At 34.7% G+C, this 60,925-nt stretch overlaps 3 protein-coding genes across 3 annotated transcripts; all 3 read left to right on the top strand.

Moving 5' to 3' along the window:
• Window positions 1-18,379: 18,379 nt before the first annotated feature.
• Window positions 18,380-19,834, top strand: LOC21411888 (MLP-like protein 43). The gene is made up of 2 exons (XM_024174941.1): window positions 18,380-18,644; window positions 19,235-19,834. The coding sequence occupies exons 1-2, from the start codon at window positions 18,452-18,454 to the stop codon at window positions 19,537-19,539; spliced, it is 498 nt and encodes a 165-aa protein (XP_024030709.1). The 5' UTR covers window positions 18,380-18,451; the 3' UTR covers window positions 19,540-19,834.
• A 1,645-nt stretch (window positions 19,835-21,479) lies between these two features.
• LOC21387650 (MLP-like protein 328) lies at window positions 21,480-24,535 on the top strand. The gene is made up of 5 exons (XM_024174940.1): window positions 21,480-21,548; window positions 21,696-21,949; window positions 23,147-23,183; window positions 23,355-23,530; window positions 24,033-24,535. The coding sequence occupies exons 1-5, from the start codon at window positions 21,480-21,482 to the stop codon at window positions 24,304-24,306; spliced, it is 810 nt and encodes a 269-aa protein (XP_024030708.1). The 3' UTR covers window positions 24,307-24,535.
• Window positions 24,536-38,137: 13,602 nt separating this feature from the next.
• On the top strand, window positions 38,138-39,460 carry LOC21411887 (MLP-like protein 43). The gene is made up of 2 exons (XM_024174938.1): window positions 38,138-38,427; window positions 38,896-39,460. Exons 1-2 carry the CDS (start codon window positions 38,235-38,237, stop codon window positions 39,198-39,200), a joined length of 498 nt encoding a protein of 165 aa, XP_024030706.1. The 5' UTR covers window positions 38,138-38,234; the 3' UTR covers window positions 39,201-39,460.
• Window positions 39,461-60,925: the final 21,465 nt, after the last annotated feature.

The raw sequence follows: 60,925 nt of genomic DNA, 5'->3' as shown, positions 1-60,925 counted from the left end.
ATTTATATATTTTTAAATATATATAAAACAAATCAGTCAAAACGTCAACAAATTTTAATATATATGTATATATATATATATATATATTATAACTCTTTATAAACGTTATTATAGACTAAAACAGTAACGTTTTTTGAAAAACGCTATAGCTAACCGCTACGAAAAGCCCTTTTTCTTGTAGTGCGAGGAAAACCAACATCATCACTTCTTTATCAACGTCTACATCATAAGATTGGTCTACAACTAATTCATTCATCTTTCTCCTTCTATAAAAAGTAAAGAAAATAATAAATTTTTTCTTTTTTACAAAAAGAACTTCAATACGATTCTTCTTGGACGAAAAAGAGATCATAACCAATAGAATCACCTAAGCACTCCTCAATAGTATCTTTATTATCATCAAAAAAGAAAAAAAAATCAGCAATTATTGTTTATAACATCCTTTATTATCATCAAAAAAGGAAAAAAAAAAATCAGCAATTATTGTTTATAACATCCTTTATTATCATCAAAAAAGGAAAAAAATACGGTAATTATTGTTTATAACATCCTGATCTTCCGGCAAAGAATTATCATCAACCAATATAACATCGGAAGCAATCATTAATAATATAATTATTATCATCAACAAAATTTAGTCAGCAGTATCATTATTGTTAATAGCATTAATATTGTTATATTTTTGTTAACATGTTTATGAAAAAGTTTATTAAACGGATTACAGTGGATTAATTTTTTGTTGACTAGTTCCCCTTATCTAATCACGCATGGCACGTTGGATCTGTTTTGACCAAATTAAACCCCTTTTAAGAAAATTAAAACCCCTTAACTTCGTACGAATTTCGTGTCATGTTATCATGTCATTACTTAAATTGTCAGTCATTGTGGTGGATTAACGTTGGTTCGGCGGGCCTGTCCGAGGCCTGAATTTTTCATGCTCGACGGACAGGGACCCATGGCCGCCCGTCCACACACAAGGGCAGGCTCGGGCTCAGATTGCCTGAGAAACAACACCCCGGCGAAAGCCCACCGCCGATTTGCCCGACCCGACCGTCGACCGCCAATTTTTATTTTTTATTTTTTTTTCCCCTCCGGCCCGAATACCCGAATTGCCAGAAACCTGCCCAATGGCTAGTTCTTTCAAATTGTTTTGCCCGACCTGACCCGCCGCCCATGAGCTCGACCTCCAACGGTTTTTTTTTTTTTTTTTTTTTATCGTTGCTCGATTTTTGGCCTGAACCCACCCGAACCCGACCTGCCGAATTTGAAAGTAGCTGTTGGATCCGAATTTTGGAGAAAAATTTAATTTTTTAACCTAAAAATTTCGCTTTAAATACCCCGTATCCCCCCAAATATTTCGCTCACCCAAACTCTCTCTATCTCCCTCAATTTCTCTCAATCTCTCTTAGTCTTTCAAACCTCTCTCACAATTTTTCCAAAAACTTACACAATATCCTAAAGCTCTCTCTCTCAAATCTCTCTCACAATTTTTATATAATTGGATTCTTTTAGTTATGGTGATATTCTTGTTGATGCCCAAGTCCAACAGAATGTGGAAGGGCAATTTGCTACTAACGAATTTATTACGCAGGAATGACAAACACAACCAACTGAGGAACCTAGAAATCCGTGCCGTGGTGGACGTAGTGGAGGTCGTGGTCGCAATGGTGGTGGACATGGAGAAGAGGCAAGTGCAAGTGCTACTGCACGTGTTGCAAGCTCCAAGAGGAAATCCAAGCGCACCTCGACAGTTTGGGAGTACTTCGACACAATTGAGGAGGTCGACAATGATGGTAACACTAAACACATAGCTCAATGTAAATATTACTTTTCTAAATTACAAGGTGACACTATTCACAGCACAATACAATTGAGATGACACTCCGAAAAGTGTCTTCAAAAACATGGCCAAACCGGTAGTGCCAAACTCTACCAAACACAATTATCTTTTGATCGCAAACCGGTGGTCTAACCACTTGGAAATACCATCCGCAAGTAGATCGTATGGAAGTTGTGTGAATGATAGTAGCATTAGATCAACTACTTAGTTTTGTAGAGCATCCTAATTTGCAGTAATATATTAAAGTTGTACATAATCCTAATGTACAGTTTACTTCAAAAACTACTCTTATGACAGATTTGTTAAAAGTATTTAAACAAGAAAAAGAAGCATTAATAAACCTTTTACACTCTACTAGCGGATGCGTTGCGTTAACGACATACATTTGGTCTGTCGTTGCCAACAAAGATTATTTATCTATAACCGGACATTACTTTAAAGGCTTCGAGTTAGATAAGAGAATTTTAGGTTTCAAATGTATTCTAGGATCACATAGCGCCGATTTTATTTATAATACAATTTTAAATGTAATTGATGAATGTAGATTAAGAGATAAAGTGATGGCTATAACATTAGATAATGCTAGTGCAAATACTAATGCAATTGAATGTTTCAAAAATTATTTAAGTTATTTAGTGATGGTGATATTTTTCACCAACATTGTGCATGTCATGTAATTAATTTAATAGTTAGATCTTGTTTAAAATCAATGGCTATTCATATAAAAGCAATTAGAGATAGTATTGCATGGATTTAGGGTAGTAACTCAAGACAACAAGATTGGTTTAGGTTCTTACAAGCACTAAATCTAACTCCTAGAGCATTAGCCCTAGATATGCCTGTAAGATAGAACTCAACTTATATAATGCTTCAACAATGCATCCCCTATAAGGATGCTATAACAAACTATATTAGTGCAAAATTAGGAGGAGGACACATACACGCATATGATTGGTAAATTGCCGAAAATTTGTATCAATTTTTAGGTAGGTTTCATGAAGTTACTTTAAAACTTAGTGGAACATATTACCCAACATCACGTTTAGCTTTAGGTGAACCTTTAAGAATGAGTTTTCTATTTAGTCAATTTCGGAAGGAATTACTTTTAGCAGTTCCTATAGCTTTTATGGAAAATAAATTTAAAAAATATTGGTCTAAATTACCAATGTTGTATGGTTTCGGTACTATTTTTGATCCTAGATTAAAATTAGAAGGTTTAGAAAGTGGTTTAAAAAACTTAGGTGAATTTTTAAGCATCGATTGTTCAGACGAATTTCTGAAAATAAAGGAAACTATATTTTCTCTCTATAGCAAATATGAGAATAGGTTTAGAAACACAAATTCTAGAGTACAGGAACCGCAACAAAGAGATGAAAATGCGCATTCATTTATGAATGTTTTCGGGTTGAAGAAGAAGAAGAAGATGACTCAAATAGAAGCTGGGAGTGGATCTTCATCAAGAGGCGACGGCCACGGCAGCGGCTTCAATGAACTTATGGCGTACCTCAGTGAGAGCTTAGTAGTCGACAGTAGTGGAGAATTGTTTGATTTAGTTCAATGGTGGAAGACACGAGCATTAACTTGGCTAGTCCTAACTCAAATGGCAATAGATATTTTTTCGATCCCAGTCTCCACTATTTCATCCGAATAAGCCTTCAGTACAACCAGACGAATACTTAAGGAACGTCAAAACGCATTACAAAGGGACATTGTTGAAGCTTTGGTGTACATTAAAGATTGGGATTGTGCCGGTCAACTTTTACAAGACACAATTTCACCGGCAAGCCAGGAATGGATAGATGAATTTAATAGATTAACATTTCACTTTGAAGATGATCCTTCAGCTTCAAATTAATTTGTAATTTGTAAATATTTATTTTCTTTGGACATTGTAATTGTAATATTTAGACTTTATAAGTTTGTAAAATTTGTAATTCATCACAAAGTAATTGCACTCTTTTTTCCTTATCAAGTTTTTATCCGAATTGGATTTTTCTTAGTAAGGTTTTTAATGAGGCAATCATAAATTACAAATTGAAAAATTAAAATACAAAATTAATTTTTTAAATTTTGTTAATAGTGTGTGTTGATTTTAATTTTTATATAATTTTAACACAAAATAACTTAATAATTATTTATATACAAATACAATTAATAAAAAATAGTATATTATATGTAATATATATATACAATATTAAAAAAATTTAAAAATATAATAAAAAATATTTTTTTCAGGCGATTCAGGCGGGCTCAGGCTGCCCGACTGGGCTCAGGCAGCGAAAACCAAGCAAGCGGCCCGTCCAAGGGTATTTTCGGGCTCAGGCGGGCGGCCCGAATTCTTCAAGCAGACGGGTTCAAGTGTCGGGCTCAAATTTGATTTTTTCAGACGGTTGCGGACGACCCGTTCAAAATTTCAGTACTAGTGAGTCCTACTCTCGATCTTTATAATCGTTAAGAGCTCCCTCCGTTTAGTAGAAAAGTTGCAGAAAAGAAAAGTAGTGTAATTACATTATAACATCTTATATGTATACAACTTTTTATCCGTTAGAAATTAGATCTGCGGGAGCGGTTTTTTCCTACGGTTATTATTCCTCCATATTCCTTGTATTGATAAGCTATTACCGTCATATCAGATTATAGCATTTTCTTAACACTTTGAATTAACTTTTGATTGCTAATTATAACATGTAACTAGTGGAGGACTAGTAGAGGGTGATAAGATGTAAACCTAGTCAGGGATGTTTATTTATTTATTTAGTTTTAGAGTTAGTTAAGGATTTTAAGGTTACCTTGACAGTTATTTTCTCTCTAATTTCCAAAAAAATATATATATATATATATTTATTGTACTTGTATCAACATTTTTTCTTTTGTTTAGCCAGCAACAAGTATAAGATCTCCTAAAACGTCTTAATTAAGTTGATACCCACAAAAAGAGACGTTCATAACAAGCCCCTAACCCATCTTCTTTTGTTTTTATTTTATTTTATTTTTATCTTTATTTTTTTTTAAAGATTGGTTATCAATCCAAAATCGTTACTCTGTTGAGTTGTCAACTGATGAATAGTGTTGTTTGTGAAACTAATTACGCCTCATTCATTTTGTAAATTTGAGTTTTTAATTTGAGCTTATACGTGATATTTTTTGACAACTTTTGACTGTAGCAAGTTTGATGTGACATTTTTTAAAAACTTTTAATTGTAAAAACTTAAAATTAAAAACTCAAATCGGTAAAATAAACGAGACTTTAATATTTTTTTATTTGGGAAAGGTATCTGACTCGTAATTTTTATAGTACTGAATTATCGAGTCATGCTTCTAATATCTCATCAAACAATTAATCGATGACAGGCGATTACGTTCAAACGTCTTTTTCTCCTTAGATGTACGGTTCATTCAATAAGTAAGAACTCATTAATTGCTTGTAACAGAGTAAAACATTCGACACAAATAGTGTTGACGGTCAAATTTCCCCAACAAAAACCGGGCGGGTTACCTCTTGGTTTCCCTTTGGATTACCGGCCTATGTGTAGTAAACGTGTGGGTATTTGTAGAATAAGTGTATCGTGTGTTAACTAAGATGTGCACGAAAATGGAGAAACAAGGAATTTATAGTGGTTCACTCTGTAAAATTAGAGCTACATCCACTGTGATTTTGTATTTATTTTGGGGAGATTACAATTTACAGCAATTGCTTTCTCTTACTCTCTTTTTCTCTTCTGGAATCTGAACCCCTTCCCTACTGGGGGTCTTCTTTCTTTTATACTTGGCTTCCTTCGCTTGGTGGGTTTCCTTCGTAGGCAGAAGCACTCAAGTGCTCTCCCTTGTTAGGCCCAGACATAGCCCACTAATCAGCACTGTTCACTCAGCCAATTAGTCTTCTATTACGGCTCTGTGCTTCCCTGTAATACTCCCCTGTCCCCTGTGGGGCGGTTTGAGATCTCGCATTTAATGCCTGCAGACGTCCCCCAATTTTGCACGCAACCTGCCACGTCCTTCAAAGAACATTTCCCTCGTCGCCAGCGACGTTTAGCAAGATCGTCCTTCTTGATGGTCGATTCTGCAGTCGAGGGATCTTTGTGCCTCAAGCTCAACGGCAAGATCTGTCGACGCCAGAAGGAGTCATCGCCATAAGTTGGACTTTGGGCTCGGGCTCTTTATAGCGGAACAGGAGGGAGCTGTAGGCGTCGTGGGTTGTTGCTTGGCGGAGAGTAGTTAAGGCCACGTGTCGCATTATCGCTCGTCCATGTGTCCGTCACACTTTCCCACACAACAGGTACCCCCCAGGTCGAGGGCTCCTTTTAGGCAGCCTTGAGCTTGTGTTCGGTCGTACTTCCGTGCTTCGGGTGTGGGAACCGGTCCCGAGCCTTCATCCGCAATGATGGCCTGGACGCTTCAGATTTCCTTCGGGGGACACAACCGTCGTGTCAGTCAATTCCCCATGATGACGCAAGGCTCTATTTTGAAAGAGCGAATACGAACCCTTGGATCGCGACTCTTCCGTTTCCCGCCCTCGCTTGTCACCGTCAGATCTGGGCAGGATTCCCCTGCCGTCGAATTTCAAAATCTTCATCCAACGGCCAAGGGTTGAGGACTTTTCGTCCCTTTAAATACCTCCTTTGAACTCGAGAGCCATTTTTTTTCAAAACACAAAATACTCCTCGCACTTGTTGAACTGCTGCCTACTCCGCTAGAATCCTTCCTCTTAAAACTCCGGTTCATACCTCTTGATCTTCAAGGCGCGTCATGAAGCCACATTCAACCCCAGATTCCCTCCCCGAAATTCTTTTACACTGGTAAGCCCCACCGTCCTCTACTTGCTCTATTCTTTCTTTGTTGATTCACATATGTATGGGAATATGCAGAATGTAGAGGTTAGGGACACTTACTTTGTTTCATTTTTCCGCATAGGATAGTTCTGTTTCCGTCTTTTTGTTGTCTATGTTTTCCTGGTTTCTGGGTTCTAGGGAACCTGGAATTCTATGAGTACTCACCGTTAACATTCTCATATGAATGGTCGACGTCAAGTTGAGGCATTTGAGTAGTCGTTGCTTAGAATAGCCTTCATTTCTTCCTCTCGACGTTAGGGTTTTAACTCAGCTCCTTGTCTTCATTACCAGAATAATGGCCCAAAGTTCCCCCAGTCGAGAGAATTCTTCTGTCGTCCGTCCAGACTTCCCTTAAATGGTGGAGATCTCATGGTGTTCTTCGTCTTCCAGCGTTGGCTCCGTGCTGAGGGACATAGAAGACATCGAAGCCAGATACGAACTAGGCGACGACTTCGGGAGTGAATTTGGTAGCGTAGAGCCGATGCTGGACGAGGTGGTGGAGCTAATCCCCTTCACGGGGGGCAGTGTAGGCGGGGTGGCTGCCGCGATGGTAGATGCCCCCTGGCTGCTACGAGTGGCGATCCGGATAGGCCTTTCTTCACAGCCGACGTTGTGGCGTCGAGGGTCCGGAACAAATATATCATCCGGGCTGTGAAGGAAGGATGCATCGACGGGAGGTGGTTCGAATACCTCCTCCCAGACATGCATTTTAGGACTAGCATGCCGCCGACCGAGTACCTCCCGGGGATGACCCTCCCGGTTCATCCTTTTATAAAGGACTACTGCCATTTTTATGGCATTTCCCCCGCTCAACTGGCGCCGAACTTCTGGTACTGCTTTGCCGGTGCCTGGATTTTATGGCACCAGCAGTTTGATATGGAACTCCCTCTGGACGAGTTCAGATTTATGTACAGATTATGCCACGTCGCCAAGTGTGAGGGGTGGTACTTTTTGAGTGGTCACGGAAGGTCTCAGCCCCGATTTGGGAAGTTGATACTAAGCATTCTCTCGACGTCACATGGGTGGAAACCCATGTTCTTCATGGGAATATGGGTGAGATTTTTGGCCTTTCTTTCACCTTACTTTGCTTTTTTCTTCTTTTTCGTATGCTGACAATCTTTCATCCTTCAGTTGACCAGGAGTGGCCGCAGTTTTCTGGTAATAGCTTGGCGAGGATCGAGAAGGCCTTCTCGTTTTCATCCGAGATCCACCACATTGAAACGCTTCTAACCAAGGCCAACTTTCGTGCCACTGGGTTAATCCTTGATCTCCCTGATCCTTCGGATCTAGATGTCGTCCGCGCATACTTCCACCTAAGCGACGAAGGTAATTCCTACTCTCGACACCTTGCCTTATTACGGGTCTTGTTTTTCAAATGCTGACCACATCTTCGTCTCGTCGTTTCCGTAGAGATGGCGTCATTGAGAATCCAACTTCCTGGCAACCAGCAATCTGGGCCGAGCCAACAGCCCCTGTCGAAGGGAAAGGACAAAGCCAGCTCTTCTTCCCCTGCGCCGAGGAGTAAGAAGGTCAAAAGTCCTTCGATACCGGGGGGAAGCATGCGCAGAAGAAGAGGCGCACAGAGAAGACGCCAGTGGCTAAGGCTTGGACACCAGTGGTCCCCATTCCTGAAGTCAGTTCTCCCCCGGCGCCGAGGGAACGTGTGCTTATTCCCGGGGGAAATATCATGGACGGGAATTTCCAAGTCTCGGACATTTCTGACGCCGAGATTGGGGCGATGCTAAAACTTCCCCCTCGCTTCTCCCTCGTCTTCCAGGCTCTTTATCAGTCTTTCTTGGAGCCACACTGGATTACTGCCTCCCAGTCTTCTTTGATCGACTGTCAGCGCAAACAGATCTCCTTTCAAATCCACGTAAGATTTTGTCGAGTTTTTTTCTTTTTTTTTTGTCTTTCGACTTTTCTGACCTTCAACTTTTCAGAGTCTTGTCCTTTCCATCCTTAACCTCCTTGACCTAGTTAAGGTTGAGGAGTGTAATGAGGAGATGGACGATGTGGAAGCCAAGCTCAAATCCCTTGTCGATGACACCAAACAAAGGTTAACGGATGCCGTCGAGGAGAGAGACATGGCTGTGGCCAAGCTGTCGAGTCTGGAAGGTGAACTGGCCAAGCTGAAGGCTAAGGTTGAGGATCTAACACAGCGGGCAGATTTGTCCGATAAAAAGTTGGCCGAAGCAGCCGAGGCAGCGAAGAAGTGTTTCGCTGAGGGGAAGGCCAAAGGGAAGAAGGAAGCTGAAGCCGAGGCTGTAGCTACCTTCGATGCCAGGCATGTGGAGATTATTTAGGAGTTCAAGGCTTCTCCGGAGCTCACTGATATCCGTAACAAGGATTTCCAGTCGGCGGGTCAACAAATTATCGATTTGATCAAGAAGGAGTGTCCTGAGTGGGACTTGAGCTTTCTTTACAATTCTCCTCCTCTTGCTGGTGACGACAACCCTTCCCCTCCTGGTGACGGTGAAGAATCAGTAGACCCTTCCCCTCCTGGTGACGGTGAAGAATCGGTGGCTGGTGGCGAAGCCTACAAAAGATTTATACCTCTCTCTTTTTTATTTTGTATTTTGTAACTTAATATTTGATCTGGATAGCTATTTAGTTTATCTGCACTTATATATAAAGATAACAGATTTAATTCATACCTTGCTTTGCAATTGCTGCCTTTTAGAAAATTCCTTAGAATTTTGCTAAGTCTTTGTCTTTCCTCCTTGGAGGATCTGTCGTCGATTGTGCTCCTTGGGGTTGTCTCCATAGAAAATTCTTTAGAATTTTACTAAGTGTTTGTCTTCCCTCCTTGGAGAATCTGACGTCGATTGTACCCCTTGGGGTCGTCGCCTTAGAAAATTCCTTAGAATTTTACTAAGTGTTTGTCTTCCCTTCTTGGAGGATCTGACGTTGATTTTACCCCTTGGGGTCGTCGCCCTAGAAAATTTCTTAGATTTTTACTAAGTGTTTGTCTTCCCTCCTTGGAGGATCTGACGTCGATTGTACCCCTTGGGGTCGTCGTGTCATTTTTTAGTGATCCATGGACCTCTGTCCCCCCATGTCTGTTTATTATAACCTTGGTTTTGTTAAGCAGACACGTTATTAAGGGGTGAATTCCTTTCTTTCTGCAAACATATCAATTTATTTAATTCATAGAGAATGTACAATTGGGATGCGCAAGAATCACATACATTATTCGTAGTACAGCCTTAGTTGTTCTGCATTCCACAGGTGTTGAATTCTTTTACCGTCGAGGCTCTCAAAAATGTAGGTGCCGGGACATAGTACTTCCCTTATGCGGTAGGGCCCTTCCCATGTTGGGCCCAATGGACCAGTATTTTTGGGTTTTGTGCTCTGCATTACCCTTTTTAATACTAGGTCTCCTGGGGCGAACCTTCTTTACCGAACTCTTTTATTGTAATATCGTGCTGCTCTTTGCTGATAGGCGGCGAGGCGTAGTTGGGAGTCGAGCCTCTTTTCTTCCAGCAAGTCGAGTTCTCCGTTCATGCCTTCCGCGTTGTCGTCGTCGTTGTGGACGATGGTTCTTAGAGTTGGCGTTTTGATTTCTACGGGGAGCACTGCCTCGACGCCATACGCCATGGAGAAGCCGTAGTAGTTCGGCTCGTCGTTCTGTATGCCCATAAGACCTTGGCAAGTTCCTCGGCCCATTTCCCTTTTAGATCGTCGAGTCTCTTTTTGAGGGTGTACTTCAATATTTTATTGACCGCCTCGATTTGTCCATTAGATTGTGGATGGATCGGCGCCGAGAAGTCTTTTCGAATGCCCAAGCTGTCGCAGAATCTGCGTGTTGAGGCATTGTCGAACTACTTTCCGTTGTCGGATACTACTGAGTGGGGAACCCTGACCCTGCATACGATGTTGTCCCACATGAATTTGGTGCAGGCTGCTTCTGTGGTTGTAGTTAGAGTCTTTGCCTCTGCCCACTTTGTGTAGTAGTCTACCGTGACGATTGCAAACTTAAATCCTCCGGGTGCAAGATGTAATGGCCCGATCTGGTCAACCCCCCATTTGGCGAAGGGCCATGGACTGAGAACTGAAGTTAAATTTTCTGGGGGTGCCCTAGGAATTGTGGCATACCTTTGGCATTTATCGCAACGTCGGGCGTATTGAAATGCGTCTTTTTTTAGCATGGGCCAGTAGTATCCTTGCCTTAAAACCTTTAGAGCCAAAGACTGCCCCCAAGTGTGGTTACCACAGACTCCTTCATGGATTTCTTGGAGGACCTTCTAGGCTTCGGTATTATCTAGGCACCGCTGTAGAGGTGTTGAGTAGCCTTGTCGGTAGAGCAAGTCGTCATACAATAAGTACCTAGCAGCTCTATACCTGACCCGTCTGGCTTCGTCTTTATTGTCTGGCAGTTGTGTGTCCATTAGGTATTGGATAAGGGGCGTCATCCAATTTCTACCTGTTTGGATGATTAATGCCTTAGCTTGTTCTTCAATGGTCGGCCGCTCCAATTCTTCGATGGGAACGACCCTTAGTGTATCAGAATCTCTTGAAGATTCTAGCTTTGCCAGGGCGTCGGCGTTCGCGTTTTCTGCTTGTGGTATCTAAAGTATCTCATAGTTTTTGAACTTAACGAGTTCTTCCTTTACCTTTCTCAAGTATGCTCCCATCTTCTCACCGCACGCTTGGTATTCTTCTTTTACTTGCGTGATGACCAATTGAGAATCGCTGAAGATGCTGAGCCTTTCGACCTTCAGGTGGCTGGCTAATCGTAGTCCAGCAATTAGCACTTCGTATTCCGCCTCATTATTTGACGCCTTGAATTTAAATCGAACCGCCGAGCTAATCTTGTGGCCTTCGGGACTGATTAACAAGACGCCGGCTCCTGACCCGTTTTTGCTTGACGCTTCATCCACGTAGAGCTTCCATTCTGTAACCTCAATTTCTTTAGATGCGGCGGGAGCTGGTCTATGAGAGAACTCTGCCAGAAAATCGGTGAGTGCTTGGCCCTTGATCGCAGTTCTTGGCACATATTTTGTGAGGACCCGTATTGTCTGAGATTGGAAATAGTACCGAAGCTTCCTTGAAGCTACCATCAGGGTGAGGGCTAAGCGCTCCATTTCGCTGTATCTTGATTCGGCGTCGAGGAGCCTCTTGCTTACATAGTAGATTGGCAATTGCACCCTTTCTTCTTCTCTTATCAGTACGGAGCTTACGACGTGTTGGGACACGGAGAGGTATAGGCTAAGCTCCTTGTCGGCGTTTGGTTTCGACAAAATTGGGGCCTTGCCTAAATGCTCCTTCAGTTTCTGGAAGGCCTCTTCACATTGTGGTGTCCACTCAAAGCGCTTGCTTCCTTTCAAAGCGTCGAAGAAGAGGACGCATTTGTCAGTTGCTTTTGATATAAACCTGTTTAGGGTGGCGATACATCCAGTTAACCTTTGCACTTCCTTTTGCTTTGTTAGGGACCGCATATCCTGTAGGGCTTTATTTTCTCAGGGTTAGCTTCAATCCCACTATTGCTGACCATAAAACCGAGGAATTTCCCTGACCCAACTCCAGAGGCACATTTCTGGGGATTTAGTTTCATGTGGTATTTTCTCAATATACCAAATATTTCCCTCAGATGGTCAACGTGATGGCTGGCCCTGGAACTTTTCACAAGCATATCATCGACGTAGACCTCCATCGTTTTGCCGAGCTGTTGAGCGAACATCTTATTCACAAGCCGCTAGTAGGTAGCCCCTGCATTTTTCAGGCCGAAAGGCATCACCTTGTAGCAGTAGAGGCCCCTATCGGTTATGAAGGAGGTGTGCTCTTGGTCGGCTTGATGCATGGGGATCTGGTTGTATCCGGAGTAGGCATCCATAAAGCTCAGCATCTCATGTCCCGTCGTGACATCAACCATTTGGTCTATTCGTGGGAGTGGAAAGGCATCCTTTGGGCAGGCTTTGTTGAGATCATTGAAGTCGACACATGTTCTCTAGTTCCCGTTGGGCTTGATCACTAGAATGGGGTTTGATACCCAACGTGGGTAATGGGCCTCCCTAATGAACCCATTGTTGATCAGCTTGTCGACCTCCTCTTTCAGCGCTTTATACCTCTCAGGATTCATTGGTCGACGCTTCTGGCGCTTGGGAGGATATGAGGGGTCGACGTTTAGGGACTGACATATAATGTTGGCGTCGATCCCTTCCATGTCGGTGTGATTCCAGGCGCAGACATCTAGGTTTTTCCTGAGGAAGTTTTCGATCTCAACCTTAAGTGATGAGGCTAAGTCTAAGCCCATTTTCAGCACTTTGATGGGCTCGCCTTCATCAGCTCGGATTTCCACCAGATGTTCGATGGACTGAGACCATGTGACCTCCTCCTAAACCCTGGGGTCTATGTCCTCGACGGGGTTTTGATAAACCATCCTTGTCTCCTGTCTCCCTGGCTGGTCATATTCGCGCAGGGCATCAGAGTATGCAACCCTAGCTTTATATTGGTTGCTCTTCATTTCACCTACGCCGTTTGGGGTAGGGAACTTGACCTTCTGGTGGTAGACGGAGGTTATTGCCCTTAGTGCCTGAAGGGTTGGTCTCCCTATTACAGCGTTGTACTTGGAGCCTCCTTTTATAACCATAAAATTGGCCATTGTAGTTGCCTGTCGGGGTTTCTCTCTGGCAGTTATAGGCAACCAAATTCTCCCCTGAGGGATGATGGAGTCCCCGGTGAAACCATACAGTGGCTTGGAGGTTCTTTCCAACTGCTCATTTCGGATCCCCATTTTCTCCAAGCAGTCGGAGTATAGGAGGTCCACTGAACTCCCATTGTCTACCAGGATTCAACACACGGTGTGGTTTCCAATCATGGCTTCCACCACCAGTGCATCGTTGTGGGGGAAGTGAACTCCACTGGCATCGTCCTCATTAAAGGCCATGTCAGTGTGGCTGTACCTAGGGGTTTTTACAGCGGAGACGCTCCAGAATCGTTCCTAGTAACCCCCTAGCCTCGTGGGCGTAGTCCTTCTGCGACCTCCTCAAGTCTCCTCTTATGTAGGGGCCGCCGAGGACAGTCCGTATGACGCCGATAGGTTCCTGGTCTTCTGGGTGATGGTTCTCTTCTCGGCATCGACCGTCATTTAGTCCACCATGGCCGGCGTTGCGAGGTCTTCGCTCGGCCCTGAACTCCTGTAGCCTTCCCTCGCAGATTACTCTCTCAATTTCATCCTTAAGGTCGGCGCAATCGTTGGTGTGGTGGCCGACATCGCCGTGGAACCTACAGAATTTCTTTTGGTTCCTTCGGCTGGGATCCGACTTCATCGGTTCTGGTCGGCGCAACAGGTTTCCGCGGCCGACCTGATTGAAGACCTCCTCGACGCCTACCGTTAGCTCATGGTAGGAGTCGTATTTTTGGAATAGCCGAGGCTTAAGGGCATCCTCCTGCCTTGGCTTTTTGGCTTCTGGAGCGCTCGACGTCGCAGCTGGCTGCTTGTCTCCGTTTCCTCCACCTCAACGCTTCTTACCGTCTCGCTTTGCTGGCGTCGACCCCTGTTCGGTTCCTTTATTCTTGTTGGACCTGTTTTCGGGGTCGTTGGCGTCTGCCTCCTCAGCGTTGATGTACCCTTATGCTCGTGCAAAAAATTCCTTGTAGCTGGACGGGGGTTTTCGGTTCAGCTCTCTCTTGAAGGGGGTAATTTTCTTCATGCTAGATAACGCCCCCATCAAGGCCTCTCTGTCCGTTATGTCCATCGTGGCGGCGACAGCTTCCCTGTATCTTGCGAGCCACTCCCTTAATGACTCGTCCAGTTTCTGATATATTGCCGTCAGATTCTGCTTTAGGGGGACGTATTTTTTCACCCCTATGAATTGGAGGGAAAATGCTTCCTTTAGCTCATCCCAGCTCGAGATAGAGTTTGGCCTTAGCGTCCGGAACCATCTTCGGGCAGAATCCGTCAAATGGTTCTGAAAGACTCAGCACATGATCTCCTCAGTGTACCCGTACAAGAGCATGTGCCCCGTGTACATCTCCAAATGGTCGTCGAGGTCCCCTCGACCATCATATGGTGGGATTGACGGCGACCTGTATTTGTTGGAGAGAGAGGGGGCCATTATCTCGGCGGTAAACGGATGGTCATGTGTGCGGCTGGGCATGATGTCGACGTTTACCACCAAATCCACTCACCCTATATTCTTCTTCAGGCCTGCCACGTCTCCCATCAGCTTTTGTTCCAGGCTGGCCATGCGTTCCATGATGGCGCGTGCTTCTTCCATTGAAAAGGCCGAGCTAGCTACCCTCGATGCCTCTGCCCTCTGAGCGTTGGGTCTGCCTCTGGCCTGGCCGCCCGCTTGTATTGACCCCGAGTCTCTTGGTGGGTTTCTTCCTGGATTTTGGGGCAGTACCTCGAGAGCTCGGAGTCCGGCGGCCCTTAAACGGTTGCCGGAAGAATGGGAAGGCCGAGGCCTAGGAGGGCCCCGGTTCCTTCTTAGATATGTGGGTGGTCACCAAGGTTCAGATTTCCTGCCATGGCAGGTCCCTGCAGCCTCGGGGCGTCTTCTAATGGCGGCATGGAGTTCCTTCCATCTAAGCGCTCAACCACAATCATTAGCCCACGTACCAGCTCGGTTAGAGTGGTTAGTTGGGCCTGCATCTGCATTGGATCCGGCCGTGGTGCGTCTGGAGGTGGGACTTCCTTTCTGACCAGGCGTAGATCTTCTTCCATCCCGTTATTCCCTGGATGGATAGTGGTTTTGTCCGTCGGGCTGTCTTGGTTGATAACTAGGTTGTTAGGGGTCGAACGTTTTCGTTCCCCAGCGGAGTCGCCAATTGTTGACGGTCAAATTTCACCAACAAAAACCGGCCGGGTTACCTCTTGGTTTCCCTTTGGATTATCGACTTATGTGTAGTAAACGTGTGGGTATTTGTAGAATGAGTGTATCGTGTGTTAACTAAGATGTGCACGAAAATGGATAACACAAGGAATTTATAGTGGTTCACTCTGTAAAATTAGAGCTACATCCACTGTGATTTTGTATTTATTTTAGGGAGATTACAATTTACAGCAATCGCTTTCTCTTACTCTCTTTTTCTCTTCTGGAATCTGAACCCCTTCCCTACTGGGGGTCTTCTTTCTTTTATACTGGACTTCCTTCGCTTGGTGGGTTTCCTTCGTAGGCAGAAGCACTCAAGTGCTCTCCCTTGTTAGGCCCAGACGTAGCCCACTAATCAGCACTGTTCACTCAGCCAATTAGTCTTCTATTACGGCTCTGTGCTTCCCTGTAATACTCCCCTGTCCCCTGTGGGGCGGTTTGAGATCTCGCATTTAATCCCTGCAGATGTCCCCCACTTTTGCACGTAACCTACCACGTCCTTCAAAGAACGTTCCCCTCGTCGCCAGTGACGTTTAGCAAGATCATCCTTCTTGATGGTTGATTCTGCGGTCGAGGGATCTTTGTGCCTCAAGCTCGATGGCAAGATCTGTCGACGCCAGAAGGAGTCGTCGCCATAAGTTGGACTTTGGGCTCAGGCTCTTTATAGCGGAACAAGAGCGAGCTGTAGGCATCAAGGGTTGTTGCTTGGCGGAGAGTAGTTAAGGCCACGTGTCGCATTATCGCTCGTCCATGTGTCCGTCACACTTTCCCACACAACAAATAGTAACATATCAACATACTTTGAGATTGTCAGCATAAACAGACTCTTCTAATCATTCTAAGATCCATCGTAAAATATATGTGTATCTATAATTTATAGCTTTGAAAATCTATAGACCGAAAATGGTTTGTCAGTGGGTTTTGTACGTTCTATTTTTGTGTTTTATTTATAAAAAAAAAAAAAAAATTAGCTTATCTATCACTTCACTTCCTTGGAGAATCAAGATAGAAAAGTTTTTCTTTAGGCTCCATTTATTTCGTTGATTCGAGTTTAAAATTTGAGTTTTACTATAGTAAAAAGCTCTCACAAACAGTCGCATCTCACTTTTTTGCTACAGTAAAAAGCTCTCACATAAAGTCACATCTCAATTTGAATTAAAAACTCAAATTAACAAACTAAACGGACCCTAATATTATCTTCTCTAGACGGGGAGAGAGAAAGAAAAAGCCTAACTCTAGTCTAAAGAAAGAAAGAAAGAGTTTCTCTGACAATTTAACTAGCGATATAATGACATTTTTTAAAATTTGTGCGAAATTAATAGATTTAGGTTTATTATAAATAGGTTTAAATTATAATTGAATTGATAATATAAATGTGATTAATAAATGAATTGTGTTAGGATAACTTCTTAATATAAAGTGATATGAATTGACACGATTGACTATATATGTCATCTATAATATAATGATATGTGATATTAAATAAAAATTTATATGACATATTAAATACAAATAATGTGAATTTTAATATTTATAGGTAAAATCCATTTATTTTTCTTAAAAAAATGATCTGTTGACCAATATACATGTTAAACATGTCATGACCATGTTAAATATACCATTATTATATTAGTTATTTATTCAAATATTAATTTAAACGGGTTTATGTGAGAGTTTTTTTACTGTGGTAAAAAAAATTAAATATGACTGTTTTTTAGAGCTTTTTCTGTAGTAAAACTCGAATTCTAAACTTGAATCGGTGAAATGAACGAGATCTAAGTACTTAATCAGTAATTAACCACTAAGTTGATAATAAAAAGAAAACCGACTACTTTGTTCATTTTACACAATTTCGACCATTTATTTAAAAAAACAAAAAAAACCTAAAAATGGCCAAACAAAACCAATTTTGATCAAACTAGCTAGCAGTGCGGAAACAATTCTAACCTTTGTCTTGAACACTGACACTGTTGAAAATTATTTTCTCCCATGACCAAACACTGCACATCATCCAAATATTCTAAATTTAAATGAAAATTTCAAAATTGCTAAAAAAAGAAATCATAAAAAATAAAAGAAAGAAATTAATTGTCACCATCCATAACCGCACTCAATGGTAAATTTATTAAGACCCCGTTCATTTCACCGATTCGAGTTTAGAATTTGAGTTTTATTACAGTAAAAAGCTCTCATAAATAGTCACATTTAACTTTTTTGTTACAGTAAAAAATTCTCACATAAAGTCACATCTGAACTTAAATTAAAAACTCGAATCAACGAACTAAACAGGCCCTAAATCTTTCTAATATGTAGATTCCTGCACAAATATGAAACTTTTGAAGGAATCCCCTAATTTCAATTCTATCAATAACACCCACAATAATGTGTCGAACTGTCCAACATAGAGATAAGACAAAATATCATAAAGGAGCGTTCATTATGCATCACTCATTTACATCCAACAATATTTAGTATCCATCAATACAGATTCATTTACGAATTTAATCCTAATACAAGTCCAAAAAACTATTACACGTAAAAGGAAATCCATAGTCTCGCTGGAGGGCATTACCAAGAGACAACTGAAAACATATTTGTAATCTAGCTATTATGACAATCTATACACCAATAGAAATACCGACTACTCGTATTTAGTATCCCTCAATACGGATTCATTTATGAGATTAGATGTTCACCGACTACAATAATACTAATCTTATATTTTATTTCTAAAATGTTGTTTTATAGTATGTTAAAGGAATTCACGTCATCACGTAGGACTTTAAAATAATCCCGTTAATCCAAGCAAGTAATAGTATGGCATTAATAATTAAAGCTACAGGGGATTTCTTATTGGTATGATGATCTTCTATAAAAGGGTGTTAAGTGCAAATACTTTTTCTCCCAACAAATCATCCTTCTTCTTCCCAGTCTTCTTTATTATCATATAGAAAAGGAAAAAAAAAATGTCGTCTGATCTCTATGGAAAGCTTGAGACAGATGTAGAAATCAAAGCTTCTCCCAAGAAGTTCCATGACATATTCAAGCACAGACCACACCACATATCCAATCATTCAAGCGACAAAATTCATGGTTGTGAAATACATGAAGGTGAATGGGGGACTGTGGGCTCCGTCATCTTTTGGAACTACTTCCATGGTAATTAATAATTATTAAATAAGCTCAAATCGTAATCTCCCTTTCTTCAATGGTAGAAATTTTGATATTTTCATCTCATGATGGTATAAAATGAAACAAGTTTTTATGGTAGCTAGAGAGATATGTGTGGTAGTATACTAGTGCATGTCTTTTTAGCATATAAAAGAAAATATATGAAAATCAACTCTTCCAAAATTTAACAAAAAATTTAATGGGAGTTAAGACTGTTCAAAATTATTCATGACCACTTGTATGTAATATAATTTTAGAATATTATGGATAAACCTCATGATCCATCTTTCAGGAGACGTTTGGTTCACAAGTTCAGAATCATGATTAATGATTGTGATTTTTGAAATTTAAATTTTTTATGAAAGAAAAATATTGTAGCGAATCAATAACTATTATCCAGAATCAGACCAGAACTCTAGAAACAAACGGAGCATTAGTTGTTCACTTTGAATTTCAAAATATTATTACGTATGTGAAATCTAGAACTCTTGAAACAAACGGAGCATTAGTTGTTCACTTAGAATTTCAAAATATTATTATGTGTGTGAAATCTAAACTTGATGTGTATGAAACCCTAGATGGGAAGCCGAGAGTCGCGAAGGAAATAGTTGAAGCCATAGATGACGAGAAGAATTTAATCACTTTCAGAGTGATTGAAGGAGACCTTATGGAGCACTTCAAGAGCTTGACTGCCACTATCCAAGCTAATCCCAAACCTGAGGGTGAGGGAAGCATTGTTCACTGGACTGTGGAGTATGAAAAGCATCACAGTGAAATTATAGACCCCCACACACTGCTTCAGTTTCTCTCTGATGTCTCGAAAGATCTTGAAAATCACCTTCTCGAGTATGAGGCTGAGGCTGGAACTCAAGCTGTGGTTTGAGAAGAAAACGTTATGGTGGTTTGCTTATGCTTGGTTGGAACAACTAAATCTACTGTACGTGTAAAATAAATTAGGTGGTGATCATATATGCAAGAAGTATGCATGCGTGTGTACATATTATATATATATATATATATCTATATATATATGTGTGTGTGTGTCTGTGTGTGTCTGTGTGTGCTTGTTCATCATTTTGTCACCTAAATAAGTATGTCTTGAGGAGATTGCTGTGTGTATTTCCGGTTTGGCAAATATTTCCAAGCGTTTATCAATATTTGGCATGATCTGTTTCTCTTATGGGTGTTTTGGAAATTCGTGGTCTTGGGTTTCTCTAATGTTCATATGAACAGATCTGATCCATCAATTAACCCAATTTTTTTTTTCTTGTTCTTTTTATTTTAATAAAAGTAATTAGCTGGACAACCTTACCCGTACATATCTCAAGATCTTAAGAACGTACGGCACAGCATTGATGATTCTTTGGTGTATTCATTAGTATAATCCATCCGAAGCCAAAATAATTGCACAAATGCCAGCAACGCACAATAACAAGCCGCACCGACAGCCACATATATTCATCTTATAGCTGTCACTTACAGGAAGCATCTGAATAAAAATTCAAAAATATATTATCTTGGCCCCCTCGTGGTTGATGCCGGACCAAAACTACGTATTGTAAAAATCTGAAATTTTCAGGCTTTGATCTCATTTATTTATTTATTTGTTTATTTTTGTTGAGAAGTGTTTTAGATTTTTGGTGTTTTGAGTGAATTTACATTTAAATATTTGTTGTTTTTTTTCTTTTTTTTTTTACTGTCTTAAAACAGGTTCGCAAAGGGTATTTGGCCATTTTTGAAAAGTTTTAGCTTGCGAGTTTAATATTTGGGAGTTTAGTAAGTTTTTAAGAGTACAGTGATAATCATAGCATTCACAAAAAGGGGATAGATGATGCGGTGCATAAGGATTTAGTCTTTATGGCGCGTTGGGAACATTTTAAAGTTAAATAAAATAAAATTTTTTTATTTTCATGAGTTTTAATGGCGATGTCTGATTTAGATGAACCTTTCTGAGTGGAAACGGTCCAATGGACAAAACTCGTCGCTTTGCCATGATGTGAGACGTTTTTCGGGTAAATTTTATCATTTAGGCCTCCAAAAGGACACGCGCGCACGGATGATCATAAGAATATCCTTTTTTTTTTTTTTCCTGGTCAACTGAAGAGAGAGTTTAACTAGTATCAAAGTAATCAAAATTCCAGATATTGATGCGAGCTTTTAGCACTTGAATTTTCTAAAACATCCCAAAAATATTATACGTTTTGAGCATTTTTTCTAATCATAACAAGAAGAAATCAAAAGATACGAAAAAGTTGTAAAATTTATTGATTACATTTGGAATTTCAGAATTATAAAATACTGATGAGTTTTTCTTTTTTCCTTGATGTCCTACCAATTAGACTTTCGAAATTTAAAAAAAAAATGCATATTTGACGTGATCTTTCGAAAATATAACTAGCAAGGCAAATATTCTACATAAGAATATATATCCTCTTTAATAAGTAATTGCATTGGATCGTCTGTTTCTTAATTAACAGGAAACGCGTGTTTGTAAATCCATAAATACGATCCACTTTCGTCATGCTTACGTGCAAGTTGTGATTGAAAAATAAAAGCATGGATAATATTTTAATTCCTCTCTTCAGCATGGGAAGACACAATCATAGAATTTGTCACCGGTGGCTTATATAAGGAGGGGAAATCGGGGTTAGATCCACAAGTTCCCGGTTTGGCTTATATATCTTTAGCTAAAGAGACAAAATCCTTCTAAAATTTTATATCATCACTAGAATATATACAACACAAAAATGTCGAATCTGAAGGGAAAGGTAGAGTGATACGACCCAGCCCATTGACTGGGAATTACCAGAGGAAGGCCCAGAAATGGAAGAGACAGAAAAGGAGGGCCAGCCCAAGTTGAGGAACAACGAAACACCAAAGGGCCCAACCCGGGTTAGAAGGCCTCTGATGAGTGCGTAATTTATGCACTCATTCGTTACTCCTTTAGCTAGTTTTGGCGTGTTTTTCCTCAAGTTATTATGTGGATTTGATGACTTTCCCTTGAGTGTGTAAGAAAGGGTGAAATTGCTGAGTTTTTAGGCATTTTGGATCAAAAAGACAGAGAACGAGGCGATATGGCGCCTTCAGATGGCGATGCGACTCAAAAAGGAGCAAAATCGAGCAAACCTGTGCGAAGGACCAGAGAGGGATGCGATATGTTGCCTCCTTTGTGGAGATATGTCGCTTCTTTTAGGCAATATGTCGCCTATTCTAGGGGATATGTCGCCTGATTTACCCGATTTTATTAGAAACACGCATTTTGCCCTAGTTTGGTGCAGGGACTTTTATGGAAAGTGAGAATTAGCTTCTTGGGGATGTGTTGGACATGCAATATAAGGAGGAGAGGCCGAAAACTGAAGGAAAAGGGGAGAAAAGGGGTTTGCAAAAGAAGAAAAAACTGAATCGGAGAGGATTCGAGGGAAATTCCAGCGATTCTTCAAGAATTCCAAGCGTTCTTCATTCTCTTCTTATCTTTCTTCTTGTATTTTTCTGAGTTTTGAATATTATTTTGAGATTGTGAACCACATGATGTGTGGCTAATTTTCTTATTTGTTAGGGTTTAGATGAATCTCTATTTGTGATTATTGTTTCGACGTTTTAATGTGCATTTAATTAAAGCTCTTCGTTTCTTTTGTGTTCTATTTTGAATTGTTGCTGCTAAATCTATAATTTACATATTGCTATGCTTTATGAGATTTTGAATTGGGCAGATTTTTATTGTGAGGATTAATACTCGAGAGGGGAATATTCAAGCAATCAAGAAACGGATAGAACAACTTAGGTTGGTGTGAGATCGAGAGATAAACATTGCCTAGGTAACCGAAATAATTTTAGGCTGTGAAATTGAGAAGTGGAATTCCATGAATTATTTTTAGAGCGGAACTTAATGAAGGTAGGGATGAATAGTTGTATAGAGATATAGGCTTGATATCACCTACACATTCTTCATGCGGCACTCGAGAGAGGGTATAAGGATACACATCACTCTAGGTTCTTGAGAACGTTGAGTTAGGTTAGGCACATTACTACGAAGAAACATAATCGCAATAGAATGAAGTCAAGACCTTAGCATTTTTATTATATTGATTTTTTGTTTTATTTTCAGCACGTGTTATTCATTACTGTCATTTTTTCTTTTGATTTAATTATCCTTTATTTTTAGTTTTTCTTTGAGTTTATCACATCTAAATTTGATCGCTTAGATAAAGTTAAGATATGATATTCACAATAGTTAGTTTACATCCTTAACTTCAATCCTCGTGGGACAATATCGGTTTTCGGACCACTTTATTACTTGTACGACTTGTGCACTTGCAAACATAGTCAAATTAGTTGCAACAGCCTCGTACGTGGTTAGGAGATTATGCCGTTTGAGTGGGAAGAATGTCGTAAGCCTGGTTAAGGGCGTTGGTCCTCGGGAGTGATGGAAGCTCCTGAATTCATGTTTTCGTTTTTGCTTTCAATTTCTGTTTTTGATTTCTGTTTTATAGGGAGATACGCCTCTGGCTCGGGGTTTACCGAGGAGGGGTATATGTTGTGTGGAGAAGAACATTATTGTTATCAATGAACTAGAAACTCTTTCCTTCTGTTTCCATCTAATTCTTTCTTCTTCTTCTTTCTCATACTGATATTCTGTTTTTGGGAGCTGACACTCGCTCGAAGAGTGGAGGATCGTTCAATCGGCCTTGTAAATTGCAGGTTGAGCATATCATAGAGACTGAAATTGAAATCAACGCAGGTGTTGAGAAGTACTACAATATCTGGAAACAAGCACACCACATTCCGAACATCGCCGGCGACCATATTGAGGGTGTTGATTGCCATGAGGGTGACTGGCGTACTCATGGAGGTGTTAAGAGCTGGAAATACACAGTAAGGCCAAAAAACCTTAATCATGATTGATATTTTGTCTTGGATCATTAATAATAAATTGGTTTTATACTTGTTTATAACATAAGTCCATTAACCTATTTTAATTTGGGCAACCTCTCATTGTATATTAATACTCCTTATTATCACAGTTTACCTAATGTTATGAGGCCTCAAAATTAACTCTTGAGTTATCATTTTTTTATCGGTAATTGATGTGTCAATCTTTTAAACACCTACTAATAAAAAAATGACAAGTGAGAATGAGTTGGTACAAGAGTTTGATTAGACTCGGTATTCCTAATATTGCTTATATACCGAAAGGATAAACTATTGTCACTAATTATGTTATCCGGTAATTGACGTGGCAATCTTTTAAATATCAATCAATTAGTACGAGAATTTGATTAGAGTTAGTATTCCTAATATTATTCTTTCCGAAAAGATAAATAATTGTGGGTAATTACGCGTTTTGTCTCATGATGATTTTGTTGTAAAAGCTCTTTAAGACGGGACCAGTGGGGTGTTCAAGGAGAAGGTGGAATTTGACGATGAAAACAAGGCAGTGATTCTGAATGGATTTGAAGGAGATGTGTTCAATGAATACAAGCTCTTTAAGCCAGTTTATCATGTGGTTCCCAATCCTAAGGGTAGAGGCAGCATTGCAAAACTGAGCATTGAGTATGAGAAGCTGAATGAGGGTGTTCCACCTCCAGATAAATACGTTAAACTGATGGTCAACATCAGCAAAGATCTTGATGTCCACTTTGGCAAGGCATAGATCATATAGATATGATCAAATTATTAAGGAAATATCCTTATGGTACTAAGTATTGTATAATTGTAGTGCTTTGGTTTGTCCAGTAGTTATGATACTTAAACTCCTAATTTGTGTGATGAATGTTTATGCTAATTACTTTAAGAGAGCTTAATCAGTTGTTGTATTAGTCTTGGTGAGGTCACCATCTAAGCTCTCCATGTATTGTACAAGGTTTTATAAGTTGATATGAAATAAGTCTTTGTAGATGTGTATCGTATAAGTAACTAGCACATTAGATTCTAACAATATTTACGGGCCATTTGGCAGCGCTTTTGCCCTTGTTTTTAGTCAGTAGAAAGAGAGAAATAAAAGCTATAATTTTTCAATAAGTGTTTGGAATAAAATAGTTTAATGAGTCGAAATTGTTTTTTATTTTTTTTAATAAGTAACAAAAGTATTAAAATTAAGTTTACAGCACCTTAATAAAACTTTACAACTTATTAAGGTCTATTCAAAAGTTTTTTTTTTTTTTTTATAAATTCATTTTATCTTTAATTAGAAGCTCCTTTAAAAAAGCTAAAGTACTTTTGACAAAAATATAAACACTTTCAAGGGCAGTTCTGAGAGTAGGAAGCTAAAAATAGCTTTTAAAAAGCTCTTCCAAACAAACTCTTAATAAGGTGAAACTTATCAGACGTTTGGTTAATGGATTAGAATCGTGTGATTAAAATTATTTTCGATTTAAGTGTATTTTTTATGAGAAAAAATACTGTAATAAACCATTAACCATGACTCAAATCATGAGTTGAATCCTTCAACCAAACATCTCCTTAATGTGGAGGAGCGTAGTTGTTGGAAAGTGAAAATTTTGGAAACTGAAATAGGGAAACAAGAAAATCGGGGAAGGTGTGTACCAAAAATATTATATTAAAAAGATGTGTACTTTACTCAGTAGAAAAACACTCGCAATACATCCGCCACTGATCAGGATACAATGCCTATAGTACTGATCTATTCTTCTAGTTTTCGTTATTAATAACTTGATAGCCAAAACTCAATAAATTCAGTGGTAGGTGCGTCGCCATAGGTTTGGGCGGTTTTTTTAGAAACCACAACTAAAATCAAAAATAAAATTTTCTTTTAGGTGGTTTCATATTTTTGACAAAAATTAAATTGAACTAAATCACTTATAAGCGGTTTGGACAGTTTAAGCTTAAAACTAAAAAAGTTTTCAATAATTCATAAAAATTGTAAAATTGTTAATCAATAAAAATAAAAATAAGATTCAAGTTTACAATATAACTTAAAAATAGTAAATGTCTAACACTTCACCATTTAAAGTTTTAATACAAACCAAGAAAAATATGATACGGTATATTTATAAGTGTAGAACTTTTATTATGACCAATAAAAGTTAAAATAAATATAAAAACTATTTTAGAAATTAAAAAGCTATATATGTATCTTTTTGAGCGGATTATTAGGCAGTTTGGACGGTTTGGGGAGTCTAAACCACAAACTAAACCGTCTAGAAAAATTAGAGTAAAAAGCCGCAAACCGCCTAATAATCTAAAAATAAATACTAATTTGGTTTGGTTTAGTTTAGTTTAAATTGAGCAGTTTTCATGGTTTGGCGGATTTTCTTAACACCTCTATTCAGTGGGTAAGAAAATATATGCTTGTACACAACGTCATTCATATGCTTCAATACTGAATATTAATATTGGTGCAAATTCTTTATAGATTGTTGAGTGTAGATATCAGGCTTCCCAATAATTACCAAGGAGAGGTAATAGTAGTTCAAATCACACTACAAGAAACAACACATTTAGAGGCAACGCTTTTAGCGACGACAATTGTCGTCTAAAAGAAAGATATTAGCGACAACACATGCCGTTACTAAACGTTATCATAAAGAGTGTGGGGGAGACCCTTGGAATTAAGAAGAGGGTTCCAGTATTAGCGACGATACAAGTCATCGCTAACCGTGGGGAACCATTATGGGGTGGGAAATTAACAAATTTGACGCTAAAAATGTCAATTTGCGCACCAGATGTTGTCAGAAAACTTTTGTGCCATCGCTAAAAGTCAATGAATCCAAAATTTCACTGAAAAAGAGGCGGTGAAATTTAGTGGCTCAAAGCTATTTTCAAAACTTTAAGAAGGAAAATTTGAAATAAGTTGTAGCAATATCAATAATTTAATAAATAAGTATTTAAATATAAAGTAAGAAATGTTCATTTTAATAATGTTATAATTTATTAATTAAATTATTTTAAATAATTTATTAATATAATTAATAAGTAAAAAATATTAATTTTAATAATTTCATAATTAATTAATCAAATTATTTTAAACAATTTAATTAATATAATTAGTAACTAAATTAATATGATGCAAGTAAAGATATGTAATAAATTATAATAATTGTAAAATAATAAAAAGTGAAGTAATAGAATTATAATGTTAATAATGTCATTAATTTATTAAGGCAAGTAATTAAAATTTAAAGTAAATTAAGAATTATTTTATGAAATTAAGAAGAATAATAATTATATTAAGTTACAAAAGTGAGAAATTATAATTTTGATAATGTCATTAATTTAATAATTTAAGAATTAATAAACTATCTTAGTAATTACCAACAAATAAGAATGAATAACACTTCCTTTTAAAAAAAGAATGAATAAAACTTGATAAGATTAAATAATAATATAGAGAATGTTGATAATAAATGAAATCAGTTTGCTCTATATCTATCTAAATTATTGAAATTCGGTGGCCTACATACTAAGATTATAGTACACAATCACTAAGAATTGTACGTGCGTATGAGTTTACCGTCTTTTTCATTTACATTTTTGTGTTGAATTTAACGTCAATGAGATTAATGTTCTTGGGAACCGTCGGGGTCATCGTCCGGGTATGGGACCTAAAATGACTCAACGGCATTCATCTTCTACTTCTTCCTCGTCCGGATCAAAGTTCGGGATGCCTACCGCAGGTTTAGCTCCAGATATGCAGCAGTCGCTTTCGAGTTTACAACCAAGTCATATGGAGTTGTTCAGGGAGATGATGAAGCTACGACCTGGAGTCGAGTGCACCGTCTTTCCACCCCCGTCACGAATTGTGCTTCCTAGGACCGACAAAGAAGATAATGAAAATGAAGAAGAAAGATGAAGAAAATGTTAAGTTAGAATATCAGGATCTTATTACAGTATCTTATCAAACTTGTACTGTTTCTTTTATTGTTAGACATTTGGATATATGTGTTTTTATCTATTTGTTCTGTTATCTGACATATGTTATTATTAGTACTATTATTATCTATCTAATTAAATTTCAATCTATTACTTAATTATTACATTTTATTTTATAATTTCTATTATTATCCACTTAATAACTAAGCTGCCAAAAAAACAAAAAATCAAAACAAAATACCAAAAATTAAAAATTTATAAAAAAATTAAAAAATAGTCGTCGCTATTTATCAGTACGAGTATCTTTTTGTGATGACATTATCGTCGCTAAACGCATTCCCGAATTTTTGAGATTGGAAAAATTGAAAACTTTATACAATGACTTTTTGGAAAGGTCATCACTAATTGTTTTGTTGATGTCACTTCCGATCAAAAACCTCGATTTGGAAATAGCGACGACTTGTTGTCGCTAAAATTTAGCGATAATATGTTGTCATCGCTAAAAAAATATTACTGACGAATAATTAGCGACAATAAGGCGTCGTGAAAAAAGTTTTAGTGATGAATTTGTCATCACTAAAACCCTTTTTTCCTGACACTACGGACATATACAAAGAAAGACTTTCTGCTTATTGTAAAGAAACTCTAATTGGGAGAATTAATTCTAAGCTAATTAAGATGAGAAGCCATATTGATAGGTGGTTCAAATATTGTTTGAGATCTCTAATGCAAGGAAATTGATGTATCTCTTATATTTGGTTTTTTCACCATTCAATCTTCTCATGATAAAGATCAAATCTGTGCAGTCATCAGGATCGTGCCTCTTTAAACTAGGTGTTATCCCCCTTCAATAGTGGAGTCATCAAAAAACTAAATGGCTAGTCTCTCCATATTAGAAATATCTAATTAGTGTGAAAAACATTCTTCAAAATAGTTAACCATTTAGCTAATAGTTGGAGTGTAAAAAAGCCATTAAAAAAACTAAACCATTATCTATTTTGATAAAAAAAACATGAAATAGTTAGTATGGTTGGCGTTGCTCTTATGTAATTATACGTATTGTTGAACATTAGCAGTGTTGTTGCATTTAATAGCATTAATAAAAAGAGAAAAGCACATGGTTTATCATGATTTTGTGCAATCCTATTATATTTATATCATTCTAAATAATTGGGTACTATTATAGTCGTTTAACTTTTCTTTATTAATTAAATGATAATTATTTATTTTTTAGTAAACTGATATAAATAATATTTTTTACTATTTAGAGTAATATTTCTGATTTGACCAAGATAATAGGAATGTCTTCGAAGGAAACAAAAAAAAAAAAAAAAAAAAAGCAGCAAAAGGGGAACAAACATTCCAAGAATTTTTTTTTTTTTAAAAAAAAAAAAAAGGTACAAACAAGAAACACTTTTTTTTTTTTGTGTTTTTGTTTTAGTTTTTTCTTTTCTTTTTTGTCTTTTCGAAATTTTCGTTACTATGTTAATTTAGTTAAAATTGAGGGACGTTGATCTGCTTATGCATGAATTTGATACATATTTGAAATGTTCGGATATCAAATTGATGGAGTTTAAAAAATATTCACCAATAGAAAATTTAACCAAAACGATCAATAAACCAACACGTGAAACATCATATTCTTTCTAGAATCACAAACTAAAGACGTTCCTTATTGATTGACTGAGCTTTATCATTAAATATTAGATTAGCAACATCATAGTAGTTTTCCCGAAAATAGTAGAAAATAGGCCAATATGAAAAGTTTAAGAAAGTATATAGGTCAATTTTTAATTATAGAAATTAATAAGCCATAATTTGTCAAGTTATGGTTCATAACCAGATAAGTTATGGACAAACTTGTCAAGTCATGGTTTATAACCAAACAAGTTATGGATAAAAACCGTGAATTATAGACAATAACTTGTCAAGTTATGGTTCATAACCAGACAAATTATAGATAAAAACAGTAATTTAACCTATTTATTAACTTATATAAACTATTGGTCTATTAATTTTGATTCATCTCAAGTCTATTTCTATATTACTTTTATTGATTCATTTACGAAAAAAACTCTCCGTTTCTCGCCACCGACTATGAAGTAATAGCTGTTATTTTGTTATTGGTTGCTGTTTAAGTCTATCTTATTGATTTTCACATATATATATATATATATATATATATACACACACATATATATGTAATATTGTGCTACTTTAGGCCGTTCTTTTTGCTTGGTCATCTACATTTTGTCTAGATAAGTTTTTTTTTTTTTTTTTTTTTTTTTTTTTTTTTTTTTTTTGCATTTATTGATTTGGTGATGTGTAATGGTGATCTGTAATCTTTACTTGCTTTGTTTGTACTGTTCATGTAATACTTTGAATCATCTTTCTTGCAAAGATATTAAATATAATTGTGATATTTTTACCTGTTTTTGCTCTTTCTGTGAATTTTTTTCCCTCCTTTTTTACAATTTCTTCATTTGTTTTTAAACTGCTTATTTTTCAGACTTTTTCCTTTTCCCCTTTTTTTTTGTTTTTGTTTTTTTCAAATGTTTATTTCTATATTGCTTTTATTGATTCATTTAAGAAAAAAACTTTCTCTGTTTCTCGCCACCCTATGAAGTAATAGCTGTTATTTTGTTACTGGTTGCTTACTATTTAAGTCTGACTCCTTGATTTTCATATGTGTGTATATATATATATATATATGTAATATTGTGCTACTTTAGGCTTATTACTGCATATCAAACCTTACTATGATCTACTTACTGCTCTATTGACTTTGTTCTATCCCTTTCATTCCTGTGTTGCTGGTTGATATTGCTTGCGTCAAATAGTATTGACCATATTTCAGGTATGATTAATATTGTTTGCTCATGAATTTTTAATATATTTTTATGATCCTGAATATATTGATTTTTTTGGATATTATCTATTTCTCTTATTTCTGCCCTTATTTGAAACCCTCCATTGTTGTTGTAAATAAATGTTAAAAAACCTATATTGTTTTTTTCTCAGTTTATTACTGACATATATATAGACATGGCTATTACTTTTTGAGTTTCGGTAGCATGCAATATTGATATATGTATACTTATTCCTTATGTACTTCATTGTTGTGTGTATATATATATATATATTAGTATTTTTATTTAACGAATGTTGTCTTCATTTGATTTTCATAAGTGGCAATATTAATTATAGTAGATTTTTATATGTTTGGCTTTATATCATCTTCTCAAAACTTTGCTACCAATATGCTTTACTGGATTGGATTCTTTATAGTTTTTGATTAATATGCCTGGAGTATGTTCTGCTTTTTCCCTCTTTTTTTTTTTTTTAAAAAAAAATTTGACTTGGCCTAATAATTTTCCTCTGGTGGTTGCTGTGGTTCAGTTTAGTTTACTTAGTTGTCAATTTTCTAAGCTCACTGACTTTCATGTTTGTTTGCTTGGCTGGTTTCATCCTTAAAGCATAATCTAGAGTATTGCATGTATCATCTGTAACTCTTTATCATAATCTTTTAAATTCTTTTGTTTAAAATAGATGTATTGATTTGTTATGGTACCATTGCTTTATTTTATTTGTTATAGTGTTCTTCAGGATCCATCTTTATTATTATGATTGTTTCTGTGTATGTTCTATCATTATTTACTAATGGTTTTAATTGTTTCATAATGACATTTGTTCATATTTGTGTGTTTACTTAAGATATTTCATCTTTATCTTATTTTTATACGATGTCATGATGAATAAAGTTGTTTTGTGGCTGTAAAGTGTTGTAAAATTCGTTTAAAAATTACTGTCAAGGCACTCTCCACTTCTTATTAAAACTACTTAAATAATAATTTGTTGGCCCTTTTTTTTTATTGAGTCTGTCCTAATTTTAAAAAAAAAAAAAATTCCATCTTTTCTTTACTTCAACGCATGTTTTATATATCCATGTTTATTTAGTTGCTTGACAATATTTTTTTAAACTATTTTTAAAATTCTGTCTCGATTTGTATTTGTTATATCTTATGTTTAATTCATTTTGTTTCATACCAATAATGATTATAATTGATTTTCATCTGTTTGATGATGTATAATTATTTTCAAAATTATTGTGCTCATATTTTGCTTACTTCGATTGTGATATTGTCTATGATTCTTCATTAGGATGATTTGAATATATTATTTTAGTTCTCCTTTCATCTTATTCTAATGCTATTATTGTTTTCGTTGCTTTTCTTGACATTGGTTTTGATATGTTATTATATTAATTTGTAGCTATTTAATTCCTTCTCAAATTCACTTGGATATGTTTTGTGCTTCTCAATTCTGTCGTTATATATAGTTTTGAATGAAACTATATCCTTTTTTTTTCTACACATTTACAGATTAACATTAATTATTAATAAGTATTATACTTGAATATTTATAATACACATTCTAATCTTTTATTATGATTCGAACTCTAAATTAAGACCACCAGAGTAATCTAGAAAAAGAACAAAAACCAGGTAATATCACTATTTCTAAATACTTAAATTAACACTTTATATAACTAAAATTATTTATATCTTCTAAAAAATCAGCAATAATCTTTTTTTAAAATTTTTTTTATTTTGCAGCTCTAAAGAAGCATAGAAAAAAGGAAAACAAACAATATAGAATCCTACAAAAAAGCTTTTGTTAAACATATAATATACATATATCTACATATGTGTGTATACACTAATACTGTAGTTTCCTCTCAACATTTTACATATATATGTGTATAAAAACTAATACTATACTAAACAAATTTTAGACTTCCAATACAATATATAGATCTTCCCGCAGCAAGGCGCGGGCACAAAACTAGTGAATCACTAAAAGCTAAAAAGGAGAAAGTTGTAGGGCCACAAAAATAAAAAGAAAAAAGGAAAAAAAAGAAGAGTGCTCAAAAGATAAAAAAGAAAAACTAAAGAAGGAATAAAAAAAAAAGGAAAAAAAAGAAAAGAAAAAAGAAGTGAAAAGCGCTTGTGCGCTTTCTTAATAATAGGTAACTAAATAATAAGAAAACAAAATTCTAAAATTAAAATAAAAATATTTATAAACTATTTTGGCCTAGAAATAAATGGAAACCAATAAAAAAATATTTAAAATAGGAAAAGTCAACAAAAATATAAAAAAATATATATACGTCTGCATTAAAATCTCAGTTAGAAAGTAAAAGTCAAAAGTGAATTAAATTGCATAAACAAAGAGAGATTTGATCTTAATAAACCGACATTTTGAAGGGGAAAATGTAAATTTTAGAAGGAAAAAAAATCAATTACTGTATGCTATTATTATATATAAAAAAGAAGGGATTTTTTTTTTTTTTTTTTTTTTGCTCAGTTGTCTAAAACAGAAGTTGGCAATTACAGTGGTTAGATATATATGAAGATGAAGAAGAAGAAGACAAAAAAGACAAGAAGACAAAATAGATGGACTCAAATTTTGAATAGTCCCTTTTATAATTTAGTCTTAAAATATATATATTTGAATCATATTGTAACATTTTATACAAATGTGCTATAACATTAATTTTTGTTGAAAAAAAAAAAATTCTGGTGTTTTTGGATATTTGTTGGACATTTTCAAAAATATCTTGAATATTTACGAATATACATGGATTTTATGGACACGCTGAGAAGAATATCTTTTCTTTATTATCTATGTCGAGACTTCAAAATATGAATAATATCGTGAAAATGTTAACAATGTTGTGGACATTGTCATGAGTAGGACAACCAACACTAATAATTTCTTTATCCACACATACGCCATTAATTTGTTCTCCAACTTCAGTTTCCCATAATCTGAGAGTTCGTTAACTTCATTTTCTCTCAATTGTTCCCCTACAGTTGTGACAAATTTCGATTAAGGTTTCTAAAGAACACACGGAGTATAGAGAGGACTGAAGAGTATTGAACTAATAGTTATCAAATAAATAACATTTTTCCTCTCTAAATTTTTGTCTTTAACTATTAGCCCAAACTAATAAAAATTCGCCATATTTTTGCCTTAATTATAAGTCCTAATCTAAGAGGACCACAGATGATTCTGATTCACAAGATAAAAAGTACACAAAAATTCGCTTATATATATATATATATATATATGGTGTTGGATACGTATAATTTTTTTCTTTAGTTTTTTAAATAAATGGTCCACGAAGAGAGCTGGTGCAACTTAAAAAGAAAAAAGCTTGATCAAAGTAACAGCATCAATACCAAAAGATAATATTTTTTAAATCATGGAACTTTCTTACTCCTCTATATAATGCTAGGATCTAAGTATGATTTCCCCAACCACAACATTTCTTCTACAAAAATAGTACTGTACTATAATTCAGTTTGAAGATTATTATTATTATTATTGAACTTTATCTTTTTATATGCAAAGTATTGACGTGCGATAGTAGTAAAAAAAAATAAAAATACATATCACAATTAGCAACTTGCGTTTGAACTTTTGGAATTACATACATTTATTTTGATTAATGGTTCAATGGTTCAACGAAATTTTTGTATTATTTCTTTACTGGATTTGAGTTCTCTTACTTTTTATTGGTTTGGGGTTGTTTTTTCTCTCTCTCTCTCTCTCTTTTCTTTTTATTTTTTTAGCTCTTTGCAGCGGGTTTTGACATTTGCCAAAATTTGTAATTTTGACTGTTCTTGTCATATTATTTGTAATAAAATTGAAAGGAAAATTTGGTGAAGGATTGAGTCTTTGATAGGTGCAAATCTAATTAGGATGTACCAGTGCCTTAACATCAAGTATTCTCACTGTATTAACAAAGGTCCCGTTTAGTTTGCTTATTTAAGTTTTTAATTTGAGTTGAGATGTGATTTTATGTAAGAGTTTTTTACTGTAGTAAAAAAGTTAGATATGACTGTTTCTGAGAGCTTTCTACTGTAACAAAACTCGAATTATAAACTCAAATCGGTAAAATAAACAGGACAAAAGTAGAAGAAAAATAAAAAAGAAAAAAAATTCGTCCGTCTAGAATGCGAAATAGCGCAATGGTTTGAAATGCTATAGTCCAATACTTGAGTGATTCATCAGTAACTATTCGGAGTTAATGATTTTACGTACACGTATTTAATGGGACGAAAAAAGAAAATGTCACCTAAGAAATCAAAGTGCATGTTTGGAACCGTTTTTTAAAACGGTTTTCACATATTTTGAGAAGTATAAAATGAAAATAAAAACACAATATTTGTTTAGTAAATATTTTAAAAACAAAAATAAAACAAAAACAGTGAGAATGGTTTTTGTAAAGGAATTAAAAACGGTTGAAAACTGTTTTTTGTTTTGTTTTTTGTTTTCATTTTCTAGTACTTATCAATAATATTATAATATATTAATTAATAATTATAACCAAACACGATTTTATTTTTTTATTATATTCAAAATAATCTCTTAAAAAATTAATTAAACTCAATTTCAGAATCGGTCACAGAATGATTCTCAAAACAAGTTTATTTTTACTTTTATTAAAAACAAAATCATTTTAAAAACCAATTCTAAATGCGCCCAAATATTGTTTAGTTCTACAGTACTTTGAGGCTAGATAATTTATATAACAGCTTGTAATGTTGTTCTTAATTACTAACATCTCTACTTTTTCATTTAACACTGTGACAGCTGGTTCATCCAATATTGAGTATTACACAGCGATAGTTGAAGCCATTGATGAGAAAAACAAAATTGTGAGAAACAAGGCCATAGACGGAGAGATAACCAGGAAACTGTACAACAGTTAAACATTCATAATTCAGGCTATCGATAAGGCGGACGGAGGCGGCTCCATCGTGAAAACTACCGTTGAATACGAGAAGAAGAACGAGGCGGTCCCGGATCCCACCGCGTACTTTGACTTTGCGGCTGCTCTTTACAAAACTATGGACGCTCACCTTGTCAACAATGCATAATGCAGATAGGGAAGTGCTGTAGATTTTTTAAAAAAAAATTAGTAATTAATCATTAATTATTTAATATAACTTTACTAGAAAGTGAAAACGAAAAAGAAAAAATAACTTTTAATCGTTTTCTACATTTTTAATAAAAATCATTCTCACCGTTTTGTTTTTGTTTCCATTTTTAAAACTTTTATTAAACAAACCCAATTTGTAAATCGTTTTCGTATTTATATCTCAAAAGATGTGCAAAAATATTTTCGAAAACAATTCTAAACGCATTTGATCACTCAAAAGAAAGGATTAGTCTCATACGATAGTTTACTGAAAATTACTCGACCATAAAATCGTACAAGCAACCCTTATTTTGATGGTTAAAGTCTAATAATCGTATATAATGATTAAAAGAATGAACATATATATTGCTAACAATACTATGTTGAAAAAAAGTTATTTTTCCTCGACCTCTTGTGCGCAGGTCGATTCCTTGTTGTTGATGTTGATGACGTGGCATTAGAGATGAGCTGTCATCTGCATTAAAATAGGGTTCTTATTGACTTTTGGACCTTTTATTTGGTCTCTGTTTTAACCCTATAACACTTCTCATGGTTCTTATTATAAAAAAATGGCGCTTTGAGGGGAGATTCTCCTAAAGACGGTCACATTAATTTACGGAGTTCATGCTACTTTGATTGAGGAAAACCTTTGATGATAATGAGTTTTAGAGTACCTCAAATGTTACATTCTAGCAAGGGGAATGGTTTGAAGCCGATTTTAATTGACCCTAAAACACGGTTGGGATCACACTTAATACCGAGGGACCGGATGATAAGTCTCCGTATGTTTCAACTTCCCTACGTATTGATGAGATTAACACTATGTTTGGTAGAGTGGAAAAGGGAGAGGAAAGAAATTGAATGAACGATTTTAGAGAGGAAAAGAGATTCTTAAGAGTAAGTTTGGTTGGAGGATTCAAACCATGATTTACATTGGCAAGTTCGTTAGTTGGCCATTGCTTCTGGAGGTGCATGGGACCCTCGCGCCTTTCGGTTGGCGGTGCGTGGGGTGGCATGGCTGCTCCACGTGTCTTCGGCTTTTAGCTGCTTGCTTGCATTGCTCCGAAGATCTCTGGCCAAGTTTTATTTGTGTAGGTAGTAGATATCTGTAAAGTTTTTATGGTTTTTGTTTACGTTAGTATTGTAATAACGGGGATAGTTTTCTTATGTGCCGGCGTTTGGTCTTCAAGCTCCTTGTTTGTGTTCTCTATCTTAGTTAGAAGAGTGGTTTTTCCACCGCTCTTTGCCACTCGTGGTCCGTGTTGTGTAGCTTGGGGCTATATCGGGACTAAGATGTGGTTCATCTTCAGTTGTTTCCACTGCTACACATAAGAGATAAGATGACGGTTAAAAACCATCGTTAAAAGATACGATGACAGTTTGGCAAACTATCATCGTATTCAGAATCTTTAATTTTTCAAGATATATGATTAAGATTTTTAATTAACCGTCGTGTCATACGCACATGAAACACTATGACAATCTGAAACCTTCATTAAAAGTCTTTCAGAAAAATTAAAAATACATATATATTATTGCCGAAAAGTCGTTCTTTGCTCAAACAATGATTTCTTCAAATGTTAATCACAAATTCTACAAACATAATTTCATATTTAAAGAGAGCTTAATCAGTTGTCGAAATATTAGTCTTGGTGAGGTCACCACCTAATAAGCTCTCCATGGATTGTATAAGATTTAAGTTGATGTGAAATAAATCTTTGTGGTGTGTATCGTATAATTCATAACTATAGCTAGCATTAGCATATCCGGTCAGTTCATTTAGGTCAAATCTTATTAATTATGTACTGATGTGGTTGTGGTACTTGTTTATAAATTTATCTTATACCACAAATAACCTGCAAGTTATATTTTTATAACTTGCAGGTTATCTTTTATGACTAATAAAAAAAATTTCCACGTAAAAAAAACTATCAGTCGTAAATGAATCATTTACATAATAAACTGCTATTTACTTCAAATTATTTTAAAATCTACTATTCACTAAATTTACTTTTATAAATATGTTATTAACTACGATTTCCCTATGAAGATTTTGATCTCAATTTAAATCTCTCGTCATATTGTGCACTAAGTTAATAAGACATTTTATTTGTTTTCTAATTTATTTCTCTATTTATCAAGTTCCATTGATTCATCTGCAAGAACCTGAGGGTACAATCTTAATCTTTTTTTAAAGCAGCCAAGCATCATCAGCTATTCACTTATTGAGGACCATAATACTTGTATTATTAGTATAAAGTAGGACCATGTGTATTACATGTTGTAGTACTTGTTCTGTGATGTATGGAAAGTCCAACTTTTATCAGGTTTAAGCATGACCAGCTGTTCAATGAATGGAGGACTGTTAAAGGATGAGAAAGAATAATTTAAAGGAATAATAGTATGTTAAAGGATAACATTAAAGGAATAATAGTATGTTAAAGGATAACATTAAAGAATAATAAACGATGAGAAAGAATAACTTTTATCAGGTTTAAGCATCACCAGCTGTTCACCGACTACAATAATAGTATGTTAAAGGAATTCACGTGATCATGTAGCACTTTAAAATAATCCCGTTAAATCCAAAGCACGTAATAGTATGGAATTAATAATTAAAGCTACAGGGAATTTCTTATTCGTATGATGATCTTCTATAAAAGGGTATTAAGTGCAAACACTTTTTCTCCCAACAAATCATCCTTCTTGTTCCTAGTCTTCCCTATTATCATATAGCAAAGGAAAAAAAAAACAAAAAAATGTCGTCTGATCTATATGGAAAGCTGGAGACAGATGTAGAAATCAAAGCTTCTCCCAAGAAGTTCCATGACATATTCAAGCACAGACCGCACCACATATCCAATCATTCAAGCGACAAAGTTCATGGTTGTGAAATACATGAAGGTGAATGGGGGACTGTGGGCTCTGTCATCTACTGGAACTACTTCCATGGTAATAATTTCTAAATAAGCTCAAATCGTAATCTCCCTTTCTTCAAGGGTAGAAATTTTGATATTTTCATCTCATGATGGTATAAAATGAAACAAGTTTTTATGGTAGTATACTAGTGCATGTGTTTTTTAGCATATAAAAGAAAATATATGAAAATCAACTCTTCCAAAATTTAACAAAAAATTTAATGGGAGTTAGACTGTTCAAAAATATTCATGACCACTTGTATGTAATATAATTTTAGAATATTATCTATAAATCTCATGATCCATCTTTTAAGTGACGTTTAGTTTATGGGTTTAGAATCATGGTTCATGATTTTAATTTTAGACCACTGTAGCGAACAAAGAATCATGGTCCAGAACCAGGCCAGAACTCTCGAAACAAACGCAGTATTAGTTGTTCACTTTGAATTTCAAAATATTATTATGTATGTGAAGTCTAAACCTGATGTGTATCAAACCCTAGATGGGAAGCCGAGAGTCGCGAAGGAAATAGTTGAAGCCATAGATGACGAGAAGAATTTAATCACTTTCAGAGTGATTGAAGGAGACCTTATGGAGCACTTCAAGAGCTTCATTATCACTATCCAAGCTAATCCCAAACCTGAGGGTGAGGGAAGCCTTGTGCACTGGACTCTGGAGTATGAAAAGCATCATGGTGAAATTATAGACCCCCACACACTGCTTCAGTTTCTCGCTGATGTCTCAAAAGATCTTGAAAATCACCTTCTCGAGTATGAGGCTGAGGCTGGAACTCAGGCTGTGGTTTGAGAAGAAAAAGTTATGGTGGTTTTGCTTATGCTTGGTTGGAACAACTAAATCTATATTTTATGTGTAAAATAAATTAGGTGGTGATCATATAGGAAAGAAGTGTGCATGCGTGTATACATATTATATATATATATATATATATATGCTTGTTCATCGTTTTGTCACCCAAATAAGTATGTCTTGAAGAGATTGCTGTGTGTATTTCCAGTTTGGCAAATATTTCCAAGCGTTTATTAATATTTGGCATGATCTGTTTCTCTTGTGGGTGTTTTGTAAATTCATGGTCTTGCGTTTCTCTAATGTTCATATGAACAGATCTGATCCATCAATTAACCCAAATTTTTTTTTTCTTGTTCTTCTTTTTTTTTTTTTTTTTTTAATAAAAGTAATAATCTGGACAACCTTACCCGTACATATTTCAAGATCTAAAGCAATTAAAAATGTGATTAAAAAAAAGGACTCACAATACTTTTTCCTTGCACATGGAAAATTCTGTTTCTCTTGTTTAGCTGGAATAATAAATATGTCTATATTCTCTATCTGGTGTATCAATATCATGTATACATAAGTTTAAAAGTTACCCTGTCATATCATTATTGGGGAAATAGTCTTGACACAAGATGATAAAGTAGTGGCTGCTGGAATTCAACTTGATCAGTGAGATTTATGAAATTAGACATGAGATATGCCATGGACACGTAATGGTATTCAGATGGTAGCTTACGAGTTATGTCGGATTTCGAGCCGTATCGTCCAATTTAAGTAACTAGCTTGTTAAAATGTAAATAATTAGTTACCAAACATCCTATTCTTAATTGATCCTTCTTAAGCATGGGAAGACATAATGGGTGTGTTTAGAATTCGTTTCAAAATGATATTATTTTTGTATGAAAATGGAAATGAAAATGTTTTCAATCTCAGACAGAAATCATGTTTGAAATTGTGTTTGGTAGTTTTATCAAGAGATTGTTTTTAGTATAAAAAAAATTCATTAATGTCTCTTTCTCTTTGTGCTTAAGAGGGAAGAAAATAAAAACAAAAAATGAAAAACGACTAAAAGTCATTTTTCACTTCTCTTTCATTTTACGCTAAATCAAAATATCGTTTTCATTTCCGTTTTTTGTCTTTAATTGTGTAAAACGTCGTTTTTCACTTGTTTTTATTTTTTTTTTCTCGAAAAATGTGAAAAACAAAAACAAAACTAACTCCAAACATGAGCAATAATAATTTGTCATCGCTTGATTATTTAAGGAGGGCCAGTTGAGACTACAGATATCTACAAGTTGCAGGCTTTTGCCTTATATATCTTTAGCTAAAGAGAAAAATCCTTCTAAAATCATCTTCACTAGAATATATACAGCACAAAAATGACGAATCTGAAGGGAAAGGTGGAGACTGAAATTGAAATCAACGCAAGTCCTGAGAAGTACTACAACATCTGGAAACAAGCACACCACGTTCCGAACATCGCCGGCGACCATAAGGGTGACTGGCATACTCATGGAGGTGTTAAGAGCTGAAAATATACAGTAGGTAAGGACAGCAAACCTATTACTGTATATATATTATAAAACTCATTATAAATCAGTCTTCCTCATTATAAAACTCATTATTACTGTATATGTATTATAAAACTCATTATAATTTTGGTCATGAAGTCTTAGTAGAAACCTTTCTAGTAAAACCCCAAAAAGGAAAAAACCTGGAAAAGTCAAATGAACGCCCATACTTGTATCAAAATTAGTAACCCACTAAAACTCGTGAAAGACAACCAAAAAAAAAAAAAAAAAAAAAAGGATCTAAAAGTTGTAACCATATATTTCAGAGCATTTGTTTTATAAGTTGTAACCATATCAAAAGGACCAATATTGAGGCCGACATCCAAATTCATATATTAAATGACCATGTTTTGCTCATTAAAGCTCCTCTTCCAAACGAGGAAAACCAACATCATCACTTCTTTATCAACGTCTACATCATAAGGTTGGTCTACAACTAATTTCTCCTTCTATAAAAAGTAAAGAAAATAATAATTTTTTTCTTTTTTACAAAAAGAACTTCAATACTATTCTTCTTGGACGAAAAAGAGATCATAACCAATAGAATCACCTAAGCACTCCTGAATAGTATCTTTATTATCATCAAAAAAGGAAAAAAAATCAGCAATTATTGTTTATAACATCCTTTATTATCATCAAAAAAGGAAAAAAAAAATCAGCAATTATTGTTATAACATCCTGATCTTCTGGCAAAGAATTATCATCAACCAATATAATATCAGAAGCAATCATTAATAATATAATTATTATCATCAACAAAATTTAGTGCAGCAGTATCATTATTATTAATAGCATTAATATTGTTATATTTTTGTTAACATGTTTATGAAAAAGTTTATTAAACGGATTACTGTGGATTAAATTCTTGTTGACTAGTTCCCCTTATCAAATCACGCATGGCACGTTCGATTAGTTTTGACCTAATTAAACTCTTTTTAAGCAAATTAAAACGCCTTAGCTTTGTACGAATTTCGTGTCATGTTATCATGTCATCACTTAAATTGTCAGTCTTAGTGGTGGAACTTTGAGTCGGCGGACTTGTCCGAAGCCCGAATTTTTTTGGCTCGACGGGCAGGGACCCATGGCCGCCTGTCCACACACTAAGGCGGGCTCGGGCTCGGGCTGCCTGAGAAACAACACCATGGCGGAAGCCCGCCGCCGATTTGCCCGTCCCAACCGTCGACCGCTGATTCTTTTTTATTATTACTTTTTTTTAATTTTTTCCCTCCAGCCCAAATTTGAGCCCGAATACCTGAATTGTCCGAAGCCCGCCCAATGGCTAGTTTTTTCAAATTTTTTGCACGACCCAACCCGCCGCCTGTGAGCCTGACCTCCAACGGTTTTATTTCTTTGTACCGTTGCTCAATTTTCAGCCTGACCCTGACCCGCTAAAATTGAAAGTAGCCGTTGGATCCAAATTTTGGGGGAAAAAATCAATTTTTTAACCCAAAAATTTTGCTATAAATACCCCCTATCCCCCAAAACATTTCCCTCACCCAAACTCTCTTAATCTCTCTCAATTTCTCTCAATCTCACTCAGTCTCTCAAATCTCTCTCATAATTTTTTTCAAGAACTTACACAATATTCTAAAGCTTTCTCGCTCAAATCTCTCTCACAATTTTTATATAATGGATTCTTTTGGTTATGGTGATATTCCTGTTGATTTCCAAGTCCAACAGAATGTGGAAAGGTAATTTCCTACTAACGAATTTATTATGCAAGAATCACAAACACAACCAACTGAGGAACCTTGAAATCCGAGCCGTGGTGGACGTAGTCGAGATTGTGGTCGCAATGGTGGTGGGCGTGGAGAAGAGGCAAGTGCAAGTGCTACTGCAAGTGTTGCAAGCTCCAAGAGAAAATTCAAGTGCACATCGACAGTTTAGGAGCACTTCGACACAATTAAGGAGGTCGACAATAATGGTAACACTAAACACATAGCTCAATGTAAATATTACTTTTCTAAATTACATGGTGAAGCTATTCACGCCACAACACAATTGAGAAGACACTCCGAAAAGTGTCTTCCAAAGCGTGGCCAAACCGGCGGAGCCGACCTCCGTCAAACACAATTATTTTTTGATCGCACAACCGGTGTTCTAACCACTTACAAATACCATCCGCAAGTAGCTCTTATGGAAGTAGCACGAATGATAGCTGCATTAGATCAACTACTTAGTTTTGTAAAGCATCCTAATTGACAGCGATATATTAAAGTTGTACATAATCCTAATGCACAGCTTACTTCGAAAACTACTCTTAGGACAAATTGGTTAAAAGTATTTAAACAAGAAAAAGAAGCATTAATAAACCTTTCACACTCTACTAGCAGTTGCATTGCGTTAACGGTATACATTTGGTTTGCCGTTGCCAACAAAGATTATTTATCTATAACCGGACATTACTTTAAAGGCTTCCAGTTAGATAAGAGAAGGTTTAAAATGTATTTTAGGATCACATAGCGCCGATTTAATTTATAAGACACTTTTAAATGTAATTGAGGAATATATATTAAGAGATAAAGTGATGGCTATGACATTGGATAATGCTAGTACAAATACTAAAGTAATTGAATGTTTCAAAAATTATTTAAGTTTATTCGGTGATGGTGATATTTTTCACCAATGTTGTGCATGCCATGTAATTAATTTGGTAGTTAGATCTCATTTAAAATCAATGGCTATTCATATAAAAGCAATTAGAGATAGTATTGCATGGATTTAGGGTAGTATCTTAAGACAACAAGATTGGTTTAGGTTCTTACAAGCACTAAATCTCACTCTTAGAGCATGAGCCTTAGATATGCCTATAAGATGGAACTCCACTTATATAATGCTTCAACAATGCATCCCCTATAAGGATGCTATAACAAACTATATCAGTGCAAAATTAGGAGTAAGACACATAGACGCATATGATTGGTAAATTGCCAAAACTTTGTATCAATTTTTAGGTAGGTTTCATGAACTTAGTTTAAACCTTAGTAGAACATATTACCCAACATCACCTTTAGCTTTAGGTGAACTTTTAAGAATGAGTATTTTATTTAGTGAATTTAGAAAGGACTCACTTTTAGCAGTTCTTATAACTTCTATGGAAAAGAAATTTAAAAAATATTAGTCTAAATTACCAATGTTGTATGATTTTGGTACTCTTTTTTATCCTAGATTAAAATTAAAAGGTTTATAAAGAGGTTTAAAAAACTTAGGTGAATTTTTTGGCATCGATTGTTCTGATCAATTTCTAAAAATAAAGGAAAATATATTTTCTCTCTATAGTAAATATGAGAATAGGTTTAGAAACACAAATTCTGGAGTATAGGAACCGCAACAAAAGGATGAAAACCTACATTCATTCATGAATGTTTTCGGGTTGAAGAAGAAGAAGAAGACGACTCAAATAGACGCTAGGCGTGGATCTTCGTAAAGAGGTGGTGGTGGCGGCGGCGGCTTCAACGAGCTTAAGGCGTACCTCAGTGAGAGCTTAGTGTTCGACGGTAGTGGAGAATTGTTTGATTTAGTTCAATGGTGGAAAGCATGAGCATTAACTTGGCCAGTCCTAACTCGAATGGCAATGGATATTTTTTTTATCCCAGTCTCCACTGTTTCATCCAAACAAGCCTTCAATATGACCGGACAAATACTTGAGGAACGTCGAAACGCATTGCAAAAGGAGATTGTTGAAGCTTTGGTGTGCATTAAGGATTGGGATCGTGCCGATCAACGTTTACAAGACACAATTTCGCCGGCAAGCCAAGAATTGATAGATGGACTTAATAGATTAACATTTCACTTTGAAGATGATCCTTCAGCTTCAAACTAAATTATAATTTGTAAATATTTATTTTCTTTGGACTTTGTAATTGTAATATTTAGACTTTGTAAGTTTGTAAAATTTGTAATTCGTCACAAAATAATTGCACTCTTTTTTCCTTATCAAGTTTTTATCCCAATTGGGTTTTTGTTGGTAAGGTTTTTAAAGTGGCAATCATGAATTATAAATTTAAAAATTTATATACAAAATTAATTTTTTAAATTGTGTTAATAGTGTGTGTTGATTTTAATTTTTATATAATTTTAACACAAAATAACTTAATAATTATTTACATACAAATACAATTAATAATCGCGCTCGGGTGGAGGGATTCAGGTGTCAAACTCAAATTCAATTTTTTCAGACGGTAGCAGGCAGTCTGTTGAAAGTTCCAACACTAATCAGTCCTACTCTCGATCTTTATAATCGTTAAGAGCTCCCTCAGTTTAGTACAAAAGTTGCAGAAAAGAAAAGTAGTGTAATTACATTATAACATCTTATATGTATACAACTTTTTATCCTTTAGAAATTAGATCTACGGGAGCGGTTTTTTCCTACTGTTATTATTCCTCCATCTTCCTTGTATCAATAATCTATTACCGTCATATCAGATTATACCATTTTCTTAATACTTTGTATTAACTTTTCATTGCTAATTATAACATATAAATAGTGGAGGACTAGTAGAGGGTAATAATTTTAGTTTTCTTGAGGGATGTAAACCTAGTCAGGGTTGTTTATTTATTTATTTAGTTTTAGAGTTAGTTAAGGATTTTAAGGTTACTTTGACAGTTATTTTTTCTCTAATTTCAAAATAATAATAATAATAATAATATTTATTGTACTTGTATCAACATTTTTTCTTTTTTTGAGCCCACAAGTATCAAGATCTCCTAAAACGTCTTAATTAGGTTGATACTCTCAGAAAGAGACGTTCATAACAAGCCCTAACCCATCTTCTTTCACTACAAGAAATTTGACTTTTAACAACTAATTTTTTAGTCATAGAAAGTCCAAATTTAGTCGCATAAAACCTTCCGCAACTAAAAAAATAGTCACTATTTGGTCGCTAAAAGTCGGTCATAGAAAATTTTTTATGACTAAAATTTTGTAGTCACTAGATATTCATGCATTCAACGACTAAAATTTTAGTTGCAAATGTTTTTTAGTTGGTCGCAAGAAAATTTCCCGGGCACTAAAAATTTGTGTTGCAAAGAGACCAAATTATTTTTTGTCTATGTGAAAGCTAATTGGCAACTAATTATTAGTTGTTGTTAAATCAATTATTAGACATATAATGACTAACTTTTAGTCGCTAAAATTTCTAATTTAGCGACTACTAGTTAGTCATTGAAATTTTTTATTTTTGATTTTGTAGCGACTAACAATTAGTCACTAATTAATTTATTAACTAACTTTCAGTGACTAACTTTTAGTCGCTATTTTAAGAAATCATGGTTGGTAGAAACTCATGATTTATGTTTTGAGTTACTAATTTTTTAGTTATTAAAAGGGTATTTTATTGCTAATTTTTATTTAAAGAATTAGCATAATATGTAATTAGATAAGAGAATAACATATCTAAATAATTGTTAAATCACACATCTAAAAACTGCTATATGATAGATAGTTCAAGTTTTTAGAAGTAAACATCAAACCAATTAAGGTATATAGATTTAAAAACATAAACCTAAACACATAAACATCAAACTAAATAGTTGAACATATATCTAAAGATAAACAAACTTATAAAGAAATATCAAATGGTTGATGAGGGGCGGCGGCGGTGGTTGTTGTGGCGATTGAAAACTTGAGAAAGGATGTTCATCTGGCCCATTTATGAGAGCTATCATCTCTCTTCGCACTTCCTCGAGATGTTCTTTTCTTATTGGATTGTTATAGTGATCTCCTCTCGCTCTCTTTGAAAATTCATTCGCATTTGATCAGCCATGTTTCCAACACATTGTCAAAATTGTGCCTCAAGTTGAGTAGAAGGCTGAGATGACCGCTTACGAGTTATCGGTCCAAGACCTGGTATATACCAATTTCTTTCACTACCTAAAATCTGAGCACATATTGCAACCTCATCTACAACTTCATTATTGTCCTCCCTTTGCTGCCTTAGCTCTACCATTTGGTTCTGCAATTTTAAACAAATAGGTTTGCAAATTAAATACTTAAATATATATAGCAAAAGTCAAAATATTATTAAAAAATAAAACATACATAAAACTGTATAGTGCACTCTCTGTTTTGATCTTGAAACGCGGGTGTTCCTCCTTGTTTTGATCTTGGTTTCACTCTCTGTTTTGGAGTTTCCTGGAGTATTATTCAGTTTTCTTTTAATGAATACTTTTATATTATCAAGAGTTGAGAGCACACATAAAACCGTATAGTGCACTAACTCAAACGTGAACGTGAATTGTGGAAACTGCGTGGGTTCTTTATTTTTCTTTTTAGACTATATTTCATTTTATGGCGCCAATTTCTTTTTCATTTTTCATTTTTCTTTTAAACTTAACTTTCATTTTTGTTAAATCATTTTTTTTTATTTTTTTATGCTATTTATTTTTCCTCTAACAATAGAGAAAAAAAAACAATATTAGTTTCTAATTTAAAAGAATTCACAGGAACACCAAAAGTCCAAATTCAATCAGGAAAAAGAAAAAAAAAGGGAAAAAAGGAACTAAATTGAACCTGGTGAGCGTCCTGAGAGGGAATAATATAGGCATCGATGTTGACGCCGGGCTTGGAAAAGAGCTCACGTATGGCGCAGAGCTTCTCATTGGGCTCCGAGACGTCGCGATTCTTACGGAACTCCGAAAGCGTCTTCGTGGAGCAGTTTCAAATGATCAGAGAAAGGGATTTTGTGAGAAAATTGGGGAATTTGGATTTGGGAAAAACGGGAAAGGAGATGGGGAAGAATCAGAGATGTCAAAAGGTGAGAGTATGCATGGCTTGCGAGGATAGTGAGTGCATCATATTAAAATTCTCAAGAGAGAAAGAGGGGGAAAAGAGGGAGAGACAGAGGGGATGAGGTCTGTGTGATATAAGTTAAAAAAAATAAATAAATAAATATATATATATATATCTTAGTCTTAGAGCATATCTTTTTCTTTTTAGTTCTTGATTTTTCCTAGCTCATGCGTACTTTTCATCAAATTTGGTTCAAATAATACGTACTATGTCCAAGTGTTCTGTTATAAATCGTTTTAAATTTATAATTTTTATTCGGAACAATAAATTTATGGTCTCCCCACATTGTACATGTTTTAAGAGAAAATATACATATTTTTAAAAGAAATATACATATGACGTTTTAATTTAGTACTGGATTGGAGACAATGCCATAAATCCATGGTATTATAATAAAGCCTTTAATTAAAATATATAGGAAAAGGATATAAATGTTGCAAAGATTACCGGGTTTTATAAGTCAATCACTCTCATCATCATCATCATCAGATATATCTTCAACGATATAATTTGATTCTACACTATCAGCGAGATCTGATTCTTCGTAACTGTCCTCATTTGTATCCAATTCATATTGAATCTGATCATCATCAAGATCTATTGGGAGTTCGACGACTAAAGAGTCAATCTCTGTCATCCCAACATCTTCATGATTTAGAGGAGCCTCAATATTTGACTCATCAAATGTTACATTAATCTCATTTGATCTTTCCTCTTGGTAAGCTTCACTAGAAAAATCAGCATCCTCCTTGTTTTCATGTGCACTTTCAGGCATAACTTTTAGAATATCCTAGAGGTGACAATGATGTACCTTTTTCACAACTTTTCAATCTGAGCCGAGCTTGTCATCACACAAATAAAGTACTTGGTTTGCTTAGTTTGCAAAGATAAACGGTTGATCTTAATACCACTTCAAGCTTACATTTATGCTGGTGATATGAAATTCTTGATATATATTATTCCTTCCATTAGTCTTATACCATGTGCATTTAAATAGTACCACTTTATGGTTTAATAAATAGGTGAGCTCCCAAATATGAGTTATAATACCATAAAACTCACATGTGTTGCCATTATGTTCACCTTCTACCCAAACACCGTAATTTTGAGTTGATCATCCAGCATCTCAACTTTCTGTATGATATATCAAACTTCGTTTACTATACATCTGCCATATTGATCAATTCGATAATCCGGCATACATAACAGAGCATACATAGACCTACTCACTTCACCTGGTGATGATCTACGTGTTATTTCAATCTGTCATTTATTACAAATGTTAGTGCGGAAAATACTTGTAATAGAACAATAACAAACTATTATATATAATATTCTTACTTTTTTCTTGAACCAAGACGGAACTTGTGATTGTTGGGCTTGAAGGATATTTGTGATGCTTTTGGATAATAATAATTTTATGTTCATTGTTTGACATGAAATAATATTTCAATCATTATAGGAAGCTCTTAAGCAAAAGAAAATAAAAAAATTGAAAACTAAAAAAAATAAAATAACAAAACAAGTAAAAGACCCATTTTGTGAGATGATCATTCTCTGATATCCTCTTTGTTTCTTGTTTTAAAAATATAACTATTTAAGGGTTCCATAGAAAATAAGAAACCACTTAGAAAGAGATAAAGTTTTGATAATTTAATTGTATCCTATTTATTAACATTAAAGCCTTTGGATTATTTATATTATATAATTAGAGCAACATCTTTTACTTTATTTTTTTAAACTTATATATAAGGGTATTTACATTTTTTTTATCTTCGTTGTTTAATTGTTTAATTGATTATATAAAAAAAATTATATTTCGTTAAAAAAAGATCTTAGTTATTTATTAATTTTGATATCAAAATAAAATTTTAAACTTTTTTTTTTCTGAGACTAAATCTTAGTCACTAAAAGATAGATTTAATGACTAAAAGTGTTTTAGTCACTGAAATTGTAAGATTTTATGTTGTTCAATGACTAATAGTTTAGTCGTAAAATACATTAAATCTTTAGTGACCAACTTTTGGATGCTAAATATTATTATCAGTGACTAAGTTATTTTAGTCATAAAAATTTGGTCTTCCCTCCAATTTTAATATTTGGCGCTAAAAGTTTTTGCAACTAAAAATGCATTTAGTCACTAAATATATCTTTTGACGACTAAAAAAATGGTCACCGATGATTTTAGTTCTGAAAACAATATACTCCTTGACTAAATAATTCCATGACTAAAGTTTAGTTAGTAAAAAATATATTTAGTGACTAACTAGTATTAGTCACTGAAAGTTTAGTCGTTGAAAGTGTAATTTCTTGTAGTGTTTGGTTTTTTTTTATATATTTTCTTATATAATTAATAAACGGGTTGACCCAAACATGACCCATTAACACAAATTATCACCCCTAAGAGAAACAGAGTTGAAAGAAGAAAGAGAAAAAAAAATTAAAAATCAAAAGTTAAAATTTGAAAACAAAAAATTGAAAATTGTGAATGACCAATTAATTTCTAATGATTGATATACCTTATATTTACTCTCAAAGGTATTAAAACTTGGTTTACTACAATTTCTCTAGTAATTAACTTAAATTAAAAACTTGAATCAACAAACTAAATCGGGTTCCAAATTTCTCCACTATTAAGTTAATCCCGTCTATACGACTTTTGGACTTTTCATATGATTTATCACCACTATCGATAAATCTTAAGAAGAAGCATCTTCCTTCAATTCTTTTTTGATCAGAAGTATCCCTCAACACTTTTCATATGATTTATCACGACTTTTGGACTTTTGGACAAATTTCTCCACTAAAAGTATCCCTCGACACTTTTTTGATCAGAAGAAGCATCTTCCTTCAATTCATTAGACGGTGAAGCTGTTTCCAAACCTGACGTCATTTTCCCCTATTACTGTATTTTCTTGATTCTTCCTTGTCATGATCAGTAAAATAAATTGCTCCTTACCAATGATCAGTGATAACTAAATTTAATTAGTGATAGATTAAGTACTTAATCAGTAATTAACCACAAAGTTGATAATAAAAACAAAACCGACTATTTTCTTAATTTTACACAATTTCGACCCTTTATTAACAAAACAAAAAAACCCTGAAAATGGCCAAACAAAACCGATTTTGATCAAACTAGCTAGCAGTGCGGAAACAATTCTAACCTTTGCTTGAACACTGATACTGTTGAAAATAATTTTCTCCCAAGACCAAACACTGCACATCATCCAAATATTCTAAATTTAAATGAAAAATTCAAAATTGCTAAAACAAAGAAATCATAAAAAATAAAAGAAAGAAATTAATTGTCACAACCCATAACCGCACTCAATGGTAAATTTATTGAGTCTTTCTAAAATGTAGATTCCTGCGCAAATATGAAACTTTTGAAGGAATCCCCTAATTTCAATTCGATCAATAATTAACACCCACAATAAATATGTGTCGAAATGTCAAACATAGAGATAAGGCAAAATATCATAAAGGGGCGTTCATTATGCATCACTCATTTACATCCAACAATATTTAGAATCCATCAATACAGATTCATTTAGGAATTTAATCCTATAATACAAGTTCAAATAACTATTACACATAAAAGGAAATCCATAGCCTCGCTGGAGGGTATTACCAAGAGACAACTGAAAACATTTTTGTAATCTAGCTATTATGACAATCTATACACCAATAGAAATACCGACTACTCGGTTTAAAATCAACAAAATAAAATAAGAGTAATTGTCACAAATAGTCCCTAATCTATTTAGTAGGTGTCAATTTAATCCTTATTTTTTTTTTTAATTTTGGAAAAACAACCACTAAACTCTTAAAGCGTTGGCAATTTAAACTTTTCCGTTTTTTTTTAATTTTGGAAAAACAACCACTAAACTCTTAAAGCGTTGGCAATTTAAACTTTTCCGTTTTTTTTTAATTTTGGAAAAACAACCACTAAACTCTTAAAGCGTTGGCAATTTAAACTTTTCCGTCAAATTTCTTACGGGATTTTTTGAGAATTTAGTATTTCTTTTTTGTTTGAGAATTTCCATCAAGCAACCCCTAATCTATTTAGTATTTCTTTTTTTTTTCTTTTTTTTTGAGAATTTAATTTAATTCTTGTTAAATTATAAATAATTTGTAATTTCACTAAAATACCCTTTCATATGAGGTCACATGCATTACACGAGCACATTCTATTAAAAATTTGACAGAAAATTGCCAACGTTTTAAGAGTTTAAGGGTTGTTTTGCCAAAATTAAAAAAATAGAAACCAAACTATTATTTACTAAATAGATTAGGGATCATATGTGTCAATTACCGTAAAAATAAACAAAGGAACATTAAAATAATTAAAATGTCCTATTAACAATTGATTTCGAAAAGCTCAATAATAACAACAATAATGTTAATAATAAAAAAAATATAAAAAATAAAGCAAAAAAGAATAATAAGAAAAAGAATCTATAACAACTAATAACAATCTCATCTTTGAAATAACATATAAAAACTCATCAAGATTAAAATATCACAAATGATAACATTCTAGTTCTCGAAATAATATAAAACCCCACCAAGAGCAAATTTCTTAATGATAGTTAAATCATCAAGCACCCATCACTTTAAAATGTTAGTAACGCTACTATTCATTAGTAATGCAGGAGAAATGGAAGAAAAGAGTCCGTTATGCCCCTAATGAGCACCCCGTGAAAGAGTCTGCGTACCGATTTTTGGTGCCCGTTAGATAGTCCTCAAGGAGTAAGGCATAGATAGTGGTACTAATATAATACATAATGCCATTATGCCTTACAAATAAGCACCCCTTAAGAGTCCATGTATTTATAGTAGCACCACTTATGGTAATAAATGTCCGTTGTGCCCAACGAATGAGCACCACGGAGTTTGGTAATAGTCCTAGAGTAATTTAACAAATGGCCATAAAACTATCTTACGGCACCGCGTAAGGTTATATTGAGTTTATGCATTTAAAGACTAACGAAATCACTTTTAAAGACCTCTGACTCAGTTAGTAAACTATAATTCATTCCTAACAAAATTTTGGCATCCTATCTTATTAGGTTCATCCACTATAGCTGTTCGTAATTCACAAACAATTCCTACTGACAGTCAGAATTTCTTTGAACCTCAATTATAAAATCTCTTATCTCCCACTTCACACCTTGAAACACACCGTTCTTATATAGAAAAAGGCACTTTCACATCTTCTTAACCTAAAAGAGGAACCCGAGTATTCCGTTTGATACCCTGCTACTAATTCTTCTTTTGCTTCTGGTAAATCAAAGGGCAATCTTTCACATTCTGTCAGGGAAGAAATTAGAAAAGTAATAAACCCGAGTATTCATTCTGTCAGCTCATATAAAGAAAATATAAGCATCATCAGCTATTCACTTATTGAGGACCATAATACCTGTATTATTAGTATAAAGTAAGACCATGTGTATTACATGTTGTAGTACTTTTTCTGTGATGTATGAAAAGACCAACTTTTATCAGGTTTAAGCATCACCATAAATTAATTGGGGAGAGTTATATTTTTTTTTTTTTTTTAAAAAAAACCCCTTTTTTTTTTTTTTTTTTTTTTTTTGAATAAACGATGAGAAAGAATATTTAATTATGGTGACAAGACATCCTAATTATGGTGACAAGACATCCTCACTCTATATAATTAAATAAAAGAAAGAAATCCATAATAATACAAAGGGACAAAATAGAGCAAAACTCCAAAACAGACAAATATCTGCAACAACAAGAAACGAAAAACTTTCTCAAAGACAACAGGAGGCTAAAAATAACAAGCAGTGAACTAAGGTCATAAGGTCAAGCCGAAACTACCCCTTTGAAAAGTCCATGTATTTATAGTAGCACCCCATTAAGAGTCCATGTATTTATAGTAGCACCACTTATGGCAATAAATGTCCGTTGTGCCCAACGAATGAGCACCACGGAGTTTGGTAATAGTCCTAGAGTAATTTAACAAATGGCCATAAAACTATCTTACGGCACCGCGTAAGGTTATATTGAGTTTATGCATTTAAAGACTAACGAAATCACTTTCAAAGACCTCTGACTCAGTTAGTAAACTATAATTCATTCCTAACAAAATTTCGGCATCCTATCTTATTAGGTTCATCCACTATAGCTGTTCATAATCTACAAACAATTCCTACTGACGGTCAAAATTTATTTGAACTCTAATTATGAAATCCCTTCTCTCTCACTTCACACCTCAGAACGCACCGTTTTTATATAGAGAGAGACACTTTCATATCTTCTTAACCTGGGAGAGGAACCCGAGTATTCGGTCTGATACCCTGCTACTAATTCTTCTTCTGCTTCTGGTAAATCAAAGGGTAATCTTTCACATTCTGCTAGGGAAGAAATTAAAAAAATAATAAACCCTATAGGTTGACGCCACAAATTCCACCCCTAAAAACCATATTTTGATTGCGCCTCCCCAATCGTGTTTCTTTTCTATTTCTTTGCTTCGTCTATTTCTATTTGATTTATGTTGATTCCAATCAATTTGAAATAATCGAAAGATGGATTAGCAATCCAACGCTTTAATCCACTCAGCCATCTCTCCCCCAATTAAAAAAGAATAATTATTATGTTACATAAGTCAAAATAAAGCATAAAAAAGTCTTTTTTTTAAAGTTTATTTATATAGTTTATTTTTATTTTTTTAAATAATATTTATAACTAAATAAAATATAGAAAAGTCCCTCTTTGATTTTGTTCAAAAAAAAAAAAAAAAAAACCCTTTTCTTTAAAACCAAAAATTCATAACCTGCAAGAAATAAATCCAAAAGTATTTTCGGCGCACCATAACTACAAGACGCGCCCTCCCAGAGCTTTTTTATATTAATTCAAAATAATAATATGATTAAATCATTAATCCACATTACAGTATAATCAATCATAATAATAAAAAAGAGCAAAACTAATTTTTCAATACGAGATAAACGCATAATTCATCAAGTTATAGATAACAAAACTATACAATAAAAATTTAAAAGGATTTGAGTAGTCCAATTCCTACCAAAATGAGAATCTCGAAACTTTGCATTATTGAAGAATCCCATGCTCCTTAGGGACGTACGACATAGAATTGATGGTTCTTTGGTGTATTCATTAGTATAACCCATCAGAAGCCCAAATAATTGCACAGATATTAGCAACGCAAAATAACAAGCCTCACCGACAGCCGTACATATTCATCTTATAGCTGTCACTTTATAGGAAGCATTTGAATAAATATTCAAAAATATATTATCTTGGCCCCCTGGTGGCTGATGCCGGACCAAAACTAGGTTTTGCAAAAATATGAAATTTCTCATGCTTTGATCTGATTAATTTATTTATTTATTTTTGTTGAGAAGTATTTTAGATTTTTTGTGTTTTGAGTAAATTTACATATAAATATTTGTTTTTTTTACTGTCTTAAAACTGGTTCGCAAAGGGTACTTTGGCAATTTTGAAAAGTTTTAGCTTGCGAGTTTAATGTTTGGAAGTTTTTAAGAATACAATGATAATCATAGTATTTGTAAAAAGGGGATAGATGATGCGGTACATAATAAGGATCTAGTTTTTATGGCGTGTTGGGAACGTTTCAAAGTCAAATAAAGCAAATTTTTCAATTTTCATGAGTTCTTTTGACGATGTCGGATTTAGATGAAACATATATGTTTTCTGAGTGGAAATAGTCCGACGGACAAAACTCGCCGCTTTACCATGTGGTGAGACATTTTTCGGGCAAATTTGATCATTTCGGCCGCCAAAAGGGCTTTTGTTTTTTTCATTTTTAGTAATTTTAGTTTTCATATTAAGTTGACCGAAGAAATTCGGACTCCAGTTCCGATTACATTTTCGTTTTCCTTATGTCTAGTAGTTTCAATTTTAGTTTCCAACTCAAAATATGGAAAATTTCGCAACTCTTAAAAAATACATTAAACGCAATTTCAGAATCGATCTTAGAATGATTCTCAAAACATGTTTATTTTTACCTTTATTAAAAACAAAATCATTTTGAAAACCAATTCTAAATGCGCCCAAATATTGTTTAGTTCTACAGTACATTGAGGCTTGATAATTTATATAACAGCTTGTAATGTTGTTCTTAATTACTAACATATCTACTTTTTCATTTAACACTGTGACAGCTGGTTCATCCAATATTGAGTATTGTACAGCGATAGTTGAAGCCATTGATGAGAAAAACAAAACTGTGAGAAACAAGGCCATAGAAGGAGCGAGAGATAAGCAGGAAACTGGACAACAGTTACAGGCTATCGATAAGGCGGACGGAGGCGGCTCCATCGTGAAAACTACCGTTGAATACGAGAAGAAGAACGAGGCGGTCCCGGATCCCACCGCGTACTTCGACTTTGCGGCTGCTCTTTACAAAACTATGGACGCTCACCTTGTCAACAATGCATAATGCAGATAGGGAAGCAACCTGTCCGCTGTGGATGTGTGCCACTATTAAATAAAGGCTGGGAAGCTCTAACTTAGGGCTTCCTTTATGTGTAATGTGGCTTATGAATGATCTTTGTGTGTGTAAGATTTTGCTTTGGTTTTACACCTTCAATCAGTTGTGGATAGTATTAACTTAACTTTTATGGTTTGGGCGGTTAACCGACCAAAATTATTCTCTTCTTCAGTTTGGTTTCAGTTTTAATTTTTTAAAAACCGACGTGGTCAGTTCGATCACCGAACCAACTAAAATTGTTGGTTTTAAACCGACGAACGGTCACTAAATTTGCTAAACAAAAAGGAGATTCCTTATCCATTGCCGATCGACTCACTTTAATAAACTCTGTTGTAACAAGTTCTCTAACTCATAGCTTCATGGTGTACAAGTGGCCTGCCAATCTCATCAAAGAATTGGAAAAAGCTATGAGAAACTTCCTGTGGTCCGGAAATATTACAAAAAAAAAAAAAAATAGTTATTGTTTTTTGGGCTAAGGCTTAATTCGGTAATGCTGTAGATTTTTTTTAAAAAAAAAATAGTAATTAATCATTAATTATTTAATATAACTTTGTTGATAAGTACTAGAATGTGACAACGAAAAAGGAAAAACAACTTTTAATCGTTTTCTACATTTTTAATAAAAATCATTCTCATTGTTTTGTTTTTGTTTTCATTTTCAAAACTTTTATTAAACAAACCCATTTTGTAAATCGTTTTCGTTTTTGTACCTCAAAAGATGTGCGAAAACATTTTTGAAAATAATTCTAAACGCACCCTATGATTTTTTTTTTTTTATAGTGAATTTGGATTTATGAGAATTTGCCTACTGTTATACTTGCAAATCTTCAGACATGGCATTTCTAGTTATCAATTGAACAAGCCTATCAAAGAAATGGAGAACGTATTTGATCACTCAAAAGAAAGGATTAGTCTCATACGATAGTTTACTGAAAATTACTCGACCATAAAACCGTACAAGCAACCCTTATTTTGATGGTTAAAGTCTAATAATCGTATATAATGATTAAAAGAATGAACATATATATTGCTAACAATACTATGTTGAAAAAAGGTTATTTTTCCTCGACCTCTTGTGCGCAGGTCGATTCCTTGTTGTTGATGTTGATGACGTGGCATTAGAGCTGAGCTGTCATCTGAATTAAAATAGGGTTCTTATTGACTTTTGGACCTTTTATTTGGTCTCCGTTTTAACCCTATAACACTTCTCATGGTTCTTATTAAAAAAAAATGGCGCTTTGAGGGGAGATTCTCCTAAAGACGGTCACATTAATTTACGGAGTTCATGCTACTTTGATTGAGGAAAACCTTTGATGATAATGAGTTTAAGAGTACCTCAAATGTTACATTCTAGCAAGGGGAATGGTTTGAAGCCGATTTTAATTGACCCTAAAACACGGTTGGGATCACACTTAATACCGAGGGACCGGATGATAAGTCTCCGTATGTTTCAACTTCCCTACGTATTGATGAGATTAACACTATGTTTGGTAGAGTGGAAAAGGGAGAGGAAAGAAATTGAATGAACGATTTTAGAGAGGAAAAGAGATTCTTAAGAGTAAGTTTGGTTGGAGGATTCAAACCATAATTTGAATCATGGTTCATGATTTGCTACAGTATTTTCTCTCACAAAAAATACACGTACATCGAAAATGATTCTAATCTCATGGTAGAGTGGAAATGGGAAATGAAGAGAGTTGTAAATCCATGGGGCCCACCACTTTTCACTCCTTCCAACTTTGGGAAGAAAATAGGAGGGAAAAAATTTAACAAACAAAAAGAATGTAAAATAATAACTATTGTAATTTTAAACCATTCATCAAATTTTTATTTGTATAATGGTATTGTTGTAAAATAATATAGATTTGACATTTCTTTTTTACTTTTGTTTCTTTTCTACTAAACAAAATGAATAAAAAAACCTCATTTCTACCATTTTACTTCATTCACCTAGATATTTTACTTATCATTCCTTTCTATTTTCCGTCCCTCATATTAAACATAGAATAAATGTCTCACACTACAATTTGACACATTCGAATTCTTCTCTCCCAAACTTAAGGGATGTTTGTTTTCTATATTTATTGCTGATTCTGAATTATGATTCATGGTTCTCTACAATATTTTTCTCTCACAAAAAACACATAAAATACGAATGGTTCTGAATCATAATTTGGAATCCAAAAACTAAACGTTCGTTGTGCTTTGTGAATGCGAATTCTAATACCAAAAAGAATCTGATTTGGTACCTTATGGCTAATAGGAAACGACGAGTTTTTTCTTTTGAAGGGCCTTTTAGGCCGTTTTCTACCATTCTACTTATCTTTCTATCAACATACAAAGATAGAGTTTTTTTTACATTGGTAAAAAACTTTTTGTTCAACGCCTTTTTTTTTTTGTTTTTTTTTTTTGTTTTAGGTTAGGAAAAGAGATTTAGTCAGGTAGGTTTCACTGGAATTGCCACCTGTGTCCGATTGTCCATTCTATTAGTATGTACGTGATGCTCTCTGGTTGGCATGCTCAAATGAGTAGACACGTGTCTAAATTTATTAGTTGAAAAAAAAAGAGCTCACGTGATTTATGAGTGGCCGACAACCTTTCCACATGTCATTCATTTCATGGTATGAAGGAGACGTGGCAGGCCCCCTTGCTGAGATTCTGAAAAGGCTGTCTCCTGTCCCTGTCAAACGCGCCTCTATCTGTACGTGATTCGCACACGCCAATCTCAGCCATTGGTGATTTTGATCTGAAAGCCTGATATATTCTGATTTTATTTTTTATTATTATGATTTAATGTGTTTATTTGTTTATTCTAATTTAAAATATAATGAAATAAGTTAAAATTTTTTTCTCTATTTGTTCTAGACCTATTTCCCGTTTCTTGTTTTCATTTCTTTTACGTCTTTTTGAAAACTTTTTTTAGGGGTGAGAATTCGTGTTGTCGTGTCATGTTCGTGTTATGTTAACCCCCTTAGTTGATACGATAAGACTTGACACAAACACGTCCCATTTATTATTCGTGTCGAAATACAAAATCCAAACATGACATGTATATTGAAACATTGACACGACACGACACAACAAACTCATTTACTAAACAGGTTATAATAGTGTCGTGTCAACATGTTTCTAATAACCCATTTATTAACGAGTTTATAAAATAGGTGATAATAAGATCGTGTCATCCTATTTCTCAACATGTTTTTCAACTTGTTTCTTAACATAGGTAACAAATGGGATGTAATTGTGTTGTAACCCTCTCCCACTCATTATTTTGCAAATATGTATTTTGTTTGAAAAACATCTCATGGTTTTCAAATTAAAAAATAAACAATTTATTTTTCGGATATGTGAAATTCCAAAATTTAACTATTAAATTCAATTTCACTTGTAACATTATTTTGCAAATCAATTTTGCAACTTAAATCAATTTAATCATATTAAATCAATTTTTAGCGCGTGGATCTTATTTTATTTTATTTTTCTAAAACCTTTTTATAATAAATAAAATAAACATTAACAAATGCGCGTATATGCATGGCATGTTATAAAACATATGAGTAGGCACATTATATCTATATGGCATGTTATATACATGGACATATAATATATAATTATCAACATAAAATATAAATATATGCAATCGGTTATTGAGATGGATTTGACCGGGTCCCATGGCAAAATAAATTACAAGTCAATCGAATCGAATAAATAAATAATTACAATAATTATATTCTTCCATTACATCAACGGGTGTTCGATTCTTGAGTTCTTTATTCTTCGGCATCATTCTTTGTCTTTAGGTTGGATTTCACCTTCCTTGGGGTCCGAAACTTTTCCGGGTCCGTCGGCACGCATTACGAGGGTTTCAGAAACCCTTGGGTCCATTCGGGGTCCAATTCTCAAATCTGGGCTGCCAGCCGCACACCTGGGTGCGCGCACGTACGGGAGATGGCCGCGCGCTGTGCGCGCCCGCGCGGACTGTCCACGCGCTGAGGCGCGCCCTTTGGCCGATTCCTGGAAATTTTCTGGGCAGCTTCTTGGTATCTTCAATGGCTTCAAAACTTGATCTTCAAGGCCTCCTTTGGATTCAAAATCAAAACCCTAAATCTACCCAAAACCTAGAATTATAATAATTCTAATCCTGAATTAAATTACAAATAATTTATCAATGAATGAATATAACCGATCCATGGAACCATATAATTAACGACCAAATCCACCATCCATACATGAATTAAAATTAACCATCCATAAATGCAAGTGCCTACCTACCACATACATACATAATTAAATATCACATATTTAATATATCAATTCTGATTATCAAATAATCGAAGCATAAATTAATATCGTCTATAAACTGCTCTGATACCAATTGTTGGTAACCGAATCGAATTCGGATGCGGAAGCGTGGAGGGAGGCGGATCGTGTATAATAAAAATTTTCATAAAACTTTTGAGATACTCTATAAATTATATTAATTTATGCACGAATAAATTAATCACATTAATTTATATATCAAGAACTCAATCAGGAAAAATACCTGGAAGGCGACTCGGAGGATAACGTGAGTTCTTTTACCTCGAACAATCCTTGCTCCAAGCTTTGTGTTTAGAAAACCAAAGTCTTCCACGTCAATTCCTTGATTCCACGTAGACGTGTGTGTGGGCACACACGGGACAAAACAGGTTTTCAAAAACACTCGAATTTCCACAAACACCAACGCATGCACGATGTGGAATTTTTGGGAGAAAAATTTTCCTCTCTTTTTTCCTTTGAGAATTTCGGCCACCAATGCAAGTTAGGGCTGAAAAATGTTTTCAAAAAGTGTATTCACAATTTTCTATCATTCTCATATTTAAAGAGT

This window comes from Morus notabilis, unplaced genomic scaffold, assembly GCF_000414095.1.
Source record: "Morus notabilis unplaced genomic scaffold, ASM41409v2 Scaffold424, whole genome shotgun sequence".
NCBI classification, from domain to species: domain Eukaryota; kingdom Viridiplantae; phylum Streptophyta; class Magnoliopsida; order Rosales; family Moraceae; genus Morus; species Morus notabilis.
This window is presented reverse-complemented; position numbering and strand designations above follow the sequence as displayed.

Excerpts from the sequence above, each read along its gene's own strand:
- LOC21411888 (XM_024174941.1), top strand. The coding sequence starts at position 18,452 with ATGTCGTCTGATCTCTATGGAAAGCTTGAGACAGATGTAGAAATCAAA. Across the intron at positions 18,645-19,234 it reads CTTTTGGAACTACTTCCATG|ATGGGAAGCCGAGAGTCGCG; the intron begins GTAATTAATAAT and ends ATGAAACCCTAG.
- LOC21387650 (XM_024174940.1), top strand. The coding sequence starts at position 21,480 with ATGGAAGAGACAGAAAAGGAGGGCCAGCCCAAGTTGAGGAACAACGAA. Across the intron at positions 21,549-21,695 it reads CACCAAAGGGCCCAACCCGG|GCATTTTGGATCAAAAAGAC; the intron begins GTTAGAAGGCCT and ends CTGAGTTTTTAG. Across the intron at positions 23,184-23,354 it reads TCGGGGTTTACCGAGGAGGG|GTTGAGCATATCATAGAGAC; the intron begins GTATATGTTGTG and ends TGTAAATTGCAG.
- LOC21411887 (XM_024174938.1), top strand. The coding sequence starts at position 38,235 with ATGTCGTCTGATCTATATGGAAAGCTGGAGACAGATGTAGAAATCAAA. Across the intron at positions 38,428-38,895 it reads CTACTGGAACTACTTCCATG|ATGGGAAGCCGAGAGTCGCG; the intron begins GTAATAATTTCT and ends ATCAAACCCTAG.